The following is a 52,390-nucleotide window of genomic DNA, read 5'->3' as shown; positions in this document are numbered from 1 at the left end:
GCCCCCATGGAACAGGCATCACCTTTGGTTCTACCGCAGTAAAGACTTCCACTAAATAGCTCCTCCCTTCCGCGCTTTGCCCAATGAGATTTCCCCTCTGGACGCTACCCCTTGTGGCCACGCCTCCTTCGTCATAGATCCAGCCTCGTGACGTCACGAGAGGGTAGCTTCCCCCACGTGAAACTCAGGCAGTGTGTCGGTCTCTGTCCCGCTCTGGCCCCGTTCTAGGCGTGTCCAGGGTTTGAATCCTGGCGGGGGCCCGACCGGGAGAAGTTGGGAGAGATTCTCTGTCCCCTCCGATCCTCCAAGGGATGATTTTACATTAAACGTGCGGAGCCGCGCCTTCCTACTGCCGGTTTTGTGAGCTAAAGGATGGGGAACGGGTGGGCGGTGGAGGGCAGAGAGGGAACCACCACCGAGTTGCAATTCCCCATAAGCCCCGAGCAGGTCCTGCCTAAGTCTGTCTCCATCAGCCCTATTGCAGCAAAGCTCCTGGGTTCTGCTTGGGCTGGTCCCATTGCCCCCAGGGGAAGGGGAAAACAGGTCACAGCGCCTCCCAAACCTGCCTTTCCGGAATCTGGACCTCTCAGGGGGCAGCCCGTGGGCCGGGCCGATCCGCCCTCAGAAGTCGGGACCGAGGAGACTGGTTTGTCTTCCATTCCAGGTTACTGGCAGCCCCCTCCTCCCACAAAAACCCAGGCTCCAAATTACTCCTTCCAAAAAGACTTAAGAATTCAGCTGCCAGCTCCTTCTCCCTCAGACCTCAAATCCGGGCCTCCATCCCCTTCCTATTTCTGACCCAGCAGTCCTGGGCCCCAGCCCCCTCTCCCCCTCTCAGAGCCAGGAGTCCAGGACCCCAGTCCCATCCTCCCTCAGCTCCAGGAGTCAGGGGCCCTCACCCCCTCTTCGCTCAGACCAGGATGTCTGGGCCCCCAGCCGTTTCTGCTTCAGACCCAGGAGTCACTAAGCTCCTTCACTCCCAGACCTCAAGAGTTAGAGATTCCACAGTGGCTGTATCAATTTACAAGCATGGACACCAAGGGGGGAAGAGGGGAGGGTGGTGGGATGAATTGGGAGATTGGGATTGACATATATATGCTAATATGTATAAAATAGATAACCAATGAGAACCTGCTGTATAGCACAGGGAACTCCACTTCGTTGTACAGTAGAAATTAACAAGACATTGTAAAACAACTCTACCCCAATTAAAAAAAAAAAAGAGATTCCAACCCCTCCTGCCTCCAGATTCTCCATTCAGCCCCTGAGCCTCTCCTCACTCATAACCAGGGGTCCAGTTCCCTGCTACTCCGCCGGCCCCCAAGTGGGAGGAGTTGGAGCAGGAGGCTGGTGGTCCCAGTTAAAAGGCTCCAGAATCTTGTACCAGGCAGGCAGAGCTGAAGTACGCGGGGTGTTCTTCCTCTGGATCCGAATCAGTAGGTGACCCCGCCCCCTGAATTCTGTAAGGTGAGATGCCAAAATTCTGACACAGGCATCAGGCCCCTCCCTGAGCCCCCTCCTCCAGGGCCCAGGACCTCAACCTCAGATCCCTTCCTCCTTTGAGACCCAGGAATCAGCACCCCAGCCCCTGCTCTCCAAGACTTAGGAGTCCCAGCTCCCAGTTCCCTTTTCCTTCAGACCCGGGAGTCTTTGGATCCTAACTCCCTCCTTCCTTGGAATGTAGGAATCCAGCCCCTGAGCTCCCAGCTCCTCGGATTCAGGAATCTGGGGCCCCATCCCGTTCTTCTTCAGACCCAAGAATCTGGGTCCCCAGCCCCTTCCTGCAGCGGGACCCAGAAGAACTGCTCCAGAAGCTCTGCTTCGTCCCCAACCCCAAGATCCCTAGGATTTTGGTCTCCTTCCTCCTCCACTCAGCCCTGTCCTCTCTGTCTCCCAGACCCCACCGTGGGACATCCCACACCTGCTGCAAGTCTGGATCTGGATGTTTCCGCTCTTGCTGTTGGAATCCCAGGCAGGTGGGGGGCTGGGGGGTGCCGGAAGTCATCGGTGGAGCACCTGAGCCTGTGGGGATACCATGGTGGTGGCTAAGAGGGTGCATGTGGTGGCATGTGGGGAGATGGGAAGCACGCGATTACGTGCGGGAGCTTCCGTGGGGTGGCTGGAGGCACGGCGCACGTGGCGGCAGGTAGGAATGCGTTGAGTTCTGTTGGTATTGCAGGAGTGCACTAAGCCAGCACGGCTGCCTGCAGAGGGGGCACAGATACACACGGGGGTGCACGGGGCACGTGGGCACACGCTCAGGTGTGTGACGAGTCATGGGCTTCCATGAGTGTACATGTGTATCTGTGTAGCAGCATGTGCAAGCTGGGAGGCAAACACCGGAGGGTGTGTGTGTGTGTGTGTGTGTATCTGTTTGAAACCACAGTGGTTTTCCTGGTCCCTGCACTGACCCAGAGGATGGTGATCTAACCCTCTCCCTCCTGCTGCAGGACACTTGAGAGCACAGGAGACCAAGGTGCTGGAGGGCCAGGAGTGCAGGCCCCATTAGCAGCCTTGGCAGACGGCCTTGTTCCGGGGTGTCCGGCTAATACGTGGGGATGTTCTCATAGATGACAACTGCGTCCTCACAGCAGCCCACTGTAAAAAACTGTGAGTGGATTCCGGGGGCAGAAGTGGGCTGGAGCCTGGGGAAAGAGGGGGCTGGGGCTTTGCCTCAGGAGGCGAGAGCTGGGCACTGGGTCCCTGAGAATGGAGGTCTGAGAGAAGAGGGGACCTGGACTCCTGGGTCTTAGAGAGGAGGGGCTGGGAGCCCTTATCCCTGCCTGGGTCCCAAACTACCCCCATCATTACAGGAAGTACACAGTCTGCCTGGGAGATCACAGTCTGCAGAATAAGGGTGGGTCAGAACAAGAAACGGCTGTGGCTCAGTCCATCCCACACCCCTGCTACAACAGCATCAACGAGGACCACAACCGTGATCTGATGCTCATTCGACTATGTGGTCGGGCATCCCTGGGGCCCAAAGTGAAGCCCATCAACCTGGCAGATCACTGCCCTCAAGTTGGCCAGAAGTGCACCATCTCAGGCTGGAGCTCGGTCACCAGCCCCCAAGGTAGTGGGAGGGAGAGGAGGAGCTGGTTGTCCCAGTGGGCCCCAAGCCATTGGCAAAGCTTTGCCTGTAGAGTAGATAAAGAAGGGGAGGTGATTGTGATGTTCAAGTTCACAAGGGGTCCATGTTAGAAACCTTAAAGACCGGAATATTAACAGGAGTGGTGGGAGAAAGGAAACAAATTAACAGATTGTTAACAGGGCTCAAAAAAGTGGATGGATGAGTGAATGAGTGGATGAATGAATGCACCCCTCCTTTAAGGTGGAGAGTTATGAGACCTTTTATGGGTACAGGATTCTACATAGTCTTCACGACAGACTTGGGATACATGGGCTCCTCAGTGGCCCAGGAAAACAGGCTCCCTCCTCTCCCTCTTGAACCCAAGATTCCTCGCCCCAGATCCCCTCACACCCAGGAGTCCAGGCCTTTCCTCCTCCAGGACTCACAGTCTAGGTCCCCAGCTCCCTCCTCACTCTGGACCCAAAAGTCTGGACCTCCATGGAGGTCCTCCCTCTGGGGCTTCAGAGTTCAGGTAGCCCCTTGCCCTGCTTCACAATGAAAACATTGGGGCTCAGCTCAAAGAGGTGATGTGGTTCGCCAGGAAAGCAAAGTCAGGATTCAGGTCCCTGCCTGTCTGACTCCTAAGAAGACAATGGGATGCTGTGGAAACCTAGCTGCTCATGAATCAGGCAGGTCATTTCAAACCATGGCTCTGCCCCTTTTCTCTGGGCAAGTCCCTTCCCACCTCTTGGCCTCACTTTCCTCATCTACAAAACTGAGATAATTATCCAATAGATTTCTAAGCTCCATGAGGGCTCAGGTTATATCTATTTTCTTCACTGTGTGTTCCTAATGCTCAGAGTGGTGACTGGTATACAGTATGTGTTCAATAAACATTTGTTGAAAGAATGCATGGATGAAGGAATGAAAGCATCCCTCCTTCAAAGAGCTGTTGTGAGGGTCAAATGAGATTGTGGGCCTATAGCTTCTGGCACATAGAGGTACCAGGTAGAATTTTTTCCCTCTCAAGTCTATTCTTCAAAGGTTAATAAGAAAGATTAATTCCACTGTCAATCACCAATTCAACACTTATTTTGTGAGCATCTGATATGCCCCAGGTACTGTAGTGTACAAAGCCTTATGGAGTTGCATGCTAGGTGGGGAAATAGACAATAAACAAATACATATAAAATGAAATATTAGGTAGAGTCAAGTGCTATAATGGAATATCGTAGAGGGGAAGAGAATAGGGAGTGATGGAGAGGTGGTGTTTTGGGATTTTTTTAAGATTTTTTTTTTTGATATGGACTATTTTTTTAAAAGTCTTTATTGAATTTGTTACAATATTGCTTCTGTTTTATGTTTTGGTTTTTTTGGCCCTGAGGCATGTGGGATCTTAGCTCCCCGACCAAGGATCAAACCCACACCCTCTGCATTGGAAGAAGTCTTAACCACTGGACGGCCAGGGAAGTCCCGAGATGTGTTGTTTTAATTAGAATAGTCAGGGAAGGCTTCTAGGAAGAGGTGATATTTGGAAGAAGTAGGATTTAGCTGAGATTGAAGACCTGGTGGTCTGGGAATGGGAAGATTAGAAAGGGTCAGAGGTGTCCCAAGGGAGCACACCCATGTCCCCCAGTCACCTGATCCTTAATTTGAAAATAACTCAGGGCAAGAAACAAAAGGTAGGGTCCAAAGTTCCTTCTTTAGGTGGAGAAGAAGAAACAGCAGAGGCCATGGCTTTGTTGCATGTGGTGAGAAGTGATGTGCCCTGTGAAATGTGTCAGAAAACCCTGTGCAGCTGTGGATACACAGAAGGGAGGTTAGATACAGACAGGGATGGAGGGGGAAGTGTTGCTGTCTCTGGGAACTTGCAACCTCTGCCCCCTCAGAGAATTTTCCTGACACCCTCAACTGCGCAGAAGTAAAACTTATTCCTCAGAAGCAGTGTGAAGACGCCTACCCTGGGCAAGTCACAGATAGTATGGTCTGTGCAAATGAAAGCAGTGGGGCTGATACATGCCAGGTGAGTGACTTCTGAAACTCTCTTCTTCCCTCACTCGCCCTGTAGAGACTGGAGTCTTGTCAGTGGGGTTATCCCCGAGAGTCAGCACCCCTACCTCTACAGAGTGGGAAGCAGGTTCAGAGAAGGCACACTCTCCCTGCAGGTTACACAGCACAGGAATCAGAATAATTGAGTTGTCCTTGTTGCTTTCTTGGGAACGCTTGCCTGCAGGGTGGGGTGCAGGGTGGGGATTAAAGGGAGTGAGGGGATAAGTCCATGAAGGAGAGAGTCTGAGTCTAGAGGGTACGCAAGCTCCCTGCCCTCTTTCTCAGTGTTAGTGCCTGGAATTTGTGCTGACTTTACCGATGATCAGGTAGTCAGCTATTTTTCTTCGAGTCCTGACTGGGTTCCCTAGCATGATTGCTTTCTCCTATGATTGGTTCCTTGGGGAGCAATGCTGTCTTCCCAGCTGGCCAGGGAATGGCGCCATTGACTTCAATGCTCCCTCAGTGAGCTCCCCAACCCCAAGGTGACACATCTTGAGATTTGCCATAGGTATAACACTCTCTTTCCTATTGGCTGCAACTCAGTCCTCACGGCTCCCCTTGGATTTTTCCCCTTCATGGAAGCCCCACCCCCTTTGCTTATGATTGGTCCCTGAAGACAATGCTTCAATGCTTCCTTTCCTATTGGCCAGGAATAGAATCATTTCCATTAGTGATCCGGCCATGGAATCTAATCTTCCTGGAGGATTCCCTAGAGACAATGGTTTCTTCCCAAATACTCCCGCCACTGTCCCTTGGGTGTGTGTGTATCCAAAAGAACCCTGCTCCTTTCTCCTATGTTTTGTAACTGGATTCAATGATCTCTTCAAGATTGGCCAGGAATGGAGGAACTCAGTCCCCTCCATGTAATTCCTACTCCTTCTCTCTGGATTGTACCCTGCAGACAGCATTCTCTTCCCTCGTTGGTAAGGATTTCCTCCACTGCTCTTAGACATCCTGTCTGCATCCCCTGCACATGGAAGCCCCACTGCTCTCTCTCACCATTCGTCCCATACAATGCTCTTATCCCAAGGGACACAATCACGTTACAAAGCTGGTACTAAATACTGGTACAGCAGGGCATCTTAGGTGAAAGTCTTCTATTCTCGCCTTCTAGGGAGATTCCAGGGGCTCACTGGTATGTGATGGCGTTCTCCAGGGCATCACATCCTGGGGATCAGACCTCTATGGGTGGCCTGAGAGATCTGGTGTCTACACCAACATCTGCCACTATCTGGACTGGATTAAGACCATGGGCAGAAAGGGCCGATCCCAAGATGAGCTCTAGATCTCCCTCAATAAACTCACAACATCAGCCTGGCCCCTTGCCTGTGTGTGCTTTGGCCCTCTTGAGAGGGGTGGAGGGGCAGAGGGTCTGAACCCTGCTGGGAGGTGTGATGGGAGATCGAGAGAGATCAGGACCTGCATGGCCATTCGGGCCATCACCACTGGCCAAGGTGATCCCCTTTTTTTTCTGGAAGGGCTTGGAGGAATGGGAGGTTAATTTCAGGGGAGAGAAGACATAAGGATTTCCAAATATCCAATGGGCTGGCCTGTGAAAGACATAGTTGAACAGGTTTTTGTTTAGTTTTTCTGAGCAGCTAAACTGTATCTAAGCTTTGGGGGGAGATTTCTCCTTAAAAACTGTGAGATATGGGGACTTCCCTGGTGGTCCAGTGGGTAAGACTCCACGCTCCCAATGCAGGGGGCCCGGGTTTGATCCCTGGCCAGGGAACTAGATACTGCATGAATGCCACAACTAAGAGTTCACATGCTGCAACTATGAAGTCCACATGCTGCAACTAAAGTCCACATGCCTCATCTAAGACCCAGTGCAGCCTAAATAAATAAATAAATATTTTTTTAAAAAGATACTTTAACAAAAAAAAATTTTTTTAATAAAAAAATAAAAATTGTGAGATATGCAGAGTAAGGTGCAGGAAATTTAGAAATAGCTTAAATATGTACCCATGAACATCCATGAAACTGAGGCAGGAGACAGAAGGGCCCCAGGCTGAGCCGCTGGAATTTGTCCCCTGTGCACAGATACTCCAAGATGAAGACAATAGCAGGAGAGAGGAGCTGAGCCCTGCCCAGATAAGAGATAAGGAGACCACATATTTCTCATTCTCGAGGTCAAGGAGACCTCCCAACTACACATGTACAGAAAGGCTCCTTGGAGGTCGAAAAGGGAGGGGGCGCCACCCCATAATAGGTGGTGTCGACCTTCCCACAGGTCTGTGTGCTGGAATCCATCTTGGCTAAGAGATGCACACACACAGGGGAGGACCCTGAATTAAACCAAATATGGACTCAGAGCCAGACAAAGCAAGATGATTGGCCAGAGGAAACTCAGAAGAACTGCCCCATATAAGTGATTTAAACTACCACGAAGGCGTGACTCTTTCTCTGAGCCTGCCTGTGTGCGTCTATTCACGTGTACTTTTTTCCTCCTAAAAAACACTTTACTTAACATCCCAATACCCAACTGATATTTAAATATCCCCAATGGAATGTGAACCCAGAAAGGATTTGAAGATTAATTTATGGCATGAAGGAGGAGGGCGGCTGAGGTCAAGGAGGGGAAAGGACTTGTCCAAGGTCAACCAGAAATTCAGGAATAGAATCATGGATTGTGGAGTCTGGCAGGAGATCACACCACCAGTCATTCACAAAAGCTGGAAGGACCCACCTATATCAGGGAGCTTTTGTATACAAGTGGCAGAGCCCCAGTTCAAACTGGCTTATGCGTAAAAGGGGATTCGTTGGTGCAGGTGCCTAGGAAGGCCTTGGAGATGATTCATAATGTTAGAAGAAGTGACATGGGTATGAGTCTCAAGTACCTGTATTGGTGACTTAAGCCAATCATCTCTGTCTCTCTGTGACAAGTTCTCTCTCTGTCACTCTGCCTGCTTCTCTCTGTCTCTGTTTCTCTCTCTCATATGTGTGAACTCTTTCTCATCTCTGCTTGCCTCTTTCCTTCTCCTGTGGATCTCATTCTAGCCTCTGTAGACAAACTTCGTCACATGGAGGGAACATAGCAGCCCAGTTAAGCAAACCCAGCAGAAACAAAGATCTCTTTTCTCCCAACATCTTGATATTAATCCCAGGGAAGAATTCTGATTGGTCCAGCTTGAAATGAGCCCACCCACTGGATTAATCATTATTTCTAGGGAGGAAACAATGATCTTGTTGGCTTGACTGGGTCATGCGTCCATCCCAGTGGGTGGGAGGGTTTGGAAAACTATGATTGACAGTTTCACCAGAACTATATGAAATGAGGGGGCAGATTCCCAAAAGAAGTGGAAGCTGTTCTTGAAAAAAGCGGGGAATGGAATCCTGGAAGTCAGAAACAATGGGCCTTCAGAACCCAAGGAGCTGAATCAGGAGGTTCCAGAATCGCAATGTCCAGGATCCCTCAGGGTAAGGCACAGCTGCAGGACAGCAAGATACCAGTTCTCAGGTGTGATCATGAGCTGGAAGATGAGTCATCAGGCAAAGGATGAGGACATAAGTCTGTGTGCAAAGGAAGTATGAAGCTGGGTGTCTGGGTGGGACTTAGGAACAGGACTAAACCCAAAGGGCACGAGAGGGCTGGGGATTTGGGGCTCTCGTCAACGTGGGGTCATGCCTCATTAATAATAAGCCGATGGGGTTCCGAGTTCATTTTTAGCCAAAAGAGATTCTGAGCATATGTGACAGTGTCCCAGGGAAACTTCCTTCTCAGATTGTGGGTTTGTACAATGGTTAGACTATGGGCAATCCTCAGCATTCGAATTCTGACCCTTCTGCTTCCTTAGCTGTTGATTTTGCACAAGGGTTCTAGCTTCTTTTAAACTTCCCTTTTTTCATCTATAAAATGGGGAAGACAGTCCTCGCTTGATCCCATGAGACGAATAGAGATGTGGTTTGCAGAGCATCCGACACATCACATAGTAGATGCATAAGAAATGGAAGCTGCCTCATTCCTGGTAGGATGAGATAAGGCAGCCAATATTACTTAATTCTTTCACTTGCCTTGAGATCACTGACGAGGGCAACTAGGGTTGGTCTGACTTGTGAGGTCAAGTTCTTCCTATCACGCCCTGTGGCTGAATGGCTCAGGGAACAAGGAAGGACTGGGTTGTTGACTGCTCTGTGGATGACAGTGGTTTGCAAACTAGTATTTATTTAAGTACCTCCTATGCTCCCTGGTTTGGGCTGGGTGCTTATAAAAACACCTTTGAACACCAGACACATTTCCTCTGCTTGTGAAGACCAGTGTTTAGCAATAAAGTCTGATTAAATAGTTAAGAACACAGAAAGACAGGGACTTCCCTGGTGGTGCAATGGTTAAGACTCCACACTCCCAATGCAGGGGGCCCAGGTTTGGTCCCTGGCCTGGGAACTAGATCTCACATGCATACCACAACTAAGGAGCCTGCCTGCCGCAACTAAGACCCAACACAACCAAAAAGAAAACACAACAACAGAAAGACAGATATGCTGGACTTCCCTGGTGGCACAGTGGATAAGAATCCGCCTGCCAACGCAGGGGACATGGGTTCTATCCCTGGTCCGGGAAGATCTCACATGCTGCGGAGTAACTAAGCCCGTACGCCACAACTACTGAGCCCACATGCCACAACTACTGAAGCCCATGCTCCTAGAGTCCGTGCTCCACAACAACGAGAAGTCACCTCAATGGGACGCCTGAGCACCGCAACAAAGAGTAGCTCCTTCTCGCCACAACTAGAGAAAGTCTGCGCGCAGCAACAAAAACCCAACGCAGCCAAAATAAATAAAAAATTAAATCTTAAAAAAAAAAAAAAAAGAAAGACATATATGCCAAGCACAGCAGAAGAGACATTCTGGTGATTTAGGAGCCGATGGCAGGGCTCCAGAGTAGCGTAGCTGCTTTCCTCTTTTTAACAGTATGCTGAGAAGGCAGGGGGCTGAAGAGAGAATCCAGGGGTGAAGATTTGGACAACAGATAACAGATTGGAAGTCTTGCCAAAATTCCTCTCTTTGGGAAACCAGGAGCGAAAGATACAGATTGCTGGCTCACGGTGCTGTGAGGTCGAGTGGCCTAGCATCTGCCCCTACTTGATTTGGGAGCCCAAGTCAAGAGGGTTGACACCGCTTACGGCCAGGGTCCCGGTGTGGAATTAGTGGGGTCGGGGGTCTGAATTCTGGGGTCTGATTTGGGATTTGCTGAGAGTAAGTGTCTCAGAAGTTTTGGGGACTTCACTTGAATTTAGTCAGTGTGGGATCAACTGTATGATGTTAAGTGGTGAACTTTATTTTAGAGTGTGTGTGAAAGGAAGTATGGAGTCAGGTGGGGTATGGAGTTGGAAAAATGAAGATGGGGTGAGGGAAAGAGTTTGACATGGAAGTGGGATGGGATTTCGTGTAGAAATTGGGTTGTAGATGAGAGTAGGGCCGGGACTGGAGTCAGAGTGTTGGTGTGAGCTGGGGATGGGTTCATGGGATGGATGTCAATGTGGTCTTCCCGGAATAAGACAGGGATGAAGACTATAGTCTGAGTTGTGCATGTGGTCAGGTTTGGGACAGAGGCTATGGTGACATTCAGTGTTTGGGTCAAGGTTGAGTTTGGGTTATGGTTAGGGATCCAGGGTTTGAGTCAAGAGTCAGGGTTAAGGTTGATTGAGGGGTGAAATCTAGCCTGAGTTGATATTTGGAGGCAGGAACTTGGTCAGGAACTAGATTCCAAGTTGAGGTAAAAGTTTAGAATTGGTCAAGGATATAGCAGAATTGAGGGTTAGGGTTGGGTACGAGTTGAGGTTTCGGGTTAAGACTCAGGCTTGCATCAATATTGGTGTTGAACCTTTAGTATATGTGTCTTCTACCATCGGATACCAAGCTTGGTCAGAATTCAAAGTGAAACCTATGTGTTACCTTTTAAAATTTCTATAATTTGACTGTATCCTTTATCAACATTAGGGGTGGATGAGAAGATAGACTACCATCTTTCAATATGCTTATTTATTCTGTTTCCCAAGCAACAGTGTTTAGTTTTGGAATATGTGTCAGGTGATATTCAGGCTTATAATAAAATAATTGAATTATTAAAAAAAAATGATTGGTGTTGAGAATTGTGTCAAAGTAAGGATTGGAGTTAGAATTATGCATGAAGTCCCTGGATTCTCTCTTCAGCCCCCTGCCTCCTCAGCATTCTCTTAAAAAAGAGTGAGGTCTTTTTCGCTCTCTCATAGGCACTTGATCATATCCAGCCGTGTCTTCTCAATGAATGGTACCACCATCCATCAAGCAAGAGACCTTGAAGCCTTAACATCTGTCTCCCTCACCACAACTTCCATTCAATCCATCACCAAGCCCTGTTGATTCTTCTAAATGCATCTTGAATCCATCCACTTATTACCATCTCCACCTCCCCGATGGCTTTATCCAAGTCATCATCTCTCATCTGAACAATAACAATAGTTTCCTCATGTCTCCACATCCCCTTCATATAGCAGCCAGAAAACACAAATCTTGTTATGTCACTCCATCTCTCTGCTTGACCATCTGTGGTGTTTTGGCTTGGTCCACCAGCCACTTCTCTCCCCAGTCCCAGGAAGGCTTCCACCGTTCCAGATTTTACATCCAGAAGGGGCACCATCTTGAAGAAGAAAAGAGAATTCTTCCGGTGTCTCTTTTTGGAAATAAGAAAGCCTTTCCGAGAAGTGCCCCAGTGGTCTTCCCCTCATTCCTCATTGGACAGAACTGCATCACATGTTCATTTCTAAACCAATCCCTGGCAGGCAGAAATGGCTTTTCTGCTTGGTGCAGTAAAGTTTACAATCATGATGAGGATAAAAGATTATCCAAACAAAATTGGGGTTCTGATCGAAAGACAGAAGGAATGAATGTTTGAGTAGGCAACAATAATGTCTATTATGGGCCAAATTATGGGACAAAAATAGAGTTGGGGTAGGGGTCAGGATTGAGGTAAGATTTGGGCTCAGGGCTGAGGAACAAATCATATTTTTGGGGTCTGATTTAGAAGTTGGGGTCAATTCCGCTTTTAGGAACTTGCCTTCAAGTATAATGGTTCCCATCTCACTCAAGGTAAACACCAAAGTCCTACACTGATCTTTAAGGTCCTATGTCATCCTAGTCCTATTATCTCTCTGACCTCATTACCTACCCTTGTGCCCCTGCTCATTCAGCTCCAGTCAAAAGGGCTCCCCTGCTAGAACATTCTAAGCATGCCCCTTGCCTAACTTACCTGCCCATTTGCTCTGCCTAGGACTCACTTCCTCCAAGTAGCTACATGGATCAATCCACCATCTCCTTTAAGATTTTGTTCAAATGTCATCTTCATGTGGAATCTTCCTAATATTATAACCCCAGGGGTCCCTGAGAGTGGAGGAAACCAATAACTCCCTATCCCTCTTCCCTGCTCGTTTTTTAAATTTTATTTATAGAATACAGTAAATTATCCTTAGTTTAGAACAGTGCCCAGATAATTAAGAAGCCAGGAGCAACTCTAAACCTATCACTCAGCTTTCGAAGGTACACCATGACTCAGACAATCCCCATGATATTCTTTCTTGTTCCCAGGTTCTCCACATGACATTTCTGCTTTTTTCCTTTTCAATGCACATTTCTCTCAGTCTTGTATTTTTAATGCAGAGCTTTTGCTTTGAAAAAGCACAAACTGCAACAAAGCAAGTCGATACTGCCTAAAAGATTAGATGTGAAAAATAATCATGGGTGACTGCTTGGTTTACCTTGAAAATATACTGAGAATAGAGTTCTACTTTCTTTCTGTTCATTATTAGTTGCAAGGTGACTCGGAAATAAATACAGGTCTGTTACTTTCTCATACAGTCTGGTGGTGTAGCAAAGATGTTTTTTGACCTTCTAATGCCTAATATCAAGTTGCAGGCACATAGGAATTATAAAATATATTTATTAAATGATTGTTAAATGGCTGAATGGTGGCATTGATTTAAATACCCTCTTCCCTGCTTTTATTTTTCTCTGTAGTACTTACCAACATCTAACAAACTACATATTTTATATATTTATTTTTGTATTCACAGTCTCCACCCACTAGAACAAGAGCCTGTATGAAGAAATTTTTGTTTGCTTTGTTGACCACAGTGTCCCCAGGAACCAGAATAATTGCTGGCACAGAATAGATGCTCAGTAAATATTTCTTGAATGAACACAATTAGCGAAGATGAATGCACAAGGAAGTTCAACCCGGCATTATTATAATTAAAACTATCCAAAAATACTCCAATTCGAAACCGATTACATAAATCAGGGTACAACTATAGTATGGAATGTTATGCAACCATTAAGAAGGAAGGAGAACCCATTTAAACACACTAAGAGGAGGGACTTCCCTGGTGGCTACTCTGAGCTTCCAATGTAGGGGGCCCGGGTTCGATCCCTGGTCAGGGAACTAGATCCCACACGCATGCCGCAACTAAAAGTTCACATGCCACAACTAAGGAGCCTGCCTGCCGCAACTAAGACCCAGCACAACCAAATAAATAAATATTTCCAAAAATTTTTTAAATAGATAAATATACTAGGAGGAAAAACTGTTCAAGGTCATTTATAAAGAAAAAGGTTCTATTAGATAATGTTTAGTACAGACGTTTTTGTTATAAATACATAATATGTATAGAAATCTCTGTATAACACGAGAACACAGACTATATCGATAACGGTAAGCATTTATCAGGGTGGAGTTAGGGAAAGCGTTTTCTTTTTCATTCATAGCCTATATTAGGTTCAAAAGACGTGACTGGGTTCCAGCCTGAACAGATTATCACAAGCTGGTCAGAATTACGTTATGGGCTCTAGGTCATCCCTGAGAAGGGACTGGGGCAGGGAAATGGCCCCAAAGGAGGACCCAAGTCAAAGCGCATTTCCTTAGCTCAGCCGCTCCCTGAACCCTGCTCCGGCCCCTCGAGCCAGAGCGCCGGGCTCCCGCCTCCGCCTCCGTAGCAGCCACCGGGGATGCTGGGCCCAGACTGCGCAGGGGCGGGAGGGTGGAAAAGGTAGAGTGCTGCCAAGTGATTTAGCTGCCTCGGGGGTTCGCGAGAACCACAAACGCAGGAAGAGGGTGCCTCAGAGCCTTTTCCACCTGCACCCCAGGGCGCTGAGGGCGGGGGCGGGGGCTGGACGTGGTATAAGACTGCCGCCCTGCGCAGGTCTGGAGACGCTTGACTCCCAACCGAGTCTGCGGCCCACGTCAGATCAGACCCTCCGGAGGTGAGAAGGGGCCTCATTTAGGGTGGGGGAATGAGGCTGGCTGGACAGCTGACTCCTGTTCCCGAGGGGAGGGGGCAGTGCGAAGCCTGGACGCCTGGCTCTGACAGATGAGGGGCTGGAGGTCTGGAATTTTTGGTCTCTTAGGGGAAAAGGAGCTAGGGATACAGACGTATGGATGGGGAGAGATGGGAGCCCAGATTCCTGGGTCCCAAGGGGAAGGACTCCTGGGTCTGAAGGAGGAGGGGGCTGGGGGCCAGGACTCCGGCTTCCTGAACTCTGTCCTTCTCAGTCCCAGCAGAAGAGACCCTCCCTCTGCCTGGCAGCCCCTGAGAGACTCAGAGAAGCCACCATGGCAGGATTCTTTCTTCCACTACTGCTGTCCTTAGCCCTGGGATCTGCTACACAGCAAGGTGAGGGCCAGTCTGGGAGGGCTGCCCTAACCCTTGGACCGCCCATCATCCCCAGTGACCTTCTTCAAGGGCCCCTCTCTCCAAGGGGTCCCTGAGTCAGGACCTCCCCCTGCTGCAGCAGCTTCCTCCCTCAGAAGACAAGACTCTTCTGCCTCCTGCCTCCTTTCTTCCTGCTTCCTTCTGACTCCTGGGGTCTCTGTGCCCCCCCCCCCCAGGCCCTGTCTTCTGCACTCAGGGTCTCTCCTATCAGCTTCTGTCGTCACCCCCAGACAGACAAGATGCTCCTCTGGGTTTCTGAGCGGGCTGCCTCTGTCTGTCTCCATCTCCATCTCCTGCTTTCTCTGCACTGTTCTCCATTTCTGCCTCTGCATTTCTCCCTGTCTCTGTCTGTCTCCATCTCTGTCTCCAAATCCCTCCGCTGCTGACTCAGCCTTCCTCTGAGGCTTACTACCCATGTTTTTCTCCATGTCTCTATCCAGCCCGGGGTAACAGCAGCGAGAGGATTATTGATGGAGTCCCGTGTCTAAGAGGCTCCCAGCCCTGGCAGGTGGCCCTGCTCAACAGCAACCAGCTCCACTGTGGCGGCGTGCTGGTCAACGAGTGGTGGGTACTCACTGCTGCCCACTGCATGATGAGGTATGTGGGCAGGGGTGCTCTGAGCACTTCCAGCTCTCCCTCTGGGTCCCTGCCCCCTCCCCCAGTCTCTGTTCCCCACCCCGGGTCTCTGCCCTTCTCTGTGGGGCTCTGTTCCACCGCCTGCCATCTCTGCCCTCCCCACTCTCTGGGTCTCTGTCATTCCCCCCACCCCCACCCCGCCCAGGATCTCTGTTTTTCTCTCTCTAGGTCCCTGTCCCACTCTCTCACTCACAGTGACTCTATGAATGTTGTTCCCTTCTCCCAGTTCGTACAACGTGCATATGGGCAGTGAATACCTGGGAAGAGGCCAGAAGATCGGGGCCACGATGTCATTCCGCCACCCTGACTACTCCACACAGAGCCAGGTTAATGACCTCATGCTGGTGAAGCTAAAGAGGCGGGCCAGGCTGTGAAGAAAGTCAACCTGCCTTCCCGCTGTGAACCCCCTGGGAGCACATGGACCGTTTCAGGCTGGGGCACCACCACCAGCCCTGTTGGTGAGGCTCCCTCAGTGACCCAGGAGCCCCAGACCCTGAACCCCTCCTCTCTCAGACCCCGGAGACCAGGACTCAGGTCCTTTTTCAGGATCCTAATGTGGAGCACCCCAGCCCCCTCCTCCTTCAGGATCTAGGATCCTGGACCCCCATCCTCTCCCCATCAGGACCCACGGGTCCACAGGCCTCTGACTGACAAGCCCCCCCCCCCACCCTCATCTTGCAGCGACCTTTCCAGAGAAACTCATGTGCACAAATGTCGACATCATCTCCTCTGGAGACTGCAGGAAGGTTTACAAGGACTTGCTGGGAAATTCCATGCTGTGTGCTGGCATCCCCAACTCCAGCACCAATGCCTGCAACGTGACACCTCCTTCCTCCCCTGCCCTGGGTCCCTGGCTGCTTCATCTCAGCACAGAGCCCCATCTTCCCCCTCTATCCAGAATCTTTGCACCTGACCTTGGCGCTGAGCATTCCCTCATCACCCCCCGCCCCACCCTAGGCCGAGCTTTCCTAGCTTTCTCTACCCCATTCTCCGCTCAGGTCAGTAGTGGCAGCCCGGTGGGGGCTGGTATGGCCCTGAGGATGAGGCAGAAAGATGAATGGGAGGGGCTGGGGATGGGCAACATGCGGCCAGGATTAGGGGAAGGCGAGTGAAGCCTTGGCTTCAAACCCAAACTTTAAAGGGGAGGGGGTGCCCAGAAAACTCAGTAATGAAGATAAATCACATTCTAATGCAATATTTTTTTAAAAATCTATGCAAAAGTCCACGATGAGCAAAATGTCAGAATTTTCAATAAAGAGCCATCAGTCTTACTGAATTTCCCACTTACCTCAGGCTTCAATAAGTCTCAGCACAGCCCTGTACTGACCCTTTATCTAAAATTGGGATACTGTGTTCATCATGGACTTTTTCTTATTAAATTCAATTTTAAGGTATTGCAATAAAATACTATTTATTGCAATTACTGAGACTGTGTGCCCAAAGTTAATGTCTCACTCACCTCACTTGGGTCCTGGTCCTGTTCCGGGGCAAAGAACTGTCTCTCCCCTCCTCTTTGTAACCCCCTCCCTGTCTCTGAACATTATCTTCCCACATCTCCCTTTACACCTAATTTCATTTCATTCTTTCCATCAGTGTTGCCACCCACCCCCGCCCCCATTGGCTGTCTGCTTCTGTCACTCTTTTTATTTGCCTACCTCTCTGCCCCTTTCTCCAGCCCCTACACTACTGTTTCCCTGTCCTCCTTCTCCTCTTCCACCTTTCTTTTCTCCATCCTTTGCTTTACCTCTCTTCCTCTTCTCTGTGACTCTCTCCCTCTCCTTGTCTCTCTCCCCGTACCCCCACTTCTTTTGCTCTCACCTGCACCCTGAGCTGTCAGGGGTGGTGGGAGGGTAAGTGTTAGGGATGGGGTGATGGGACAGGAATGGGTGTCCTAGAGAATGGTGCATCCTTCTCTTCCCCTAGTGAGGGCCGGCTTCATGAATGTGCAAGTTGTACAGTGACACAGGTCCCACACTCAGGAGGGTCCCACCCTTGGTTTAAAGCACTCCTGTGGCTCTCTTGAAATTCTTAATACTTTCTGAGCGAGGGAGCCCACACTTTCATTTTGCACTGGGCCTTATGAATTGTGTCATCAGTTGGGCCCCTGATTTCCAAGACCACTCTATCCCTCTTTCACGCCCATGTATCCATTCCCCTGGAGACAGTGGTCCTTCTCCCATGGGCTTGGCGCTGAGTCCTCAAAGATGGGGAAGAAATGGGGCTCTGACCCCTCCCCCGGAAGCCCTGCCCCTTCCCTGTGATTGGTCCCATTGGCCGGGGCTCAAGCCAATGTCTTCAGAGAACGTGGTTTGTCTTCTCCATGACGGCCCTAATTCCTGCTCTACTATTGGTCCCCAGAGACAATGAGTCTCTCCCCATTGGCCGGGGTGGAAGTCCAGGGTCTGGCAAGACAAAGACTGACAACCGTGGGGGTGTATGAGACAGAAGTGGGGGCGGGACTTCACTCTGAAGCTGAAGCTAATTTGCTTTGTCCCCTCCAGGGTGACTCCGGGGGACCACTGATGTGCAAAGGTACTTTGCAAAGCCTGGTGTCCTGGGGAGTTTTCCCTTGCGGCCAACCCAGCAACCCAGCTGTCTATACCCAAGTCTGCAAGTACGTCGATTGGATAAATGACACCATGAGAAAGTATTGCTAATCTCTCCATACTCCCATCTCTCCATCCTTACACCCTGAACAGGAAATTCACAGAAATAAGGACATCGATGATCTACAGTCACACTTGACTTTACTTTTCCTCAAAGACATATCAAAACCTCAACAATACGCCATGTGTGTAAGTCAATCAAATCAGCAGGGACTTAAAACCAAAACAAGAAACACAAAAACCTCAGTGCTGGTAAAGAGGTAGTGAGACCAACACTCTCGGCCACTGAAACTGTAAATTCATACGATTTTTATGGAAGTTGATTTGGCAATGTGAATCAGGACCCTTGTTCTCCACCTTTGACCCAGTAATTCTAGTTCTAGGAAGATACTACTAAAAATAAAAATCCAAAATGTGGAGCAAGGTTTGAATTTATCACAACAATATTTATCATAGCAAAACAGTGGAAACACTGAATATGTCCAGAATCAGTGGAGTGTTTAAGTAAACAATAGGCTAGCTTGAGACAAGGATATTATGAAGCTGTTAAGGATAATAATTATGCAGAATTGTTAGTGTTATGCAAGGATGTTTATGCTATGTGATGTTCAATGAAAAAAGGAAGATACAGAAATATATGTGTTTGTGATCCTTGCTATGTAAAATGAAAATATTCACAAAATAAAACCTGAAATCATGTGTACCAAACTGCATACGGTGGTAGTCATGGGAAGGTAGCCTGCTTCCTTCCATTTACTTTTCTGTGGGTATGCACTTTTATAACCTGAAAAAACACAGTGGAAAAGCTCTGGAGATCTAAGGTGGAGGAGAGGAGACCCTTAGAGAGGAAGACAGGAAAGAAAAATGTATCTGATTTTTGGTACCTTGCCTTGCCTCCCTGCCCAGTGGCATATTTCTCTCCATTTTCTGGGTCTCAGTCTTCCTCATCGGTAAAATGGAGAAGAGAAAGAGGGAAAGGGAAGGTAAAGAGAGTAAAAGGGAGGGAGGAGAGAATATGTCTACTTCTTCAGGGTGGAAAGGGGTGTGAAAGTGTTTCTGGGCATTTCACAGGTGACAAACTAGGAGAAGGTTTGGGGGAAGCATAGGGCTGGCAGGAAGACAGGACACCTGGGTCCCACAGGGGCCCGCCAAAAGTGAGCCCCCAGCCTCCTGGATGCCAGGGGAGGCCCAGGGGAGGCTGGGGGCTGGGAACCCAGGTAGGTGGTCTCCTGTCCTCAAGAAGGCAGGGAAGGGGCCTCAGAAAGGGTGGAGGTAGGTGTCCCAGTGACTCAGCCTGGCCACGGCCCTGCTCCTGCCATCCAAGTCTCCTGGGCAGTCATACCTCAGAACGTGTTGACAGAGGGAGCCTCTCCGACGCCCAGGACTCACCTCTCCTACCTGTCTTTCCAGTTTCTCCCCTAGAATTCTCGACTGGTCAACATTCTCCTCTCGTTGAAGCTCCACCATCTTCCCCTCTCTCCTAGCCTCCTATTCTCCCACCCTTCTTCATATTGCAGGAATTCTGTAGCCACCGTGGAATCTCTTAACTTCCTCTGGTGTTCCTGTGCACAGGAAGCTAAGCCCCCTCCCCCCTCAGACCCAGAGTCCAGGTCCCCAGCCCCTCCCCCCTCAGACCCAGGAGTCCCCGCCCCCAGCTCCTCCCCCCTCAGACCCAGAGTCCAGACCCCCAGCCCCTCCCCCTTCAGACCCAGGATCCTGGCCCCCGGCCCCTCCCCCCTCAGACCCAGGAGTCCCGGCCCCCAGCCCCTCCCGCCTCTGGATCTGTGTCAAGTTTAAGGAATGTCAAGAGTATTTGGCCACCACCCTCATGAAGCTCCACCAACTCCCCTCTCTCCAGCAAGCCACCCCAAATCCATATTCAACCTAAAAATTTAAAAAATAACAAAACATCACAGATGCACTAGGTCAGCCTATAGACAGTTGGCTCTGCCTCTTGGCAGCTCTTGTATACACGTCTGGAGGTGGATTGGTTTACAATGACTTGAGAGCATACTCTTGTTGAATTTTTAAAAAACAACTTCCTTTTTCTTTGGGTAGCTGATAAAGTCTAGTAGTTAAAGACACTGACTCTAGAAACTGCGCTTTTCGGGTGCCAGTCCCAGTTCTGGCAGCTGCAAGCTCTTCACCTTTGAGCACATCACTTCCCCGCCCTTGTTCCTTCATCCTTGAAATGAGAGAAATAGCACCTATTTCCCAGGGCTGTTATGAAGATTGTATAAGTTTAATATTCAGAAAGTGCTAGAACATTGTCTGACACAGAATAAGCTTGCAATGAGTGTTGGGCTTTTTTTGTTTGTTTGTTTGTTTTTGGCTGTACCGCATGGCATGTGGGATCTTAGTTGCCCAACCAGGGATCGAACCCGCGTCCCCTGCATTGGAAGCGTGGAGTCAACCACTGGACCGCCAGGGAAGTCCCTGAGTGTTGGTTTTTATTGTTTGTGACTTCTGGCTCTTTTCCCTGCTTACACTTTCGTAAAGTTTTCTTGTAAAACATTTTCTTTATTGAAGACTTTTGCAGAGCGTGTCACTTTGGAGAAAAACATCCCATAAATAAGCATGCATGGCATGTGGGGATGGCAAAACCATGAAGGCCACTGGCAAATGCCTAGAGCTGGAGACTTCATTCTCTCTCTTAGAGGTTCTTCCACTCCCCACTGCCTACCACCTCCCTCCTTTCCCACAGGGCTCTCAATAACTCCTCCCAAATCCACCCATCCCATATTATAGTAGGGTCGAACCTGAGGGGGCCCCAAGAGATGGGCCATGTCCACTGCCATGTTGGAAGTTGAGTTCCAGTTCCGGCTCCACCGTTTCCTGGGTGTTTGAGTTGAGCAATTAAATTCCTTTCTCTGAGCCTCAGTTTACTTTTCTGTAAAACGGGAGTGGGAGTAATGAAGTCATTTAGTCATTTGGTCAACATTTCCTAAGGCTTCCTCTGGGCCGAGTCCTGTGCTGGTGCTTGGGACCTAGAGGTGAGTCAGAACCAGTGCCTGCCCTCAAGGAGCTCGTGGTCCAGTGGGGGAGATGGATGTGGACCCAGATGGTCACCATCCAGGGTGACATGAAGGAGGCACCTGCTGTGGAATCTTAGATGAGGGTGACTAACCCACCTGCAGGGGGTTGGAAGTTGGGTGGTGTTCAGGGAAGTTTTCCTGAAGGAGGTAATGTTTAAGCAAAGATTTGAAGGACAGGTTGCTAGCAGGAGAAGGTGGGAAGAGCATTCTGGGAGGCGGGAATAGCATAGGTGAAGGCCTAGAGGTTAGAAGACATGGAATGGTTCAGGAAAGCTTCCAGTAATCTCCATGCCTGGAGCACAAGACGACAAGTGGGCAGAGCTGCACAGACAATATGGCAGCCACTCGCCTTGGTGGCTCCTGACTCGTGAACTGTGGCAGCTCCAACCGAGTTATGCTGTAAGTGTAAAAGACACATCAGATTCCAAACACTTATCATGCAAAAAATAAGAAAGCAAACCACCTCTTTAAAACTGTATTTTGGGGACTTCCTTGGTGGTCCAGTGACAAAGAGTCCGCCTTGCAATGCAGGGAATGTGGGTTCGATCTCTGGTCAGGGAGCTAGGATCCCACATGCCTCGGGGCAACTGAGCCCGTGCGCCACAACTACTGAGCCTGCGCTCTAGAGCCCGCGAGCCACAACTACTGAGCCCGTGTGCCACAACTACTGAAGCCCACGAGCCTAGAGCCCGTGCTCCACAAGAGAAGCCACCGCAATGAGAAGCCTGTGCACCGCAGCGAAGAGTAGCTCCCGCTCCCCGCAGTTAAAGAAAGCCCGTGGGCAGCAATGAAGACCCAATGCAGCCAAAAATAAATAAATTTATTAAAAAAAAAAAGTGCATGTGTACCTGGCATTATATTTCTTTTGGCCAGTGCTCCTCTGGATGCTGAAGGGCTGGGACTTTGTCCTGGAGATGCTGGGGGACCCAGGCCAGGGCTGTGAGCCAGACAGAGGCAATGTCAGCTCTGACACAGGAAGATGCCTCTGAGGTCAAGTGAAGGATACAGAGAAGGGGAAGAGTTTGGGGTAATGGTTCAGGTGGGAGAGAAGCAGGTCTGAGCTGGGACCAGGGACATAGGGATGGAGAGAAGGGACCACACGGAGAGAGGAGGCAGTGGGATAGGACTTGTGGATCAATGGGCCATGAGCGGTCCAACCTGGTACCTGGGAGGATGGTGGGTCCTGAGAAGAAGATGCTGAGTTCAGTGGGGAGATGAGTGAGAAGGGCCTGGGGGAAACTGGGGGGCAAGGGGAGCAGCCCCAGAGAATATATCTAATGCCAAACTGGTTTTCATCCCAGGAGTGACAGGGGACAAGCAAAGGTGGTAACAATTAGATTTAATGCAAGAATTAAATGCTACCCATAGCGCCAGGCCCAAGCTGGTGCTGAGGTGGACATTATTCATATCAGTTGTACTTACTACCCAATGACTTTCCCAAAAGCTTCCATTTTCCATCTTGCCCGTCCCTGTGATCATCACACCCATTTCCCTGCAGGCGGCCGCACGTACACCCATTCCTCCAGCTCATGTCAGTCTGCCATTTCCCTGCATGCACCAGACCCTTTAACTACCTCTCTCCTCCTGACTAAAAAGCCCAAGTTCAAAGACACCTCTTCAAATCTTCCTGGATCCCCCATAGCTTCCTGGACCCCCGTTTCTCATCACACTTTTCCTGCATTCCTGTTTATCTCTGTGTCTCTCCGTACACATTAAATCTCATCAACAAGTCCTGAAGTCCTCCTGGGTCCCACTAGCTTCCCCGCTGCCCTCTCCCATGCCATCCCTTCTGCAGGAGCCAACTCCCCTCTGTGCATACACATGCTTCTCCTGGAAACGCAGGTGGAACCTAGGAGAGGTAAGAAGAGAGATTTAGAGAGTGTCAACGGAGACTTGGAAAATCAAGGAGAAAGACAGAGATACAGAGAAAAATATGGAGAAAGAGGCAGAGGGGTGGAGAGACACGAACAGAGACAGACACGGAGGCACCCCCCGCCATGGCCAGGGAGAGAGCTGGACGGCGAGAGACTTGGAGGAGGGGGACCAGGAGGGTCAAGAGTCCTGATATCCGGGCAGAGGTGGGCGGACAATCAAAGGACAGCAACAGGACTGTCAGATAGAGATAAAGGGAAGCTATTGATGCAGCTGCCCGCCCACCTGCCCGGAAGAGAGCTTGAGAAATGGAACTGACAGGAGCATGGCACTGGGTGCTGGGGGCAGACAAAGCCCGATTGTTCGAAGGCTCTTTCCCCCCCCCCCACCCCCCACCTCCCGCAGTGCCTGGGTCTGCACCACAGCCTGGGACAGGGGCGGGTACCAGCTTGGTGACACACGCTTTCTTCCTGGCTGGTTTTGCTCTGTCTTGCGAGGACACTGAGTTTCTCCAGCACCCACAGAGGGAGTTACGGGCAGGTGCGTGAATCACCCCAACCCCACTAAACCCATGGGGCCTGGTTCCCGGTGCCCAAGGGTGCTGAACCCAGGAGTGACAGCCTGCAGGCCCCAGAGCGCTCACAGAAGAGGTGGGAGTCCAGGAGGACAGGGGATACTGTGTGCTTGCCTGGGACGCAGGCGTTCGGGTCCTCAGATCCTTTCTTTCTTTTTTTTTTTTAAATTAATTAATTTATTTTTATTTATTTATTTTTTGGTTGCACTGGGTCTTTGTTACTGCCCGCGAGGTTTCTCTAGTTGCAGCGAGCGAGGGTTACTCTTCGTTGCGGTGTGCGGGCTTCTCATTGCGGTGGCTTCTCTTGTTGTGGAGCACAGGCTCTAGGCACGCGGGCTTCAGTAGTTGCGGCACGCGGGCTCAGTAGTTGTGGCACATGGGCTTAGTTGCTCCGTGGCATGTGGGATCTTCCCGGACCAGGGCTCAAACCCGTGTCCCCTGCATTGGCAGGCGGATTCTTAACCACTGTGCCACCAGGGAAGCCTCTCAGATCCTTTCTTGCTCAAGGACCTAGAAGTCTAGGAACTGAGGAGAACAAGCTCCTGCCCTTCCTTCCTTTAGATCCAGGTGTGCAGACTCCCAGCTCCTTTCTCCTTGAAGGTCCAGAATACTCAGCCCCCAGCCCCCTCCTCCCTCAGACCTGGGAATCCAGGCCCCCAGTGCACTCAGGGACCTGCACTGCCCTCCCTGGAAGCCGGGGTCAGGGAGGTCATCAGGAGCAGAGCTGTGGGAGGGTGGGAGGAATATGCGTGGGAGGCCTGGGTGAGGAGGAAAAGGGTGGGTCCCCCTCCTGCCTCGGTGACCGGGGGAGGCAGAGGTTAAAAGGAAACACCAGGAGCATCTGAGGACAGGACCAGCCTCTTCTAGGGGGGCCAGGGAGCTCAGGGTGTCTGTCTGCCAGGCCCTGGGCGCCACAGCACCTACATTCTCTGCTTTCTGCCCTCCATCTCTGACTCTGAGGCGTCCTCTCTGTTTTCAGCGTCACTTCTCTCCCCGCGGTTCCCTGCATTTCTGACTCTCTGTCTGTCTCCCTTTCTGTCTGCCTGTGACACGTACTGTCCCTGCCCCCAACCCAAGAGTCGACCCCCAGGCAGCCGGCCCCCAGCAGGTAAGATCACACCTCCCACCAGAACCTACAGGTGTGGGGTTGAGCAACAGGTAAGCACAGAGCCAAGGGGAGGAGGAGAAACCCCATGGAGAGGGCAGAATGTCAGGGGCCCTCCCTCCTCCTGTTACTAAGCAGGCAAACTAGAGCCGAGAATAGAAAAATCATGTGAAGTGCACGGTGAGCAGACCGTGGTTCTGGGTCCTCTCTGGCACCCGCCTTGGTGGGACCCTCAGATGGAAGACATGGGTCGGGGAGACAAGAAATCAAGAGGCTGAATGGGAAAGACAGAAGTCAAGGGTCAAGAGAGCAGGGCAGGATGGGGAGGATGAGGAGGGAGAAGAGGGAGGGGACTGGGTGAAATCTGAGGCTGGGACTGATGGAGCATTCGGCTTCCCCTCTCAGGAATGGCCATGAAGATGCTGATTGTAACACTGGTTCTGGTCGCTGCAGGTAGGCAGAAAAGGGAGGGGGAGGGGGCGGTTTGGGCATGGGGTGGGGGTTGTTGATGGGGAAGAGATTGGACCTGGGATGGGGATACACATGAGGATGGAGGGGGGTGGGTTTAAAATGAGGAAGACACAGGGGTTAAATTAGGGATGAGGGATGCAGATGGGGAAGGGGCGGGAGGTGGTCTTGAAGATGGGGAAGGGTTTGAGGATGAGGTTGGTTTGGGAGATAGGGTTAGAGATGGGGAAATTGGTTGGAGGTGGGTTTAAAGATAAGAACGCTTAGGGATGGATTTGCCTTTGGGGATGGGGATTGAGATGAAGAAGGGGTGGGTTTGAGGAAGAGTTTGAGGAAGGGGCTGGTTTGGGGCATGGGGATGGAGATGATCCTGATGATTAAGACGGCAATGGGGTTCACCTTGGGGGAGGTGCCTGATGTCTCCAGACCTTCTCTCTGACTCAGACCCTCCCTCCCTCAGCCCAGACAGAGGAACAGAATAAGGTGCTGCACGGTGGACCCTGTGAGCAGACGTCTCACCCCTACCAAGCTGCCCTTTACACCTCAGGCCACTTGCTCTGCGGGGGGGTCCTCATTCATCCACTGTGGGTCCTCACCGCTGCCCACTGCAAAAAACCGTGAGTCTCCACGCTGTGAATGAGGAGTGGTTGCAATTAGACCCTGCGGGAGTCTTGCAGACTTCGCACATCCCCCTGTCCCATCATGAGGCCATCTGATAAGCAGGTTCAACTGGCCAGTATTTAATTGATTACTAAATATATGTCAGGCAGTGTTTGGGGCCCTGGGGATATCGCAGTGAAGAAAAGAAGCAAAACTGCTGCTTTGATGAACTGCCCTTCTACAGGGCCCTGTAGGGAGCGATGGATTTAATTCTAAGTGCTGGGGGAAGCCACATAGAGTTTTAATCAGGGAAGCAGCATGACCTGATTTACATTTTTAGGAGCACTCTGGAAAGTGAACTGGGCGTGAGATGAAGGGATGCCTGTGGAGGTTGTTGCCATGGTCCTGAGATGGACCAGGATGGTGGCCCTGGGGATGGAGGGAAGTTGAAAACCTGGGGAGGGGTTCTGAGGCTGAGTCAGCAGGACTTGGTGGTGTGGAATGGGAGAGAAAGAGAACAAGCAGGGCTGACTTCCGGGGATGGGACTTGAACAACTGGCTGTTTTGATGTTCAAGAAGGATGCCAGGTTGGCTGCTGGCGCTCAGGGGAGAGGTCAGAGATGGAGGTAAACATTAAGGCTTTAAATACCACAAACAGGTGGTATTTAAAGCTACGGGATGGGATGAGATCATCCAAAGAGTGGGCATAGATAGAGGACCATAGAGGACCCAGGACTAGTCCTCAGGGCACTAATAACCACTAGTTTGATGAACAACAGCCACCATTTTTTTCAACGCTAACTATGGGCCACGTACCCAGGTAGGCAGTTTCTATACCTTTCCTGGAATCCCCCACAATAAGGGACTCTTTGCTTCTGAGGAAACTGAAGCTCAGAGAAGTAGCAAGTGACAAACCAACAGGTGCCATATCCCAGTGGGAGCGGGGAGAGACCCCAACAGGGGTCTCACCTTGCAGGGTCATGGACACAAGGACCCCCCAGGGTGGTCTCCCACAAGCGCTGGTAAACCTGGCATCACTCCCACCGTCCTCATTCATTCATTCAGTACACATTGAACAAGAGCACCCACTAAGAGCCAGATTTGAGCTGGGCAGTGGGAATTCAGCAAAGACTGAGAGGGGGAGATACCCAGAGTCTCTGCCCTCGGGAACACAGGTTCAGGAAGGTGCAGGAAGACAGTTATAGAATCCTTGAAAAACCATACAATTACAAATTACTCTAAGTCCAATGAAGGCAAAAAAACAGGGATGGCTCCATGAGAGAAAAGAACAGAGGTACCTGCTTTAGATGGAAGAAGGTGTCAGGAAGGACTTTCTGATGAGATGAAATTCAAACTGAGGCATGGAAAATGAGAAAGGGTAGCCAAATGAAGAAGGGGGCAGAGCATCCAGGGCAGAGGAAATGCAAGGACAAAGGAAGTGGGAACAACCTGAAGAGTTCTAAGAAAAGAAAGTTACTGGTTCACTGAGGGTCAGAGGATAGTGGGATAAGGCACTTGGACTTTATTCTGAGGGTAATGGGGAGCTACGGAAAGTTTTTGAGCAAGGGAGTAATGCTTTGATCCATTTCACAAATATTTATTGAACACCTATCATATGCCAGACACTGGTCTAGGCACCAAGGAGGATGTATCTGACGAAAACAAAAATCCCATCTTGATATTCTAGAGCTGTGCCATCTAATGCAGTAGCCATTAGCCACATATGGCCAATTAAATTTACATTAATAAAAATGAAAGGAATTTCCAAATCCACTAGCCACACTTCAAGGGCTCAGTAGCTGCCTGTGGCCAGTGGTCACTGTTTCAAACAGTGCAGATAGAGAATATTTCCATCATTACAGAAACTTCTATCGAATAGAACGGTTGTGGCAGAGGGAGAGACAGTAAAACAGGTAAATATTTAACAATACATATATAGTGTGTCAGATGGTGATGTTAGGTTCTCTGGTGGAAAGGAAATCAGGAGAGGGAGTTAGGACTTGCCTGTTGGGGTGGATACTTGCATTTTAATTGGGTCTCCAGGGAAGGCCTCACTGAGAAGGTGACATTTGAAAGAGGTGAGGGACTGAGGCATGCAGATATCTGGGGGAAAGAGTTGCTGGCAGAGAGAACAGCCAGTGCAAAGGCCCTGGGGTGAGAGGATGACTATTGTGTTCAAGGAAAGGCAGGGAAGCCGGTGTGGCCGGAACAGAAGGAGAAGGGAGAGAGTGGGAGATAACTGACAGGTGATGGGGACGGATTGTGCAGAACCTTGTAGGCCACAGTGAGAACTTTGGCCTTTATTCTGAGCAAGATGGGAGTCACAGTAGGGTTCTGAGCACAGGAGGGACAAAGCTGGCTTATATTGTTAAAATAGCTCTGGCTGCTTTGTGGAGGACAGACTATAGAGGGGCAAAGGTGGAAGCCAGGAGTCCAGTGGGACTGTAGTCCAGGTAAGAGATTAGGGTGGGTCAGATTCTGGATATGCTTTGGAGAGATAAAAGGATTTCTGGACAGCTGGGAGGTGAGTCAAGAAATAAAGAGTCAAGAATAGTCTCCGAGTTATTCTGGAAGGATGGAGTTGTCATTTACTGAGCTGGGAAGACTGTGAGGGGAGAAGACCGGATGGTTCATGGTGTACCAGGCTACCCCACCTCCCACCGTAGCCCCCTCTGGAGTCTCAGCTGCAGCCCAAGGGCTCCAGGTGAGACCCAGTCCTTCTCTTTCCCAGGAATCTTCAGGTCTATCTGGGTAAGCACAACCTTCAGCAAAGGGAGATTTTCCAGGAGGAGAGCTCTGTCGTCTGGACTGCGGTCCACCCTGGCTACAACGCCGCCACCCACGACCAGGACATCATGCTGTTGCGCCTGTCACGTCCAGCCAAATTCTCTGCACACATACAGCCCCTGTCCCTGGAAAGAGACTGCTCAGCCAACCACACCAGCTGCCACATCCTAGGCTGGGGCAAGATGGCAGATGGTCAGTAGGGGGAGAATGATGCAGGTGACCCATCATCAATGGGTGATGGGTCATGGGGAGGTGGGTTAATGGTGAGAATCAATGGGGTAGTGTATCAGTGGGTGAAAGTTCAATGGGGAGGGAGGGCAATTATGGGAGTTGGGCCAACGAGTGAACAGCCAATGGAGAAAGTAGACCAACAGGTGAATGGTATGGAGATGTGGGCCATAAGACGAAGGGTCAAGGAGGAGGGAGGGTCACTGTGGAGATACTAATCAGGAAGGGGGCCAGTTGTCAAAAGGGACCAATCAGGATGCACTGATGATCAAAAAAGGATAAATGGAGGAGGGACTAATGCAAGAAGCAGGGGAGCCAGCTGAAGGATGTGAACTGAGAAAGCGAACAGTGTAGAGAAAGCTAATGGGGGAGGGGTCAATTGAGAAGAGTCAGTGGTCAAGAGGGGTCACTAGAAGAAAGACCAGAGGAAGAAACAAGTCCAATAGATCAGCAGGAACCACTGAGGGTAGGCCTGTGAGTGAAGGGCCAAAAAAGGAAGGGAGAACCAATGGGGGAGGATGAGGCCATTTAGGAAAGAAGCAAGGAGGGAGTAGACCTTTGGATGAAGGGCCAATAGAAGGGAGAACCAATGGGGAAAGAAGGGACCAGTTAGGAAAGACCAAAAGTCAAGTGGTGACCAATCAGGATGAGCCAATGGGCAAGAAGGGTCCAATGAAGGAGGACGGGCTATAACAGAGGAGGAACTAAGAGAGGAAGAGAGTCTAGAGGTCAGCTGAACTACTGAAGAAGGTGGGACCAATGGAAGAGAGACAAGCGAAGGCAGGAACTAAGAGAAGGAAAAACCAATAGGAAATGAGGACCGGTAGAGAAGGGGTAATTAGTGAGGAAGACAGGCCAATGTGAGGGAAGACTGATGGAAAGAGGGACCAATCAGGAGTCAGGCAATGGAAGTGGGTTTTGAGAACGAGCGACAAATAGGAAAAAGGGAACCATTGGGAAATAACGACCAATAGGGGAGGAAGGATTTATAGGTGTTGGAGGGTCAATGGGAAGGGTGGGTTGTGAAGTGATCCTGGCCCATCTCTCTTTGCAGGTGATTTCCCTAACATCATCCAGTGTGCATACCTCCACCTGGTGCCCCATGAGGAGTGTGACCGTGCCTACCCTGGCCAGATCACCCCAAACATGGTGTGTGCCGGGGACGAGAAGCACGGGAAGGACTCCTGCCAGGTGAGGACGCCAGGACCCACCAGTTACATAGCCAAGGACAGAGGTGGGCAGGAAGAGACCGATACACAGACCAAACTAGAGCTTTACAGAGACAGGCTGGGTGAAAATCAGAGGCGTGATAAGGGAGAGAGACTCAATTTGATACACAGAAACACAATCAGGGACAGGCAGAGATAAAGAGCCAGTCAGCAGAGACAAGGATGGAGATGAAGAGATCAAGAACCACAGAGACACAGTAGGGAGGCAGATGGTGCCAGGAGACTGTCCCTGCTGCAACAGAATCCCCACAATTTCTGCTTGGAAATAGCCACACTGTGCAGAAGGGGGACCATAGTTAAGGAGAGAAGGGGCTCCATCCCCACTCCCAAATACTTTTAACTTGGGTTTCTGCCACCATCGCCCATTGGATTTCTCCTTTTGATGCCAAAACTGAACCCTGTGCATTGAAGGATCTGCAGAGACCAGCCAAGAGGGAGAAAGAGACAAAGATAGAGAAAAGTGATACACAGTGAGTTGGATGCAAAGGAAGGGCAGGCAGATGAGCCCCATTTCTGAGACCATCTGTCCTCTCTTTAGAGGTCTCTGTGTTTCTGAGTCTCCCTCAGTCTCTTCTATTTCCCTATCTGTGACTTTGTGTCTGTCTGTCTGTCTCTCTCTGTATGTGTGTCTTTCTCTCCATCTCTGAGTGTCTTTCCCCCTCTCTACATGTCTCTGTGTCTCCTTCTGTCTGTCTTTCCTTCTCTGCGAGTCTGTATCTGACTCTCTCTCTCTTTAACCACAGGGTGATTCTGGGGGTCCGTTAGTGTGTGGCGACCGTCTCCGAGGCCTTGTGTCATGGGGTAACATCCCCTGCGGATCCAAGGAGAAGCCAGGCGTCTACACCGACGTCTGCAGATACGGCCACTGGATCCGAAAAACCATTCAGGCCAACTGATCCTGATGTGTGACCTCCACCTCTTGACCTTCCCCCCACCTGCCCAGACCCGACCCTTAATACTTAATAAAAGTGGTGACACCACAGCACAAATCCTCCCTGATTTTACCCCAGCCCCATCCTTGCATCACTAGGAGTGATGGGAACACCAGCTAAGGTCTCAACCCTGCCACTAAAAGAATACAGGAAAATCCCTTCCAAGCATCTCTCCCTCCCCAATTATTCCATGGACTCGACTTCTTCCTACAGAGAAGTGGTCCCAAGTCTGGCCAAACCTGAGTTGGGCTCCCAGCTCCCCCACTTGCTTAGCTGTGCAACCGCAGGAAGTGCCTTCCTTCAGTGTGTAGATTTTCTCATCTCTAAAATAAGGATAATAATCGTATATCCCTCATAAGGCGGTGGCTATGTGGTTGGGGAGATTCAAGGCTGTAAACATGTGAAACGCATACAGCAGTGCCTGGCACACCCGTGTGAACAATAAAGAGTGAATTTTATTATTAGTGGTACTTTTTGCTTTTATCCCACCTCTGCCTCTCTGAAGCCCAGATATCCTTAGTTCCCTTTTACAGCCCAGCTTGATTTTTCTCCTCCCTGGGAAGACATCCTTGTCTCTTCCACATAGCTAGCCCTGAGGGGTGGCTTGCTCCACTAAACTCTCCTTATAGCAGCAAAAGCAGGGAGATGAGAGGGCTGGGAGGCCACTGTGTGTGGGTAAGAGTGATGGGAGATAAAGAGAGCAGGGACCAGATCCCAAAAGACCTCAGACCCCGGGTTGAGAGGCTAGGGCTTCTCCTGAGAGCAGTGGGGAGCCATGGAAGGGATGTGAGCTGAAGCAGCTCTGGGGCCATGTGCAGGATGGACCGGAAAGGAGAGACCAGAGGCCAGGGAGGAGTAGAAGTGATGGTGCGGGGAGAGAAGATGAGGGCTGAGCAGGGGCTGGGGCTGGGAGAGCTGGAGAGGGAGGCTGAATATGAGTTCACCCTGTGGAGAAGTTTGGGTGGGTGACATACTCAAGATGCTAATGACCTGCAGAAAAGTCTGGGAGTGTGGGAACATCTGGTGTGTTCCAGAGATGGCAAATCATCCAGGCTGGTGGGGGCTGGGGTTTGAGGCCAGAGAAATGGGTGATGTGGCTGGGAAAGTAGGTCACTGGAAGGTGGTGCTGGGCCCTGAGTGCAAGGCAGAAGAACTTGACCTTGATCCTGAGGGCCTTGAGAAAAAGAAGGACAGGGTCAGATGTGGGTATTTGAAAGATCTCATTGCAGTCCATTTGAGGAGAGGGGGATGGGCAGGGAGGTGTAGAGACTGGAGGCCCTCCCCGAAATGAGGGGGGCAGACAGGCAGAACTGGGTGAGGACCCAGGCTTCTACATGCTTTCTGGGGTTCTTCCACCCACATGCACCGCGCGTGATCCCACACTGATGCACGCACCCCTATCCCCAAGCCCCAGGTCTGTCCCTGTCGTCAGAGAGGCCTTCCTCTCTTGACCCCCACTGCACCATCTCCAAGAAAGACAAAACGACATCTAAGCCAGGCATCCTCCCAGGAAGACGAATGGGATGGTAAGTGGCTCCCCAGAGAAAGGGAAAAGAGGGTCCAACGTGGGAGCTGAAGTTTCGAGCAGAGAAATATTTAGGAACAGAGGGAGAGTCAGACACAATGGTCCATTTGCTTCACAAACATTTATCGCAACCTTATTTTTGCCCAGCACAGAGTAGAATGAAGTTGGAAATTGTTACACAGAGCGGCCACACCATAGGAGGTATTCAAAGTCAGTCATGTGTCATTTTTTTTAATTTTTATTTATTCATATTTATTTTTGGCTGTGTTGGGTCTTCGTTTATGTGCAAGGGCTTTCTCTAGTTGCGGCAAGCGGGGGCCACTCTTCATCGCGGTGCGCGGGCCTCTTCACTATCGCGGCCTCTCTTGTTGCGGAGCACAGGCTCCAGACGTGCAGGCTCAGCAGTTGTGGCTCACGGGCCTAGTTGCTCCGCGGCATGTGGGATCTTCCCAGACCAGGGCTCGAACCCGTGTCCCCTGCATTGGCAGGCAGATTCTCAACCACTGCGCCACCAGGGAAGACCCTGCGAACTCTTAGTTGTGGCATGCACGTGGGATCTAGTTCCCTGACCAGCGATCAAACCTGGGACCCCTGCACTGTGAGTGCGGAGTCTTAGCCACTGGACCATCAGGGAAGTCCCCAAAATCCTAGACTTAACCCTTAACATGAATATTGTTGGAAGCAGAATCTCTGCACGTTTGGTGTTTAAGGTGTCTGTATGTCTACTAGAATTTTATCTACTGTGGGGATAGTCTTGTGACTTCAGCTTGGAATGGGTCATTGCTCTGTGAATTTTAAGTTAGAGTCATCCCAAGTTTATATCCAGTGTTGGGATACTTGAAAGAATGCAATGTTGATCATATTTTTTTAAATATTTATTTATTTATATACTTATTTATTTGGCTGTGCCGGGTCTTAGTTGTGGCACGCAGGATCTTCGTTGCAGCATGCAGGATCTTTAGCTGCAGCATGCAGGCTCTTGATTGCGGCATGTGGGATCTAGTTCGCTGACCAGGGATCGAACCTGGGCCCCCTGCATTGGGAGTGCAGAGTCTTAACCACTGGACCACCAGCGAAGTCCCAGTTGATCATATTTATAAGTAAAATATACATATGTATAAATTTATTTACATGCTCTGGAAGGTTTGCCTAAAAACTGAAGGACTTCCAGAAGAGATGGAGTTGGTTTCAGAAATGTAGTTTTTAAATGTTTGAAGATAGTTAATTAACTTAGTTTGTAAATGGGACCCAACATTATTATAAAGACTTACCTCATTTGCTGTGCAAAAGTTTTTAAGTTTGATTAGGTCCCATTTGTTTATTTTTGTTTTTATTTCTATTGCCTTGGGAGACTGACCTAAGAAAACACTGGGGGCTTCCCCGGTGGCTCAGTGGCTAAGAATCTGCCTGCCAGTGCAGGGGACACGGGTTCGAGCCCTGGTCCGGGAAGATCTCACACACCGCGGAGCAACTAAGCCCGTGTGCCACAACTACTGAGCCTGTGCTCTAGAGCCCGCGAGCCACAACTACTGAGCCCGCGTGCCACAACTACTGAAGCCCGCACCCCTAGAGCCCATGCTCCGCAGCGAGAAACCACCGCAATAAGAAGACCGTGGGCACCACAATGAAGAGTAGCCCCCGCTCGCCGAAACCAGAGAAAGCCCGCGCACAGCAACGAAGACCCAATGCAGCCAAAAATAAATAATAAAGAAAATAAATTAATTAAAAAAAAGAGACTCAGCCATATACTTATAAAAAGAAAAAAAGAAAACAGTACGATTTGCTGTACAGCAGAAATTAACACAACTTTGTAAATCAACTATACTTCAATTAAAAAAATTAAAATGCAAAATGAAAACAAAAACCAACAACAAAACCCTTCTTGTAATCAAAACACGTAATTGGAATAAAAAGGTTTGTAAGCTAAACTTAAAAGACTGTAGGCTTAAAAGAAGTAGGCTGCTGGATTTGTCACCTTAATGCATGAAATATTCATTGCAATAGCCAAACCAAACCTCAGAATTTTATGTTTTTAAGTTTTTTCCCTATACACTGAAACGAGTCTCAGGGCTCTAAAACCTCCCATTCAACAGGTGCTGGATTACAGAAGTGAACAAGACAGCTTTGTTTTTGCCCTCAAGGAATGTGAGCTCTGCAAAGGCAGCATCTCCAAGCATCTTTGTCTATTTTTCTTCACAGACAGATCTGAGTCTGGCACACTGTAGATGCTCAGTAAATAGGTGTCAAATGAGTCTTTGGCTCTTATATCCTAGCGGAGACAGAGACTTGGAGACACAGAGATGGATGCATAGAGCTGGGGGCAGACAGAAAGAAGAGCTGGAAGGGATAAGAGGTCAGAAGAGGCAGCCCTGGATGGCCCAGGAACCGGGGAGGGAGGCACCTTTTGGGTTCCCTACCCAGTGCCCCATTTCCCAAGAGGCCGGGAGCCACCCACCCCCTATCCTGGCCTCTTGGCCTCTTTCCCCATTGACAGGTGGCCCTGCCCAAATCTCACCCACACCTGGCTGTGCCAGGCAGGCTGCGTAAGGCACCTGCGGGGGGCCTAGACTGGATCCCCGCCCCTTTCTGCCCGGTGGCCCTGGTCACAGGGTGAGGGGCAGAGAAGGGGTTGAGGGGGTCCCTCAGCAAAGGGGCCAGAGTCTTCCTGGCCCAAATGGAGGGTGAGGGAGATAGAGGAAGAGAAAGACACAAAGATACACATACTCAGAGCCAGTGACAAAGGGGGGGGGGGAGAAGGAGGAGGAGAAGCAGAAGGAGAAGAAAGAAGAAGGAGAAGAAGGGGAAGGGGGAGAAAAAGAAGAAGGAGGAGGAGGAGAAGGAGAAAAAGAGGAAAGAGAAGAAGATGATGCAGGGATAGAAACAGAGAATAGGGAGACAGGGAAGGGTAGTGTCACAGAGAAAAGAGAGATAACAGAAAAGAAAAGCTACAGAGAGAGACCCAGGGGTGTAGAGAAAGAGAGATGAATTGAGAATCACAGAAACACATAAAGGGGCCTGAGGAAACTTTTGGGGTGATAGTTCATTATCTTGACTGGGGTGATGGTTGGAAGTGTGTGGGTCAAAACTCATCACATTGTACACATTAAATATGGTATATTTACTGTACCTCAGTTTTACCACAATAAGGCTGTAAAAAAAAATACAGCAGAAAGAGACACTGGGTGGGCGCCTTATACTGAGAGAGACTCAGAAAGATTCCGAGGGAAGCGGAACACAGAGAGAAGGAAGGGTAGAAGGAAAGATGAGGAGAAGGGGGGCGGAGGGAGGTAGAATGAGTGAAGGCACGGGGAAGACAGAAAAACACTTGAGCTAAGGGCGCTCCAGAGCTGGTGAGACGCCAGACCTCCGGAGACCCCTCCCCATCCCGGGGCCAGGGAGGTAGGGAGTGGCCTTCGGCATTGGGTGGGGGGTGCTCTGTGGGTGGAGACGGGGGGAGGCCGGAGGAGTGGTTGCTAAGGCCCGGCAGGGCGCCTCACTACCCGGGAATGCGCCCCAGGGATCAGTGGGTCGTTACAACCCAGGCCGGGTGCCAGAAGCAGAGGAGTAGGCGGCTGCAGGACAGCGGCGGCGGCGCGGGCCTGAGAGTCTGCGACTGAGCTGGGAGCGGGTTCCCCACCCCCTACCTGGGGGACGTGGCAGGTGAGGGCTGGGGGGCGGGGCATAGGAAGGGAGAGCTGCCTTTGCGTTGGCTCTGGTCTGGGATGCATCCCCCATCCTCTCTCCATCCTCTCTCGGAGACTGAAGGATGCTGGATGTTGATTCCTCTGAAGTCTATAAGCCCTGAGTCTCAACTCATCTCAGCGCTCTGGGTGGGCCATGTCCTCGTGGTCCCTCTCTGCTCTGAGAAACAGGGGAGGGAAGAAGGTGGGGGTGGGATAAGGGTTCCCAGAATCACCTGGGCCTCCCCACTCTCATTTCCTCCCCGCCCCACCCCCGCCAGGTGCAATGACCTTGGCTACAGCTGGACCCCTGGGCGCGGATGGTCGGTGCACTGATCACAGCACTGATTCTGGGGGTGACAGGTACCCAGAATCCCAGTGTGTGCACACAGGCTAACTGTGCGTCGTGGGGCTGTTGGTGACTCTCTATGTGGCACTGGGGGAACACGTGTGACTAGTTATGGCTCCAAGGCTGGGTGAATGTGAGTCTGTCTTTATTTGTGATTGTGTGTGGCTGTATGACTGCTACCGTGTGTGTGTGTGTGTGTGTGTGTGTGGTGCCTCTTCCCATACTGAGTGACCGTCTGTGACAGGTGTGCCTACTCTTTGAGGCTGTAGACGTGATTGTGTGGCTGGGTGTTTGTGCATTTAGGATGCTGTGTGTGTATCATTGACTGTGAGTGTTACTGTGTGTGGCTGCTTGGCTCTGTGTATGTATAACTGTAGGTCTCTGTCCCTGTGTGACAGGATTGTGTGTGACAAAAGTGCTTGGCACCATGAAAATGTGTGGCTAGGTGCCTTCGGGTAGCCGTTTGTGATTGTGTGATTGTGGTTGGGTGCAAGATTATGTGTGGCTATCTTTGCAAACATGTGACTGCCTGAGGGTCTACGTATGGGTGACTGTAGGTGACTGTGTGACTGTAGGAGGCTGTATGTGTGATGGTGCAGCGCTGTGTGTGTGTGTGTGTGTGGAGTGCCCATCCCTCCTGTGACAGACTGAGTGTGCAGAAGAGGCTGTCACCACGAGACAGTGGCTGTGTGAAGGTGGATGATGCTAGGTGACTTGCCCTGTGTCATGCTTGGTCCACTGAGTCTAACCTTGTCACCATGTCACCATGCTGTTGCAGAAGTGAGTGGCAGTCTCTACCTGTCTGCACACGAGGCATATATACACAGGTCACTAAAACACTGTGTGTGAGTGAGTGAGATCATGTAAGGCTGCCCTCGAATGTGTGTACCTGGGAAGCGTGTGTACCACGAGGCAGAGCTATGTGTGTAACTGTCCCTATGGAGACGACGCACATCTCCCTGTGTAACTGTGCGTGTGCACGTCTGTGACAGCCGTTGTGTGCCTGTTTCTTGGACTGTGTGCATAAATGAAGACAGCAAGAAGGGTTTCACTTGTCTGGGTCCTCAGCAAGAATATAAACAAGTGAACGCGTGAACAGAGGATGGGGGAACCGGTGATGGGGTAGGATATCTATGCCCCTATCTGCAGGTTTGTGTGAGGGAGAAGGGTATTAGCAGGATAATTCAGGAGGCACATTTGTGTTCGAGAATTCGCAAAATAGCTCTGCTCTCCACCCCCCCACCCCACGGGAGCCCCACCCCAGTCTGAGCACTTTTCCTGGTTCTGCTCCTCCACCTCTGGCCCAGCCCACAAGCTCTGACTCTGCCCCTTTTCCCCATCCATACCCCAAGTCCAGACTTCATCGACAGTCAGGGATCCTTGAGCTGTGCCCCTCCCCCAAGAAAGGCCCAGCGTCTTTGGCTCTCCTCCTTTGGGCCAGGCTCCACCTCCGGTCCTGACCACAGCTCCTAGAGCCCAGCCCCTCCCTGTTCTCCCAAAGTCAGGGCTCTTTATAGGATCGACTCCTCCGCGGGACCCTGGCCTTGGCCCTGCGCAAGTCGATTTCAAGCCCCTCCCACATCTCAGGCTCTGCCGACTCTAGCCCAGACCCCATTCGCTAAGGCCTGAACACCCCCCTCACTTCTTAAAACCAGGTCCCGCCCCTAGAGCCCTGCCCGCCCGCAACAAAAGCGCCCCTCGGAGGTCAGAAGTCCTCTGGCTGGTCGCGCCTCTTGATTATAAGCCCCGCCCCTGAGTCCAAGCCCCGCCCCCGAGCTCCGTTTCCGGCACCCCCCCCCCCCATTTTCTGCCCCCAGAACCTGTTCTCGAAAATGGCGTTGCTTCCTGCGACAGCTCCTCTGCCGTCGGGCCCTCCGGGAGCACCCGGGACCTGGGACCTGGGGCCGGGGAGAACACCCGGGCGGCTGACGGCACCAGCAGCCGCCTCGTGAAGGGGACCGACTGCGAGAGGCACAGCCGGCCGTGGCAGGGTGCGCTGTTGCCGGGACCCAACAAGCTCTACTCCGGGGCCGTGTTGGTGGACTCGCCGTGGCTGCTCACGGCCGCCCGCTGCCGAAAGCAGTGAGTGGGGGCTCCGAGAGGAGGGCTGAGGGCGGGAGGTTGGATGGGGGGTGGGGCATGGAGGTGGGGGGGATGGGACGGGGATGAGGGAGCAGGAGGCGGTAGAGCTGGGGATGGGATTTCGAATAGAGCTGGGGGGCTTCCCTGGTGGCGCAGTGGTTGAGAGTCCGCCTGCCAATGCAGGGGACACGGGTTCGAGCCCTGATCTAGGAAGATCCCACATGCCGTGGAGCGGCTGGGCCCGTGAGCCACAACTACTGAGCCTGCGCGTCTGGAGCCTGTGCTCCGCAACGAGAGGCCGCGATAGTGAGAGGCCCGCGCACCGCGATGAAGAGTGGCCCCCCCGCTCGCCGCAACTAGAGAAAGCCCTTCGCACAGAAACGAAGACCCAACACAGCCATAAATAAATAAATAAATAAATAAAATTAAAAAAAAAGAATAGAGTTGGGGAGGAGAGTTGGGGTGGGGATGGGGTTAGATTGGGGAGGGGCTTGTGGTACTGGCTGGGAGTTAGGGATGAATTGGATTTGGGGCTACGAATGCAAATGTTGGATGGTTAGGAGTAGAGATGTGATTTGGTTTGGCTTTAGAATCGGAGGTGGGATGGGACAGGATGAAGATGGCGTTGGATTAGAGACAGGAGTGGGATTGGAGATGGCTGAATTTGAAGCTGGGAATGCATATGTTGATGATTTGGAGGTGGGTAAAAGATTGGGGCTGGGGTTAGGGTTGGGTTTGGGGTCGAGAATGAGTTGGATTTGGGTTTGGTCATAGGCTGATGGTTTGGGATGAAGATAGAATTAGGTTTGGCTCTAGAATTAGAGGTGGGTGGAGATTGGGATGGAGTGGAAATAAAAATGGAATTGCGATAGGGTGAGGCTTCAGAATAGATATAGGATTGAAGATGGGCTTTGGATTAGAGTTATGGGTGGGGTTGGAGATGGTTGGCTTCGACGTTGGGCATGGTTAGATAGAGTTGGGGTTGAGACTGCATATGTGGGTGGTTTCTGTGTGGGGAAAGGATTAGAGTTAGCGTGGGGGAGGGGATGGAGATGGGTTTGGAGTTGTGACTGAGGCGGGGATAGGCATGGGGTTGAAGATAAAGATGGTGTTGGGGATGGATTTGTGGATAGGGGTGAGATTGGGGTTGCGAGTAGGTTTGGCGTTGGGGTTGACATTGGATATGGGGATAAGGGTCAGAGTTGGTCGTGATCAGCTCTATCTTCCTCAGAGTTTTCAGAATCCGTCTTGGCCACCATTGCCTGTCACCCATATATGAATCCGGGCAGCAGCTGTTTCAGGGGATCAAATCCATCCCCCACCCTGGCTGTTCCCACCCCGGCCACTCCAGCGACCTCATGCTCATCAAACTGAACAAAAGAATCCGTGAGACTCCGCATGTCAGGCCCATCAGCATCTCCTCCCATTGTCCATCTGCTGGGACCAGCTGCTTGGTGTCTGGCTGGGAAACAACCAGCAGTCCCCAGGGTGAGTGTCCAGGTCCCTTTCGATGCCCACCTATGTCTGCCTTCTCCCCCTCTCTGTCTCTGAGCACTCTGCCCCTTCCCATCTTCCTCCGCCGCTCACTGTGGCCCTGCTCTGCATTTCTCTGTTTGACAGCTACCTTCCCCAGAGTCCTCCAGTGCTTGAACATCACTGTGCTAAGTGATGACAGGTGCAAGACGGCCTATCCAAATCAGATAGATGACACTATGTTGTGTGCTGGTGACCAGGCCGGCAGAGACTCCTGCAAGGTAAGGCTAGAGACTTCTCCGTTCATTCAGCAGATACACACTGAAACCAACCATGTAACCTGGAACCTTGCTATGTGCTGGGGACCCTGCGATGATCAAATCGGTGCTCACAGAGCTCATATTCTGGAGTAGTGCTGTCCAGTAAAAATATTGTGAGCCTTACAAGTAATTTTATTTGTTTTTTGTGGGGTTTTTTTTTCCCCCCACTGTGCGGCATGTGGGATCTTAGTTCCATGACCAGGGATCGAACCTGTGCCCCCTGCTGTGGAAGCGCGGAGTCTTAACCACTGGACCACCAGGGAAGTCCTTACATGTAATGTTAAACATTCCAGTAGCTACATGTAAAAAAAAGTAAAACACAGCTGAAATTGACTATTGTAATAATATACCCTATTTAATCCCATGTATCCCAAGTACCATCATTTCAAATGGTAATTAATGTAAAAGAATTATGAATGGAATGTTTTACATTCTTTTATTCTCACAGTAAGTCTTTGAAAGCCAGTGTGTATTTGTTTTTTGTTTTATTTGTTTTTTCTTTTTTTTCTATGTTTTCTATTTTTTTGTTTGTTTGTTTTTGGTTTGTTTGTGCCAGTGAGTATTTTTACACTGACAGCATATCTCAATCTGGACTAGCCATGTTTCAAGTGCTCAAGGGCCCCATATAGCTAATGGCCACTGTATTAGACAGCACAGGTCTCAAGGGAGAGATCAAGGCTGTGTTGTATAGAAGGGCAGGATGTGCCCTGAATAAAGGTATCACATCTAAGGGCCACCCTTCAGACAATATACATCACGGTTTTGTCTTATTTATTTTGGCACATTTCAGGCAGATGCAGTCTTAAGTGTCTCATTCCCATAAAACCTGTAGTATGAAAGTTTTCTGACAAATGCTAGTAAAATGTCTTAAAGAAGGAAAACAGAAACCCATGGTAGGTATTTTTAAAAGAAAATATTTAATAGAGAGGATTGATCACAAAGTTGTTGGAATAGCAAAAAAAGGTTAAAAAAAATCCTATGGTCAGGAAACTGCATAAACAGGGTAATTTCAGAGAGTGGTAAGGGCTGTGCAGGAAATAAAACATAGTTTTATGAAAGCAAGTGATGGGGGGGCAGTATTTGCAAGGGTGATTGGGAAGGCCTCAAAGAGGTGGCATCGGAGCAGAGATTGAATGACACAAAGGAGCCAGCCTTGCAAAGGTTAAGGGCAAGAAAAGCATGTGCAAAGGCCCTGAGGCAGGGAGGAGTTCGGCTGATTCAAAGAATAAAAAAAGAGGCAGCATGTTTGGGGGACAGGGATTGAGGCTGGAGAGATGACTGGGACCCAATGTTCAGCAAATATTTCTTCATCCCCAGTACAGAGCTTCTTTATATTCTTATGGGAGCTTTATTTGTTGAGGATGACAGAAATTAAACTGTTACAGCTCAGGACCCTTCCCTGTATTCAGGTCCCCAAAGGGTCTAGAGGAATGTAAATTAACAAGCTCTCTGCTGGCAGGATGTATGTTTCAGTAATATTGGTGTTTAGTAAGCTGTGGGCTCAGATGGCACTCCAGTCCCATTCTGATGGCTGGGAAAATCCCCCCACCCACCTCACCCACCCCCGCAAATCTTACAAATGTGACAGTTGCAGCAACTCCCCAGATCTCCCAATTTAATCTGTGTCCCCACTTAACACTGGAAGCACCCACATCTGGAGAGAGGGATGGGTGGAGGGGTTTTTATCAGAAGAAAGCACATCTAATTTGGATGTCAACATTTTCAACCACTTAGCCTTTGTGTAGCCAAGGGTAGTACCTTGCTTTTTTTCCCCCTAGACCTCGAGTGGCTTTTTCATACCAGAGTGTGGTCTGGGTGTGGCCGCTAAAAGCAAGAAATGATAACAATACTAATACTATAACACTAATAGCAGTTAACTAATTGCCAGACACTCTTTTAAGTGTTTCAGATGCATCAGCTCAATTTACTCATTTCAGCTTTGTTATTAACTCTATTTTACAGAGGAGGAGCCAAGGCTCAGTGCAGTTAACTAACTGCCGAGCAAAAGAAGCTCTGCAGGGATGTTAAACAAGGGCGAACAAAAAATGATGAGAGAAATCAAACCACAAGAAAGTTGAAATTTAGCAATCGGGGCAGCTAAGCTTTTTTTGCCTGGGAAAGAGCGTCTGCATTATAATGGGGAAAGAAGCCAGGTTGTAGGTATTTTGCATAAACATAGATAAGAAATGACAGTAAAGAGTGTTGAATATTACTACAGAAGGGTAATTACAGGGAGCTATGGGGAATTAAGCACAGGCAACCTAAATTAGTCCAAGGGAGTGATTCTCAACCCCAGGGTAATTCTGAACCCCCCAGGGCATGTATGGCAATGCCTGGAGATGTTTTTCGTCATCGTTAACAGCTGTCTGCTGGGGAGGGAGGGGTTTCCTAGCATGTAGTGGGTAGAGGGATGCTGCCAAATGCCTTACAAGGCACAGGACACCCTCCCATAGCAAAGAATCATCTGGTCCCAATGTCAGCGGTGCCCAGGTTGAGAACCCCTCACCCAGGGGCTGAGAATTGCCTCTCTGCAAAAGTGAGGTATACGTACAAGGCGGATTGGTGTCAAGGATGGGTGAAGGGTGAGGCAGGGAAAGGAAGGGGTGTCCAGTAGGAGAAACGCAATATTCAAAGGTTGGAGGGGAGAGTGAGAGAGAAATAGAAGGAAGCACAGAGACACACAATGAGGGAGACAGACAGGAGGTTGGGGGCTGGGTAGAGAGGGACAAGGGGGGTTTCTAAAGGGTGAACTTGGGGTGAAATATTAATATTCTCTCTCTGTGTCTCTTTTTACCTGTGTCTCCCTCTCTGTCATTGTCTGTGTCTCCTCATCTCTCTACTTTTCCCACCCCTGTGTCTCTATTCTTGCTGCCCTGGTCCTTCCTCATCTATATGACTCCCTCCCTCACCTCCCCACATCGCTGCCTCTCTGTGCCCCTCTCTCTCCTCCACAGGGTGATTCCGGAGGCCCCGTGGTCTGCAATGGCTCCCTCCAGGGCCTTGTGTCCTGGGGAGACTTTCCCTGCGCCCAGCCCAACAGACCCGGCGTCTACACCAGCCTCTGCCGGTTCTCCACGTGGATCCAGGACACTATCCAGTCTAATTCATGAGTCGTCCTAGGACCCGGCGTTCTAGCCTCCCTCGCCCCCTGCAAGTCCCCACCCCTGCAGGGACCCCAACACTCCTTCCAGACACCACTTCCTTCCCCAGAATGTTGAGGTGGTTCATCTCTCCAGTGCCCCGCCCCCAGTCTCCTGGAATCAAGGTCCCCCCCCTTCCCGGACAGTGGATGGACACGTCCTTCTGGTGGGATCCTGAAGACAGTTCCCATAACGACCGGGGCGGGAGTTGCACTGCACCTCTGTCTCCCTGGTGCTTCCTTCCTCGGGTCCAGAGCCCACCTTCTCTGCAGCTGTGACCCAAATTTGGTCCCAGAAATAAAACGTCTGAGAAGTGGGCTCCGTGTGTGGTCTCTTCCTGAACGGCTGGGCAGCCAGGAACAAGTCACTCACCCCTCGGCACTGCTGTGTGTACTCTATTAGGTTATTTCAGTTGCAGGAAACAGAGTTTCACTCGATCTGCTTTTCACTTTATTCATAAATATTGATCAACTGCCAGGAATGTGTCCAGATGCCGGGGATACTGCAACGGGCAAAACAGAGAAAAATTCCTGCTGCGTGAAGCTCCCCCTGTAGTAGGGGAAGGCAGACAATAAAAAGATAGACAAATACATTATATACTATAATAAGTATGTGATATGAATAAAAGGAGAACAGGGCATGAGGAAAGAGAAGGAACGTTGGGGGGATGTGTATTTACACTGGAAGGTCCGAAGGGTGCAGGAGAGCAGTAGCTACTCCGACCCCCACCCTCACCCCAAGATGTCCACATCCTAATCCCTGGAACCTGTGAATATATGGCTTTATATGGCAAAGGGACTTTGCAGCTGTGATTAAGGATCTTGAGAGGGAGAGACCAGTAGAATCCAAAGGGTCCTTATAAGAAGGAGGCAGGATAGGGGGTCAAAATGAGAGAGAGATTGGATGATGCTATACTGATGGTTTTGAAGATGAAGGAAGGGGCCATGAGCCTAGGCATGTAGGTGGCCTCTAGGCAATGAAAAGGGCACAGAGATGGCTTCTCCCCTTGAGCCCCCAGAAGGAATTCAGCCCTGCCCTGTCAATGCCTTGATTTTAGCCCAGTGAGACAACATTTTGGACGTCTGACCTCCAGAACAATAAGAGAGTAAATTTGTGTTGTAAGCCACTGCATTTGTGATAATTTGTTAGAGCAGCAACAGGAAACTAACATGAAGGGCCTCTCAGAGGAGGTGTCATTTGAGCTGAGACGTCTGGGATGAAAAGGGACTAGCCCCGTGAATGTCTGGTGTTCCAGATAGGAGGACAAGTGCAAAGGCTCTGAGATGGGGACAGCCTGGGCATTTCTCAGAACGCAAAGAAGACCAATATACCTGGAAGCTGGTTGGTTTGTCTTCCTAAAAGGTTGGGAAGCCACCAGAGGTTTTAAAGCCAGATGGTGACATGCGCTAAGAAGATCATTCTGGCTGTTGGTGGAGAACAAAATGGAGCTGCTTATTGGCCAGAGTTGAAAAGGGAGGTGCGTTAGCAACAGACTATCCATGACTTGCAGTTGGAAAATGTCAGGACAGAAGCAGCTGCCTCTGGGATCCCTCACTCTTCCCCCACGTGACCTTGCTTTCCCGGTCTCTCTCTTCTCATTTCCTGCAACGGGCATCCTCTATTTTCCAGCATCCCCCTGATAACTGGCTCCAGTGATTGGCTAGTCTTAGTTCACAGTCGAGAGAGAGAAAAAACCTGATTGGATGCTCACGGGAGGTGCTGACTCCGGGTCCAGTCAGCTATGGCCAAGGGGGTGGGGCTGCCTAGTGCAGGTGGAGCCTCCAGTAACCCTTTCCGCAGCAGCAGCGGGCCGTCAAGGAAAAGGACACATCCGGAGACACGAGTTTTAGTCTTCAGCATCCAGATGTCAATGTTATATTTGTTTGGTTCACCCAGATTTTTATCTATAGTTGTAAACATTTCCTTCTCACTGTGGCCAAGTATATTATTTTGTAAATGTACTTCAATTTATTTACCCATTTTAACTATGCATAAGCATTTGAATAGTTTCCAGTTTCTTCAACAGTTTTAAACCATTTGACTTTTTCCTAATGTAACGTTTGCTAAAACGTTGGTGAAAAGAGTTGAGGAGAAGCAGTGTACTTTGATTGTCCAACCACCCCATTCCCATGCTTATTCCCCCTGAGGACAGAACCCAGAAGCATCCTGGATCGGGTTTAGGCTCAAGGGTGAGCAGGAGATCAGAAGGGAAGTGTGTGGGCCAGGAGGCAGAAATTGTGGATTGTGAACTTGTCTGACTCAGCACAGGGCAAGCTGGGCAAAACTGAGACGTAGTCATCATTCTCTGCACTGCATTACCACCTGGGACCATCTGTTCCTTGGGGTGGCACGTGACCTAAATAAAGATGTTCACCGGGTGGCCACGTGATCCAGTTCTAAGCAGTAAGACATAAGCTGAAGTATGATAGATAACTTGGGTTGGAGCTATAGACAGGAGGATAGACTGGGGAGGAATGTAAAGATACATGTAAACAATAGTCAGTGTTCTAGCTCTTGGCCTGGATGTTGGGTTCACAGATATTTATTATTTGTTGAAATGAATGAATGAATAAGTAAAATAAAAGAGGGTCATGCATGGATCAGTGTTTTAAAAAAGACGTAAGCTGAAACCTAGCAGCTGGGTTTTCCTGGGAGGCTTTTGTTTTGCTGATAAAAGGGAAAGCATTATGTTTGGTCCTTCCCTCTCTTCTCACCTGGCATGGAGGTGCCCGGAGGTAGACCAGCCACTTTGAGGATAAAAGCCACAAATAAAGATTCGATTGCGGGATTTCCCTGGCGGCGCAGTGGTTAAGAATCCGCCTGCCAAGGCAGGGGACACGGGTTCGAGCCCTGGTCTGGGAAGATCCCACATACCACGTAGCAACTAAGCCCGTGTGCCACAACTACTGAGCCTGCGCTCTAGAGCCAGCGAGCCACAACTACTGAGCCCACGTGCCACAACTACTGAAGCCCGTGCGTCTAGAGCCCGTGCTCCGCAACAAGAGAAGCCACTGCAATGAGAAGCCCGCGCACCGCAACGAAGAGTAGCCCCCGCTCGCTGCAACTAGAGAAACCCACTCACAGCACCAAAGACCCAATGCAGCCAAAAATAAATAAATAAAATAAATAAACTTATTTAAAAAAAAAAAAAAAAGATTCGATCACAAGAAGCAAGAGGGAGCCTGCATTGTTGGCGACTTACTTAAGTACCTGCTCCAGGCATGGACTTCCAATATCTGGGCTTGAAAGAGAGAGAATAAAACCTCAAGTGTCTGGGCTACTGGAGTTGGTTTTCAGTATGCTGATACAGAGGAAATGGTGGGGGAAATAAAGTTTCTAGGAACTAAATGCTGAGCTAAGACACTGTGCAAATTTTCCTTGGCAGGTTTGACTTTCTCTTCCTGGATGAGGATGTGTCTTTTCCCATGAGGAGGCTGGCTCCAGAACCAAGATGGGACAGATGTCAGTAAATAGTTTCCATTAAGGGTGGAAACATCAGTGTGTTTCCCGCACGGTGATGTAAGCGGTGAGAATAGGGCTGTGGTGGTGCAAGAAATAAGCTTCTTGCCCTACTAGACATTAAGACATACTACAAAACAAAATTAATGTATTTTTTAAAGTGAGGTATTAGTGCAAGAACAGACAAATGGATCAGAGACACAGAGCAAGAGCTCAGAAAGAGGCCCATGGGAACTCAATGTAATTTTATATACTCTCTATAAAATATGTTAAAGTAGCAACTCAAATTAATGGGGGAAAGAAGGTACACTTAATAAATGGTGTTAAGAAAACTGGCTCACGGGACTTCCCTGGTGGTGCAGTGGTTAAGACTCTGAGCTCCCAAGGCAGGGGTCGGGGTTCGATCCCTGGCCAGGGAACTAGCTCCCACATGCATGCCGCAACTAAGAGATCACATGCCACAACTAAGGAGCCAGTGAGCCACAACTAAGGAGCCCTTGAGCCACAATGAAGGAGCCCACGTGCCGCAACTAAGGAGCTGGTGAGCCGCAAAAGGAAAAAAGAAGGAAAGAAAGAAAGAGAGAGAGAGAAAGAAAGAAAGAAGAAAAGGAAGGAAGGAAGGAAGAAAGAAAGAAAGAAAACTGTCTCACTGTGAGGAGAAAACTAAATGCAGATTCCTATCTGACACCACACATGAAAGTGGACTCTGGAAGTATTAAAGACCAGTATGGGAAAGATACACTTATAAGGTCAATAGAAAAAAAAAAAAAATCAAGGAGAATATCTTTGAATCTCTGTGACAGGGAACGACTTCTTAAGACTTCAAAAGCACAGATCATAGGACAAAACATTGATTAGGTTCATTATGTCAAAACTAAGAACTTAGGTTTAAAGGAAGGTAAGACAGACCATTAATAGGCATTTGTCAGGATGGGAGAAATTATTTGTAATATCAAAAATGGACAAGGGACCGATACCTGTAATAGGCAAGAAGCACCTGTGAAATGATAAGAAAAAAGATGGACACCCTTTGGGGAAAATGGGTAAAGGGTATGAATAGGCAATTTGTAGAAAAGCTATGCATATGAGAGGGTTGTTCAAAACTCATTAGTTACCCGAGAAATGTAAATTGAAACAAGGAGAACTACTCTACACCCATTAGGGTGGAGAAAATTAGAAGAATGGATAGCGTCAAGCGTTGTTAGGGATGTACACATAGTAGAATGTTCAGGCACTACTTGGGTAAGGGTGGTGCTTTCAATTCTGAGGAAGGGTCTGGCACTACTTCATCAAATTAAGTATACACACACCCGATGACTCAGCCATCTCTCTCCTGGTTATAGATCCCAAAGAAATTCTTACACACCCACAAGTGGACACATACAAGGATATGACTTGCAGCGTTCTTTGCGGTGTCTGGGAGTTGGTAGCCACGGAGTGTCCATACCGAGGGAGGTTGTTGGGTGAATGTGTGGACACCCTCCATGGAGTTCCTGCAGTAGGGCAGATGTATGAACACAAACAGCATGGATGGGTCTTAAAAACACGGTGCTTGTTTGAAAAGCAACTTGGAAGAGAATGAGATGTGTGATCCAGGGCCGATTACATACATTAAAATTACACACACATAAAAACCACACTGTATGTTTTGTAAGACTGAGGGAGGGCGGGAAGAAGGAAGGGGGGTGGGAAGGAAGGAAAGAAGGGAAGAAGGAAGGATAAAAGAGGGACTCTGTACAAACCAGTGATGATAATGTTGATAATGATGCATAGATGATATTCAACCTCCGACCTAAGGTCTAAAGGGAGTAAAAAATAACCTTGTCAGATTGTCAAGCCACATCTTGCATGAACACTGCCCAGGGGCAGAGCCCCTTCTGCAAGGCTAGGGAAGCTCTGTGTGTGTGTTGTGTGTTTCTACTCACTGTGGCCACCTTCTGATATTATTGTATATCCCTAACTTGTCAAATCAGATGCTTTATCTAACCCGACATGGCTCATTCTTGCTTGATCGCCCCCCCAACACACACACCAAATGCACAGGATTGGCTCAGGATATCGGAGAGGCCGAGACTAAGGGCAAAAAGTGTCATCGGGTGTGTCTCAGAAAGCCGGTGTGTCCTCCACCCGGTGTCCTCACTCTTGAGGTGCTTGATCTTGGCTAGAAACCGAGGTCAGGGAGTGGCCCCAATTTTGGTGGCGGGAGGATTTCACACACCAGATAAGCATCTAAATGTTGGCTACAGAGAGGCTGGCAGTGGGTTACCTTTTATTAGTAATAATAATGATAATGATGATGATGACAGCTACTATTTATTGAGCACCAGACACCTCACTGCATTCATTGCATGCCTTGTCTATCCGGTTCTGACAGCAGCCTCTCAGGAGGGAGGCTCTCAACAAGTCGGGAGGTGCTCAACAAGTCAGGAGGCTGAGGGACAGTGAGCTTGGATGAATTTGGCTCAATTTCTGCAGCTGGTACCTGGCAGAGCCAGGATATGAATCAAGGGAGTAGGAGTCCTAAGGTGATGCCTGAAACCTCAATGCGCTTGAGCCAACAAAAGCAGAGGGACATAGGGCCAAAGCAAGGGAGAAGTGTGATGATGGCGGGGGGAGGGAGGAAACTGGGGGGAGGGGAGAGAAAGAGAGGAGGGGGGAGAGACTGAGAGCTTTAAAGAAAGAGAGGCTAGAAGAGATTTAAAGACAGATATACACAGATTAAAGAGGAGAGAGAGAGAGAAGCCAGCCCTTTGGGGAACCTTAAATAGAGACTAAAACAGAACTACAGAGAAAAGTCCTGAAGAAGGACTTAGGGAGATGGAGAGACGGTCTCAGGAAGATAGAGACAGACAGATAGATAGATAGATAGATAGATAGATAGATAGATAGATAGATAGATAGATAGATGGTGGATAGATAGACTGTAGATTGACAGATGATGGTTAGTTAGAGGAAGGAGACAGAGACAGACACAAAGAGACAGAGAGACAGAGAGAAAGGTAGGAAGTATTCCTACAGTGAGAGTTTTAAGGGGGGGGGCAATCCTGGACCCCGGATTTCCTTTGCTGACCCTGATCTAGCTCTCCCTGCACTTCCAGATGCCTAAGTGCCCCCCGAACCCTGTGGCCTTGCCGCCAGACCTCCAGAGCCCCCACCTCTTTTCCCCCAGGCCCTGGGCTGAGTACCCCATGGGTAGTGTCCGTCCCGTAGGAAAGAGGTGACGGATGCTGCAGATCTGCATCTGCCTCCTGTTCTGTACCCGTGGGACTATCTCATAGGGCTACCATGAGCATTAAAGGAGAGAATGCACATAAAGACAAGCGCAAAGAACCTGGCACAGAGCATGTAAAAATAGTTGTTTCTGTAATGATTATGAACATTATTACTGTTGTCTTGGAGTTCCCTAAGCTGCCCGCACAATTGCGAAGACAATCATTGATACTTAAGCCCACGCCTATCAGCATCCCCTGGGTGCTGTTCTAAGAGTAAATTTTTTTTAATAACATCTTTATTGGAGTATAATTGCTTTACAATGGTGTGTTAGTTTCTGCTGTATAACAAAGTGAATCCGCTATACATATACACATATCCCCATATTTCCTCTTTCTTGCGTCTCCCTCCCACCCTCCCTATCCCACCCCTCTAGGCGGTCACAAAGCACCGAGCTGATCTCCCTGTGCTATGCGGCTGCTTCCCACTAGCTATCGGTTTTACATTTGGTAGTGTATATATGTCCATGCCACTCTCTCACTTTGTCCCAGCTTACCCTTCCCCCTCCCCGTGTCCTCAAGTCCATCGTGGCCCCTCCTCAGACCAACTGAATCAGGAGTTGCAAGTTAGCAACATCGCCTGGTGATTCATGTGCGTGATCAAGTCTGAGGTGCGCCACCAAGCTTCCAGGAAGAAAGAATTTTAAACCCGAGGTATTAGAATCCACCATTTGCTCCATGGCGCCACCTTGAGGCCCATTGAAGAACTGACTCGGGAAAGCCGTGAACGTGGCAGGACATTTGGAGTCCCACCACCCTGGGTGCCAGTTCCTGGGCTAACTTTGAGCAAGTTACTCGACCTGTCTGAGCCGTGGATGGATCAAACTTCTTACGTGTAACACCGAGATGACAGTTCGACCTCTTGCACAGTGCCTGCCCCAGAGTTGGTGCAGAAAAAATTGTTCTACCACTTTGAGGATGCATCCCTGTTTCCAAGACAGAACCTAGACATAATTTAGGAGGCAGGCCACTGAATCCATAGTATTAGGGTTAAATTGTGTCCCCCCCAAAAGATATGTCGAGGTCCTAATCCCCAGTACCTCAGAATGTGACTGTATTTGGAAATAGGGTCATTGCAGACAAAATTAGTTAAGATGAGTTCAAACCGATGTAGGGTGGACCCTAATCCAATATAACTGTGTCTTTATAAGAAGAGAGAAGATGATGTGAAGACAGACACACAGAGGAGAATGCCATGTGAAGACGGAGGCAGATGTTGGAGTGATGCAGCTGCAAGCCGGGGAACGCCAAAGATTGCCGGCCACCAGCAGAAGCTGGAGAGGCAAGGAAAGATTCTACCCAGAGTCTCAGAGGGAGCACAGCCTTGCAGACACCTTGACTTCAGACTTCTGGCCTTCAGAACTGATTTCTGTTTTGTTAAGCCACCCAGTTTGTGGTACTTTATTACAGCAGCCCTGGAAAATGAATACACACGGGAAGGTTGATCGTCTATGGAAGTTAGATAAGGGCATTCGAAAATATATCAAGATCCCTTTTCTTGAGAGGAAGAAATCAAAGGTAGGTCTACTTTACAACAGAAGATACACAAATGGCCAATAAGAACATGAAAAGATCTCAACATCTTTAATCATGAGAGAAATGCAACTTTAAACCACCATCAGACAGATGTTCATAGCAGCTTTATTTGTAGCAGACCCAGACTGGAAGCAGCCCAGGTGTCCAGCAACAGGAGAAAGGATAAACAAACTGTGGATATGCCTCAGTAATTAAAAAGAACAAATTACTGCTACCTAAGTGAATCTCAAGGTGAAAAAAACCTTACGCATACGGTACATACCTATATCTCCATTTATATGAAGAACAAGCAAAACTAACCTATGGTAGAAAGAAATCAGAATGCTGCTTGCCTCTTGGGTGGAGGTGGGGATTGACTGGGAACTGGCATGAGGTGATGATAAATGTTCTACATACTGATAGGGGTTTGAGTCACACAGGTGTGTGCATTTGTCAAAGCTCCCTGAAAAGTACAGCTTAAGTTTTGTGCATTTCATTGTATGTGAATTTTCCCTTAGAAAAGAAACATAAACAGAGTTTAACTTATAGTAAATGACATACATATATATTTGAGAGTTTAGGATGAAGTGTACAGATGTCTGTGACTTACCATGAAACGTATCAATAACAAGACAGGTGGATGGATGGACGGATGGATGGATGGGTGGAAGGTCAACAGACGTGATAAAGCAAGTATGGTGAAT

At 49.7% G+C, this 52,390-nt stretch overlaps 4 protein-coding genes and 1 non-coding gene across 5 annotated transcripts; 4 read left to right on the top strand and 1 right to left on the bottom strand.

The window, feature by feature from the left end:
• The first annotated feature begins 372 nt into the window (after positions 1 to 372).
• On the top strand, positions 373 to 6,404 carry KLK8 (kallikrein related peptidase 8). Its single transcript, XM_061172499.1, is given in 8 exon segments — positions 373 to 383; positions 591 to 646; positions 1,898 to 1,929; positions 1,931 to 1,976; positions 2,451 to 2,610; positions 2,814 to 3,073; positions 4,960 to 5,093; positions 6,234 to 6,404. Coding segments are annotated over 8 exon segments (870 nt in total).
• Positions 6,405 to 14,702: 8,298 nt separating this feature from the next.
• On the top strand, positions 14,703 to 18,095 carry KLK7 (kallikrein related peptidase 7). The gene is given in 6 exon segments (XM_061173928.1): positions 14,703 to 14,763; positions 15,243 to 15,399; positions 15,665 to 15,804; positions 15,807 to 15,896; positions 16,120 to 16,256; positions 17,940 to 18,095. Coding segments are annotated over 6 exon segments (741 nt in total).
• Positions 18,096 to 23,259: 5,164 nt separating this feature from the next.
• KLK6 (kallikrein related peptidase 6) lies at positions 23,260 to 30,838 on the top strand. The gene is made up of 6 exons (XM_061173891.1): positions 23,260 to 23,491; positions 25,036 to 25,083; positions 25,559 to 25,715; positions 28,430 to 28,677; positions 29,768 to 29,904; positions 30,686 to 30,838. The coding sequence occupies exons 1-6, from the start codon at positions 23,260 to 23,262 to the stop codon at positions 30,836 to 30,838; spliced, it is 975 nt and encodes a 324-aa protein (XP_061029874.1).
• A 2,564-nt stretch (positions 30,839 to 33,402) lies between these two features.
• On the bottom strand, positions 33,403 to 33,475 carry TRNAG-CCC (transfer RNA glycine (anticodon CCC)). The gene has a single exon. It is a non-coding gene; the product is annotated as a tRNA-Gly (tRNA).
• A 4,757-nt stretch (positions 33,476 to 38,232) lies between these two features.
• KLK5 (kallikrein related peptidase 5) lies at positions 38,233 to 43,760 on the top strand (the record flags this gene model as incomplete). The annotated part of the gene is made up of 4 exons (XM_061172498.1): positions 38,233 to 38,510; positions 39,742 to 39,998; positions 40,131 to 40,264; positions 43,258 to 43,760. Coding segments are annotated over 4 exons (825 nt in total), but the record flags the coding sequence as incomplete, so codon positions are not given.
• Between the last annotated feature and the right edge of the window lie 8,630 nt (positions 43,761 to 52,390).

The sequence above is a fragment of the Eubalaena glacialis genome, chromosome 18 (genome assembly GCF_028564815.1).
Source record: "Eubalaena glacialis isolate mEubGla1 chromosome 18, mEubGla1.1.hap2.+ XY, whole genome shotgun sequence".
In the NCBI taxonomy this organism is placed as follows: domain Eukaryota; kingdom Metazoa; phylum Chordata; class Mammalia; order Artiodactyla; family Balaenidae; genus Eubalaena; species Eubalaena glacialis.
Note: the sequence above shows the minus strand (reverse complement) of the source record. Positions and strands in the feature narration are given on the sequence as shown.

What these genes read in the sequence shown, in the direction of transcription:
- KLK6 (XM_061173891.1), top strand. Translation starts at nt 23,260, where the DNA reads ATGGAACTGACAGGAGCATGGCACTGGGTGCTGGGGGCAGACAAAGCC. An exon ending in GCTGCCCACTGCAAAAAACC is followed by an intron (nt 25,716 to 28,429) that starts GTGAGTCTCCAC and finishes TCTCTTTCCCAG; the next exon opens with GAATCTTCAGGTCTATCTGG. An exon ending in CTGGGGCAAGATGGCAGATG is followed by an intron (nt 28,678 to 29,767) that starts GTCAGTAGGGGG and finishes CTCTCTTTGCAG; the next exon opens with GTGATTTCCCTAACATCATC.